Here is a 72089-nt window from a genome sequence, read left to right on the forward strand (position 1 = left end):
ATCACAGTAAATCATTTCAATCTAATTTCTTATTTTTTGTTTGGCTCTTACCATGTATGGCCACTTAAAATATAACATTTAGACAGCTGCTTTTCAGAGAGCAGACATGAAAATTTATTCTCCTATTTATGTCCAAAACCTACAAAATTAATGTAATGTAAATGTCTTCTGAACTTTAAATTTCAAATAAAAAACAACATATTTTACACTTGCTATTAAAATGGCCCAAATTTAAGTTCATTAAGCTCTGAATTTGCTATAATTTTAATTTCTATTATGTGATGTAACTATTAAGACATTTTATAATTAAATTTATTCTTTAAATGAAGTTCACATAGGTCAATAGATTTTAGAAATCTATTTTATGTTATTAGCTTAAAGACTCTAAAATATGCCATAGAAATATATTTTCCAGGGAAATTTAGGCTTCATAACTCATTGTTATCAGATGCAACTTTCTACATTACTAACCATGCTTTCTTTCCATATATAAGACAAAATTTAGAATTCATATTGCTGAATTAAACAAACAATTGTCTGCTGTGATAGCTTTATTTACGGTTCAGAGACATAGGCATGTATTACGTCAGTCCTGTGTTCTCATCAATGACTGATGTAAAAGTCCCTTACTTAAAGCCTTTAACAATATGTGAAGAGCTCATTTTTATGTTCCGTAATTGTAAATATGTTTCTCCAAAAAGGCTGAAAGTCAGCAAAAGAGGAAGAAAACAAGCTAATCCAAACGTTTGAACAAAACAAGCTAATCCAAACTTTTGAACAAAACAACCTAATCCAAACTTTTGAACAAAACAACCTAATCCAAACTTTTGTCCCCAAATAATTATTTTCTTCACAAACTTAGGGCTAATTAATAATAAATACGAAGGTATATATAAAGCAGATCTTTAATATCCTAAGAATGTATTTGCTAATTTATAACAGTGGAATTATTTTGAATACTACTTATAGTTAACACACAAAGAAATCATGTGCTAAGGGGTCTTTATCTAGGTGAAAGGAAATGTGTCCTTTAGAACAAAATGTCAATCATTGATGTTTTGCTGAAATGAGGTATTAAAAATTTGTGCTTTTCCTTTAGGCAAAGGCTTACAAATAAAAAAAAAAAATAGGTTCTTTCCACATGTAGAACTAAGGCAAGTACACAGTTCATGAACTACGACACCATGAAAATTTCATTCACATTATATACCATGTTTCAGTTAGAAGTGATTCAATTTCTGGTAATATAGCTTTGACCTATGCTGTACTTGTTCCTTATAGCTCTGCAATTTGAAGCATATTACATATAAAATGGTAGAAAAACACACAGCAATATTCTGCCATCTATAAATCATAAGTTAATACGTCCTTCAACTGTATAACATTTGTATTGTCCAACAGAATATTTATTCTTCCCTGATTATCTCTATATAGGTCATCATTTTGCTTTTAAATAACAGTTTGTCATCCATCTTATAAGACTTCTCTAAGGAATTGAGGACAAAATACAAATAAATGCAAGCATGAATGTTACAAATATCACTAATTGTTTCAGGCAATATTTTAACATCAATGTTGTTTATGATAAGTCCAAGTGCCTCAATATTAATTTTTTAACTTCTGAACTCAAGAGAATGTATTTTTTTCTAATGCATATTTTATGGGGTCGTTGCAAGATTTCAAAAAGTCTAACACTTTAAAATATATTCATCAGATATGCACATCTTGCTTTATTTCAATGCCATAGCAGAGAAATATAACAAAATTCTCTTTGATTATTGAGGTTGTTAGAATTCCCTGACAGTGTATTTTAGTCATGTATTTGCTTTTCAAGGAGATAAAGCATCTCTTTAAAATTACAATGAGTAAATGAGAATTTTGTTGTAAAGTAGATGTGGTTATTCTTTATCTCATTTCACCTTGTTAGAGTTCACTAAATTATGTTGAAAGGCTGATTTTTTTTTTGAATGCATACACAGACACATTATTTAAAGAGGGAAACTATGTTTCTGATTTATAACCTTCACAACACATATCACAGTTTATTTCCTACAATACATCCTCCATAGATGCATGGTAAACAAGTTAATGTATAAGCAAACAAAGATATATATCATTGGTCTTACTTTTGATACAGATAATCTTGATTACTGTAACTACAGGAAAAACTAATTCTTCAAGAGCCATTTTTTTTTCCCACAGTACATCCAAATGAAGAATGCTTTTAGTTGGCAACTATTATTTCTCTTATAAAATGTAAAATACGTTGTTAATCTAGCTATTTCTTATGTGTTTCAAAATCCTTTCTTATTTACAGTTGCCAATTTAAATCCATAAATTCAGATAGGCAAGAAATGTTTCTTTGATTTAATTTTGTAAAACTAAACTCAAAGTTATTTCCTAGACTCATCAATTGAGTGGTAATTAATGTTAGCCAACACAAAGGATTTTGTCTCCTCCCTAAAGTAAACCAGAAAGAAAGATACTAGCCTCTATGCTCTCGGGTTTAAAAAAAAAAAAAAAAAAAAACTTTTGGAAAATTTTAGTTCCTACAACTAACTGGTACATGACAGAGAAGTTATAAGACACAGTATTCTATCTGCCTATCTTTTCTTCAAGAACTCTGTGATGGTTAATACTGACTGTGAACCTGATTGAATTGACAGATGCAAAGTATTGATCTTGGGTGTGTCTGTGAGGGTGTTGCCAGAGGAGATTAACATTTGAGTCAGTGGGCTGGGAAAGGCAGACCCACCCTTAATCTGGGTGGCCACAATTTAATTAGCTGCCAACATAACTAGAATATAAAGTAGGCAGAAAAATGTGAAAAGACTAGACTGGCCTAGTCTCCCAGCCTACATCTTTTCTGTATGCTGGATGCTTCCTGCCCTCAAATATAGGATCCACATTCTTCAGTTTTGGAACTCAGACTGTCCTTCCTTGCTCCTCAGCTCACAGATGCCCTATTATAGGACCCTGTGATCATGTGAGTTAATACTTGGTAAACTCCCTGTGGTGTCTCTCTAGCAAACCCTGACTAATACAGATTTTGATATCAGGGGTGGTACTAAAGGAAAATAATATTAAGAGTAAATGTCTTTCATTGTTTTTGTGGTTTCTGGAGTTGGCTGCTTAATATAATTAGACCTCAAAATTCTAAGAACTCTATTGCTAATCATGTGGAGAACAATGATAGACTTTGGCGTGAACTATTCAGAGAGATGTGCAAAATAAATGCATTTGACACTGCTGGTTTACTGCTTGTGAGAGACGAGGGGTTTGGTGACTCTATACAAAATACCTTTGACCATATGTGGAGAACCAAGTAACATAACAAAGCTGGTTGGTTGTTCCTAAGTTCAGTGGTTAAAATGATAAACTTGGGGATTCTAACTCCTGGCTTCAGAAGCAGATATGGAGCTTCAAATCTGCTAAGATTGCCGAGTCAGAGTCTTATCTCCTGTAGAGAAAGAGCTGAAATTTTGGATAAACCGACACAAGCTCTTATATGCAAGTGGCTGACCTGCAACCAAAGGTGCATGCACAGCCTCGCCAGGTGTCTATTGTTAAAGTGAGGGCATTGATTGGAAAAGAATGGAACCCTGAAACTTGGAATGGGGATATGTGGGGGGACATGAAGCTGGGGAAACTGAGTTTGTAAACTCAGATGAAGCTTTTTCACCAGAAGGGGCAGCTTCACCATCCCCACTAGTGGCAATATTCCCTCCCCAAACCATGCTGCCATCAGCCTTTCCATGGTTGTCTGAGGAAATAAACTCTGCTGAGGCAACAGTGACAGTCTGCCCTCAGACAGTTGTCAGGCAAGATAATGTTGATACTCCTCAGGAGCCACCCCCAACACACCTGTTTGCTTCTAGCTGTTTGCTTCTAGATCTATTACTAGACTAAAGTCGGAACGGGCCCCTAGAGGTGAGGTTGGGAATATGACCCATGAGGAGGAATGCTATACTCAAAAACAACTGCTCGAGTTTTCTAACTTCTACAAGTAGAAATCTGAAGAACAGGTAAGGGAATGGCTATTAGGGTGTGGGATATTGGTGGAAGAAACATGGAGTTGGATCAGGCTGAATTTATTGATTTGGGCCCACTAAGTAGGGACTCTGCATTTAATGTTGCAGCTTGGGATTTAAAAAAGGTTCTAATAGTTTATTTGCTTGGTTATCTGAAATATGGATTAAAAGATGGCCCTCTGTGAGTGAGCTGGAAATGCCTGATCTCCCTTGGTTTAATGTAGAGGATGGGATCCAAAGGCTTACAGAGATTGGAGTGGTGGAGTAGATTAGTCACTTTAGACCTTTTCATTCCAGCTAGGAGTGTCCAGAAGATATACCCTTGACCAATGCCTTGCAAAATGGATTAGTGTGGGCAGCACCTGCATCTTAGAAGAGCTCTGTAATTGCTTTTCTTTGTATGTCAGATCTAACAGTGGATATCACAGTCAATCAACTACAACACTTAAATACAATGAGAATAATTGGATTCAGAGCTGGCAGGGGCCAAGTGGGGCCACTCAATTGTCAAAGGCAAAGGCAAGGTGAGCACGGCTATCATAATGGACAGCCAAAGCAAAGCAGCAATCAGAACAGTCTGATTCGTGTAGAGCTCTCACATTGGCTAATTAATCATAGTATTCCTAGAAGTGAAATTGATAGGAAGTCTACTACATTCCTACTTAATTTACATAGGCAGAAAACTTCTAGGTCAAATGGACAAAAACTAATTTGAATTATAAAAACAGAATCCCCACCCCTCAGTCAATTTCCAGACTTGAACATGTTTATAGACCCAGAACCCCTTGAATGAAGAGGAGGCTGGGTCCCCTTGATAAAGGACCCCACTGTACTACTGATAATTTATGCTGTTAAGTTTTCTCCCATTCTTCCCCAAGGAGATCTCTGGCCTTTTACCAGCATAACTGTGCACTGGGGAAAGGGAAAGGATCAGACATTTTAGAGACTACTGGACACTGGCTCTGAGCTGACATTGATTCCAGGGAAACTGAAATGTCATTATGCTCCTCCAGTTAAAGTAGGGGCTTATGAAGTTCAGGTAATTAATGGAGTTTTAGCTCAAGTTTGACTTAGTGTGGGTCCAGTGGGTCCCTGGACTGATCCTGTGGTCATTTCCCCAGTGCCAGAATGCATAATTGGTATAGACATACTTAGCAGTTGGCAGAACCCCCACATTGGCTCCCTGACTGGCAGTATGAGGGCTATTATGGTGGGAAAGGCCAAATGGAAGCCATTAGAGCTGGCTCTACCTAGAACAACAGTAAATAAAACACAATATTGCATCCCTGGAAGGACTGTGAAGATTAGTGCCACCATCAAGGACTTGAAAGACACAAGGCTGGTGATTCCCACCACATCCCCATTCAACTCACATCTGGCCTGTGTGGAAGAAAGATGAGTCTTGGAGAATGACAGGGGATTATTGTAAGCTTAACCAAGTGGTGAGATCAATTGCAGCTGTTGTACCAGATGTGGTTTCATTGATTGAGCAAATTAACATATCTCCTGGTACCTGGTATGCAGCCATTCACTTGGCAAATGCCTCTTCCTCCATTCCTCTCCATAACGCCCACCAGAAGCAATTTGCCTTCAACTGACAAGGCCAACAATATACCATTACTGTCTTATCTCAGAGGTATATCAACTCTTCAGCTTTGTGTCAGAATCTTATTCAGAAACCTTAATCCCTTTTCGCTTTCGCAAGGTATTACACTAGTCCATTACATTGATGGCATTATACTAATTGGATCCAGTGAATAAGAAGTAGCAAACACACTGAACTTACTGGTGAGACATCTATATGACAGAAAATAGAAAATAAATCCTAGCAAAATTCAGGGACTTTCTACCTCAGGAAAATTTCTAGGAGTCCAGTGGTGTGGGACCTGTCAAAAACTTCCTTTTAAGGTGAAAGATAAGTTGCTGTATTTGTGCCCCCCTGCCCCAAACAAGAAAGAGGATTTGGATTTTGGAGGCAACATGCTCCACATTTTGATGTGTTACTCCGGCCTATTTATCAAGTGACCCGAAAGGCTGCCAGTTTACAGTGGAGTCCAGAACAGGAGAAGAATCTGCAACAGGTCATAATTATAACATTGTCTTTCTTTGAAGAGTATGTATGATCTTAGAACATATATAAGGGCTCAAGTTTACAAGAGGTGGACTTGTGATGGTTAATTGCATCAGCTTGATTGAATTGAAGGATGCAAAGTATTCATTCTTGGTGTGTCTATAAGGGCGTTCCCAAAGGATATTTACGTTTGAGTCAGTGGACTGGGAAAGGCAGACCTACCCTTAATCTGTGACATCATCTAATTAGCTGCCAGGGCAGCTGAAATAAAAGCAGGCAGAAAAAGTGTGAAAAGAGAGACTGGCCTAGCCTCTTAGCCTACATCTTTCTCCCATGCTGCATACATTCTACCCTTAAACATCAGATTCCAAGTTCTTTAGTTTTCGGACTCGGACTGTCTCTCCTTGCTCCTCAGCTTGCCAACCGCCTATTGTGAGACCTTGTAATCCCGTGAGTTCATACTTAATAAACTACCCTTTATATCTATCTATCTATCCTATTAATTCTGCCCCTCTAAAGAACTCTGATTAATACAGACCCACTAACAGTAGTCTTTGCTTCTCTTCTGATATGCTCACTTCCTTAGTGCAGGAAACATTGTCAGACCTCAGGAGACATAAGCATTGCTCTTGTATCATCTCCATTGATCCAAATATTTATATTTCTATGTGAACATAGGAGATATTTCAGTTTCTTAGTTTAAAGGTTATAAACTTTGTAACTCAAAAATCAAGTGGAATCGGGGCAACTACTTAGCTGTTGTGTTTTGTTTTGCTATCTCTTACTCAAGAAAATTAGCAGAAATTTCACTATGGGTCTCTCAATAGGAATTATGAGTCATGTGTTTAAAAAGCTCAAAATATTTATTAGTAATTGAAATACACTATCTCTTCCTATTAAAGAAACAACCAGTTAGTCTGGCATTCTTTATCCAATAACAAAAAGGTATTTATACTGCTGTTTTTTAAAACTGTATATTTTTGAGTATCTGTGTTTAATTAGATTTCTTAATGAATTGAAGTTAATCAGTCTTACAGTAAGTAATAATATACTGAGAATGCTTTGCTCCAGTTATTTGCCAGATGGATATATAAGCAGTGTCTCCACACTCACACTCACACGTACACACTAGTGAGGTGGGTGTGAGAGTCAGTAGCACAGCAGCATGAATCAGGACTCCCATGAGAATGACTAAGGGTGGTAGTTGCTGATCCTGAGGTGAAGGCATCATCAACTCTACAACCCTTTGTGGACTCAAGTTCTTGTATTCTTCTGAATTGTATAATTCTCTTCTTAAGGCTGTGTAGTATTTCATCAGAGAAAATACATACTTTTACATGTGTCTGATGGATATTTTTTACCAATCACATAGTTGTTTTGTATGAAATTACAGAGGTTGATTTTAGGTACAACATTAATGCAAACACCATAGACGTGAGTTGTAGTACAACGTAGGGGAGTCTTGATAATACTGTATTTCCAAGATGTCTTCAGGCCACATTTCTTTAGAACACAATTATTTAGTCTGAGTATCTGAGAAAAATTATTTCAATGGTGAAGATTTATGGGGTTGCTTTATTTACTTGAAGACAATAATATATTCCTAAAAAAATCAGCAAATAAGAAAAAAAAAACTACAATCATATTAGATTAGAAGCCACTTTAAACATTATTTCCCAATCACAAAATGGTTGGTATTATTATTAATGAACAAATTATTTGCAGGCATAACATCTTGTTTTGTGTATTACCTTTCTCATTCTTTTGCATTTGCCACAAATCTCTTTAAAAACATTTCACTGAGGCTGGGCATGGTGGCTCACACTTGTGATTCCAGTACTTTGGGAGGTGGAGGAGGGCAGATCACGAGGTCAGGAGTTCGAGACCAGCCTAACCAACAAGTTGAAAACCCCTCCCTACTAAAAATACAAAAAGTAGCCCAGCATAGTGGCACATAACTGTAATCTCAGTTATTCAGGAAGCTGAGGCAGGAGAATCACTTGAACCCAGAAGGTGGAAGTTTCAGTGAGCCAAGATCAAGCCAATGCACTCCAGCCTGAGTGACAGAGCAATATTCCAACTCAACAACAAAACAAACAAACAAACAAATTACTCACACACACAAACACACACACACACACACACACACACACACACACACACACACATATATAATTTCACTGAGATAGGATTTATTGTAAAAGTAGGCCAATATAAAACCAAACATAAATATTTTATGTAAAAATACTTGGAACAATCTGGCAATGGAGGAGAATGATTCAAATTAACTTTAACTCTGCTAAGTTTCTCTTAGCATTAGCAATAACCAAGACTGCTTGCCATCTGTGTTATCATTTATTATACATTTCAAACAACTAATCATTTTATTCTGATTTTGACATTCAGCCAGGTGAATTTGGATTGCAAATAAAGAACTTTCACTTATATAATTTTTAATGTATTTAGTTTTGAGAATGTAAATATATTAACTTGCTGCAAAAATAATTATGATTTTTGTCACTACTTTCAATGGCAAAAACTGCAATTATGTTTTTTATACCAAGCTAATTATCTCTTGATAAATATTGCCTTCCCACTCACCACACTGTTTGAAAGATATGTACATGAATTCTAAAATAATATGAAGTGAGCACTAGGCCAGACACTGTGGACCAAGCAGCACTTTAGGAGGCCTAGGTGGGCAGATCACTTGAGGTTAGGAGTTTGAGACCAGCCTGGCCAGTAGGGTGAACCCCCCCTCTACTAAATATAAAAATATTCATTGGGCATGGTGGTGGGTACCTGTAATTCCAGCTACTCAGAAAGTTGAGGTGGGAGAGTCACTTAAACCTGGGAAACTAAGGTTGCTTTGAGCCAATATTGTGCCACTGCACTCCAGCCTGGGTGACAAAGTGAGACTCAGTTTCAAATAAATAAATAAATATAAAAAAAGAAAATTGAGCTAGTTGGTCTAAGGAAAAACTGACGTAAAAGTCACTATATATTTCTATCATCTAGAACTACAGTGGTATAAAAAATTGAGAAATGATATGAAGCAATTCAGCACCCAATAAACAAAGCTGAAACAATTTGATGATGGTAGTGGAGGAAGTATGGAAAATTGTCACTGATTTATGCAATTCAGGATACAGTCTATGAATTGAGTCAGCGTATGGGATACAACCGGCAACATCTATCCAAGTTAAGGATATGACATTCTTTATGACCTGCTGTTAGAAATGAGTGTACATTTATGAAACGAGCATGGAAATTGTAGCATTGTTTTTACTTTCAAAACATTGGTAATGATCTAAAGGCAAAATATCAAGTGAGTTTAGTAAATAATAAAGCATTATTAAACATAATATCAGTAACCATTAAAATGTGCCAACTATATATTTTGTTAGGAAATAATCTCCAAGTTAAAATCAAGACTGTAAATTAAAAAAAATGAGATTCAGAGTAGTGCGTATACTATATTACCATTTCTATACAAACTGTGTTATAATTTGAATAAAAATATATTATCACTATGTATATCATAGGATATAAATGAGTCATCTATGGAAATTGGTAAAAAAAAAAAAAAATTATACCAAAATCTAATATCAGTGGAAAGGATATTTTGAGTGGCTGATGTGTGGTGGAAAGGTAATTTACATTTCACTGCATGCACATATATTTCCTCTTTAAAATTAAGTTTAAAAATATTTTAAAACACGTTCTCAAGTGTTTCAATATAATCTTGTCCAAGATTATTATCGCAACGTGTAAATAATGAAGCCAATGTTTGCATTAAATCAATAATTATGAAATTCAGAAGTTGAGATGAAAGAATACTGTTGGTAAGCTTTCAGCATGTGGCTAAATAATATTAAAATTGACTTATTCAGTAACTACACATAAAAAGTTATATCACTCTCCGCATGTGTTAATTCAGCTGAACAATTCATGCTTGTTCAGAATGGGCAACTAGAGACTCTGTTTGTATAGCAAGGCCTTTATCTGAACTACTGTGTCCTCAGAAGATTAAAAAAAAAAAAATTGAACGTAAAAATCCATGATCCTATGATTCACTGAATTTGTCCAATCTGGCTGAATAACAAAGGAAGAGAACTACCCTTCTAAGTATAAATGATTGAATTGATTGAATAAATAAATGTTCGTGTATGTGTATGTGTGCACACATGTGTAAACCTCAGATATTTTAATACAATTATATAATTTTACAAGGCTTAATGCATCTATCTTGTTGATTGCCAGTAAATGCATAGCAAAATTCTAAATAAAATAGATAGTATGTAAGGAGTTCAAATTCCACTATTTATTTAATAAGGAAAAAATTCAAGTCTATTTCCAGGGTGGTGCACATACAATCAAAGGGTATCTGGATTGATTACTTGAGAAGCTCCATTAATCTTTCTGGCTTGTTTTTACATTTACAACCAGAAAACATCCCTTCATGATTAAGAACCTGGAACTGTGCCTGTCAGTTACCAATCCTACAGTGTCAGGAACTTTATACTTCTGGTCTCAGGTAGATATGATTTATTCCTTTGGAAAAAGCAATAACTAGTTAGCAAAAATTTTGCCCTCATAAATTCTTCATAACATCATTCATTGCCATAAAATTCATAAAGGCAGTTGGGGGCATTCTGATTTATCATCTGAATCAGCACAAAACATTGAGCACCGGAATTTAAATACACAGTGCATGGTGGCATGCTTAATTTCAAAGAAACACGTATAATAATTTGACTCCTGTTTAAATGAATTTTTTAAAAATCTGAAATACCTAAAATCACATAATTTGATTCAGTAGGCAAACTGTCATTAGAAATGAAATAATAAGCCCTGTGCTGTTTCACTGCAGATACTTATTCTAGTTTTATTTCTAAAACTTAAAATATATTTATCATTAATTTTGTGACTGCTTTCTATGACACTATTTAGATGCTACACACACATAAATCTTATTGCTCTTTTATCATAGTGACTGTACACTAAATGAAGACTTGTGTCTCTATGATAGCCTAGTCCAGGCCCCATTAACTATGTTTGTAGAAAAGTGCTCAAGACAACTTTGAATTTTCTAACTGTATATATCATTATGTAACATGTTTTCTTGGATTGAGAGTATTAAATTATAAAAGTAAAAAGATGTGAACTTTCAGAAATTCTGAGAACAATGAATGTTGGAGATAAAATACTTAAAAGAAAAGGGAAAGGAATGATATTGAGTATCATATCTTCATTACTTTATACAGTTAAAAAATCATTTAACTATTTGGAGACCAAGACATATAATGTAAAACATGACTTTTTCTTAAGCTTAATGATTTACATATTAGTGACATGGTTTCTAAGATGTATGTAGTGGGGCCTAGGTGATGACCAAGTTAATCATTGGGATGGTAAGAGAAATAACTGTAATTTTTGTTCCTATTTTAACTTGACCTTTTAAATCAATATTTTCATGTTTTACAGTATCCATAATGTTAGAATAGTAGAGTATGTACAATCCCTTTAGTCTTGATTTTATTGAATGAACGGTTACTTAAAAAGTATATGGAAACTGCTGAATTGAGTAATTCAATGACATAACTTTAAAGAAGAAAAGCAAATAAACATAAAATTTAGATTGAGATTTGCAATTTTTGATTAGAAATAAAATGCAAAGTATGTGAAATAATAGTAACAGAAATATTCTCAAAATATTAGTATTCCCACCTCATTTATTTTTGTAGGTTTTGTATCTTTATATGAGAATAGTGAATAGGATATCTTCTGCCTGTATCACCTTCTGTATTATTATTTTTTTGTTTATGTGGTTATTTGTCAGCCAGGACTACCATAATAAAATATTGGAGACTTTCATACACTGGGTGGCTTAAACATTAAAAATTAAGTTCTAGAGGGCAAAAGTTCCAGTACAGCTTGCTAGTTCATTCAGTTGCTGATGAAGATCTACTGCCTGGCTTGCAAGCAGCCACTCTCTCTCTGTGACCTTACATGACATCTTTGTAGGTGAAGGCACACAGTGGCAGAGAGATGACAGAGAAAGAGACAGAGAGACTCTCTGGTGTCTCTTCTTAAAGGAATGTTAATCTTATCTAATTAGCTGACTTTACCCTACAACTTCATTTAACATTATTTACTTCCTAAAGACCCTATCCGTGAATACAGTGACATTCAGAGTTAATTAACATATGGATTTGAGGGAATTCAATTCAGTCCATAGTATGTTCCAAGAGAGAGGATTAAAAATTGATAGCTTTTGTAAAGTATCTGTTCATATCCTTTGCCCATTTTTGAATGGGCTTGTTTGTTTTTTTCTTGTAGATCTGCTTTAGTTCTTTGTAAATTCTGGATATCAGCCCCTTGTCAGATGGGTAGACTGCAAAAATTTTTTCCCATTCTGTTGGTTGCCGATTCACTCTACTGACTGTTTCTTTTGCCGTGCAGAAGCTGTGGAGTTTGATTAGGTCCCATTTGTCTATTTTGGCTTTTGTTGCCATTGCTTTTGGCGTTTTGGTCATGAAGTCCTTGCCTACACCTATGTCCTGAATGGTTTTGCCTAGATTTTCTTCTAAGGTTTTTATGGTATTAGGTCTGATGTTTAAGTCTTTAATCCATCTGGAGTTAATTTTGGTGTAAGGTGTCAGGAAGGGGTCCTGTTTCTGCTTTCTGCACATGGCTAGCCAGTTTTCCCAACACCATTTATTAAACAGGGAGTCCTTTCCCCATTGCTTGTTTTTGTCAGGTTTGTCGAAGATCAGATGGTTGTGGGTATGTTGTATTTCCTGTGAGGCCTCTGTTCTGTTCCATTGGTCTATATCTCTGTTTTGGTACCAGTACCATGCTGTTTTGATTACTGTAGCCTTGTAGTATAGTTTGAAGTCCGGTAGTGTGATGCCTCCTGCTTTGTTCTTTTTGCTTAGAATTGACTTGGCTATGCGGGCTCTCTTTTGGTTCCATATGAAGTTTAAGGAAGACATACAGGAGGCCAACAAACATATGAAAAAATGCTCATCATCACTGGTCATCAGAGAAATGCAAATCAAAACCACATTGAGATACCATCTCACACCAGTAAGAATGGCGATCATTAAAAAATCGGGAAACAACAGATGCTGGAGAGGATGTGGAGAAATAGGAACACTTTTACACTGTTGGTGGGAGTGTAAATTAATTCAACCATTGTGGAAGACAGTGTGGCGATTCCTCAAGGACTTAAAAATAGAAATCCCATTTGACCCAGCAATCCCATTACTGGGTATATATCCAAAGGATTATAAATCATTCTACTACAAGGACACGTGCACACGAATGTTCATTGCAGCACTGTTTACAATAGCAAAGACCTGGAACCAACCCAAATGCCCAACGATGATAGACTGGATAGGGAAAATGTGGTACATATACACCATGGAATATTATGCAGCCATCAAAAACGATGAGTTCACGTCCTTTATAGGGACATGGATGAACCTGGAAACCATCATTCTCAGCAAACTGACACAAGAGCAGAAAATCAAACACCGTATATTCTCGCTCATAGGCGGGTGTTGAACAATGAGAACACATGGACACAGGGAGGGGAGCACTACACACTGGGGTCTGTTGGGGGGAAATGGGGGAGGGGCGGGGGGTGGGGAGGTGGGAAGAGATAGCATGGGGAGAAATGACAGATACAGGTGAGGGGACGGAAGGCAGCAAAGCACACTGCCATGTGTGTACCTATGCAACAATCTTGCATGTTCATCACATGTACCCCAAAACCTAAAATCCAATAAAAAAAAAAAAAAAAAAAAAAAACTGATAGCTGAAATTTTTTTACCTGATTAAATTTAAGCAACCTTAAAATGTAGCAGTAAAACTTTACTGTATGTATTTGTTATTTATGAAAAACAGGTAAAAATGTGTAAGTTTATAATTGTACATAATATCTACACACATATATATATATAGATATATATGTATAGTGCTTAGTATTTATATAGAATAATTATTTTTTCTCTTATTATTCTCATTCATATTAGTTTGGTTTTCCCCTGACCTCTTCTGAGATCCAGACCATTATACCCAAGCATATCACCTTAATACACAAACCCATATTAAACTAGAGTGATATTTCCTGTCTGCTTATGCAATCCTAGGATCCATCCCTAACTGTGAGTATTCATCCTCATCTTCTCTTAACTAATGTGTCAATAACCCATTTATCAAAATAATGATGCATAACATTCCAGCCATTGAGCCAATGTCTATTTTGAATTCCAGTAGCACATCTTCTTACATTTACAAGGAGGGAAGGACAGTCAACTAAACACCCTTTCACCATTATTGGCTTAGTGTCATCTATCTTGTACTTCTTTCTCATTCTCATTTTAACTCTATTCAACAGCCTAATTGAGAACAAACTATACAAATGAAGAGGTCCTTGTAGTGTATATTATTACTTTGGTCTTTAAAATCAAGAACAGAGAGTATCTCTTCCTAAAGCAACTTGAGGAAGAGGCATTATGCTTCACCCTCAGTGCACAAAACTAAAATTCTACTTAAAACTATACCCTGATTTTCCTTTAGCTTTTCCTTTAAAATTTAGTTATATTTTTTAATAATGTAAATCAGCACAATATTTTAATATGAAAAATGTACTTCTGTCTCTACAGAAGCCAAGACTCAATCTCTAACTTATAGTTTTATACCTCCAATAGTGATCACTCAATTTCTTCTAATTTGAGAACCTCTTGGAAGTGGAGGGAGCAGTGGCTTACATTATGTCTTGAGCTCAAAGAAGACTTGGATTTCCTCTCCCGTTAACACAGCAACCCTCAAACTCATCATCTGCCAAAAGAAAGAAGGAAAGGACAAACAGCAGCCCAAGGGGAAACAGGCACAGAATTTTTTTCCAGTGCGCTATACTTGTGATTTTTAACATTGCTGTACATTTTGATATTGACACTGATGATAATGCCTCCAAATTCTACTGCCCCGACACAAGAAAGGTAAGTAATATCTTGTTCTGTAAGCACGCGCGTGCGCACACACACAGACATTGTCAGCAACAGTCTGCTTTTTGAATCTAAGAAAAGGACTTAACACAAAATTATTTTTTGAAGGTGATAAAATAGGTAAAGAAATCAGCAAGAGATTTTTTTAAATGTTCATTTTGCAGCAGTCCCGGTGAAATTCTTCCTGCAGAATATAACTGACCTGTGACTAAGTTCCAGAATATTTATAAAAATGTCAACTGCTACATCTTTCTATTAAACCCTATTGAAGTGACTCACAGATGTAGAAAAAAGAAAATGGTTACTATTATTGTAACTGGAGCTGATCTTGTATAATTTTGAATCTCTCTGTACTTCAGGAATTAAAAATATCTCAGATACATTGGATTCTATTATAACTTTAGCCCATCTATTTTATTCTTACATAACAATACCTTGACATGTTTAGAGATTTGTTTATGAAAGGAAGCATTAAAACATACCATCTAAAGCAAAATAAAACCCTATTGATCCAAACGAACATCTTTATAATTACATAATTATACTTATTGTAAAGCAATTCTCTCTAGAATTTTTAAAGTTGTATTTCCACCACGGGGCCAATTGTTATAATATATTTCATAGAAATAGTGGCAACCAACAGAATGGGAAAAATTTTTGCAGCCTACCCATATGACAAGGGGCTGATATCCAGAATTTACAAAGAACTAAAACAGATCTACAAGAAAAAAAGCAAACAAACCCATTCAAAAGTGAGCGAAGGATATGAACAGACATTTTTCAAAAGAAGACATACAGGAGGCCAACAAACATATGAAAAAATGCTCATCATCACTGGTCATTAGAGAAATACAAATCAAAACTACATTGAGATACCATCTTACACCAGTTAGACTGGCGATCATTAAAAAGTCTGGAGACAACAGATGCTGGAGAGGATGTGGAGAAATAGGAACACTTTTACACTGTTGGTAGGAGTGTAAATTAGTTCAACCATTGTGGAAGACAGTGTGGCGATTCCTCAATGACCGAAAAATAGAAATCCCATTTGACCCAGCAATCCCATTACTGGGTATATATGCAAAAGATTATAAACCATTCTGTTATAAGGACACATGCACATGAATGTTCATTGCAGCACTGTTTACAATAGCAAAGACCTGGAACCAACCCAAATGCCCATCAATGATAGATTGGACAGGGAAAATGTGGTACATATACACCATGGAATATTACGCAGCCATCAAAAACTATCAGTTCGTGTCCTTTGTAGGGACATGGATGAACCTGGAAACCATCATTCTCAGCAAACTGACACAAGAACAGAAAATCAAACACCGCATGTTCTCACTCATAGGCGGGTGTTGGACAATGAGAACACATGGACATGGGGAGGGGAGCACTATGCACTGGGGTCCATTGGGGGGAAATGGGGGAGAGATGGGGAGTGGGAAGGTGGGGAGAGATAGCATGGGGAGAAATGACAGATATAGCAGAGGGGAAGGAAGGCAGCAAATCACACTGCCATGTGTGTACCTATGCAACAATCTTGCATGTTCTTCACATGTACCCCAACATGTAAAATGCAAAAATAAATAAATAAATAAATAAATAAATAAAAATATTGTAAAAAAAGAAATAAAATGGTCAATTTATTATCAGAATATAGTATTTCATGTATTTTTCCCCTTACAGTATCAAATATGCAAAATGCCAATGCAAACATATGCCATATGATTAAAAATATATTCCTTTTGTAAAATTCAGAAATTATTACAGGAATATGGTATTTCCCAATTTAAATATTACCTTTCATTTGTAAATAAGAAATATTTGCACAATTAATTGTAGTTAAGGGACATTTATAGTATGTTTTTATTTTATTTTGGGTAAATAAATGGTAATAAATAGTAATGGTGTCTTATCAAATATTTTTATCCTTTGGTAATTTGAGGAGGTTAAATGTAAAAAGTCCCTAAAGCAGAGCAGAAAATCTTGCCCTATTTCTTAAATATGCTCTAAAGGCCAAGATAAATATGAGTAGGGTGTGATTTCTGTTTGTTTTGATAATTGACAACAGATAGACTATCTGAGTCCTGCATTTGATCAGGTACTATGGTTGGAAATATACATAAATTTCTGGTTTAATTGTGACAGCTACATAGAAAATAAAGGTTATGATCAACCTGAGATTTAGACAGTAAGGTCTTTCCTAGTGGTAAGGTAGTTAAGTAGCTGTTTCCACTATGTTTCTTTGGTTACAAGTTAGAGAAGTAACACTAAGCTAGCCTAATCACACAGGAAAAATTATTTATTAAGGCTCAGAGCCTTTTTAACAAATCCAGAGCCCATCCAGACCCAACCAGGTATTAAAACGTGTTTATGACTTGCTGTTAGATGGTTTTGTGTGTACCAAATTCATTAATGCTCTTCATGTGAAAAAAATAAATAAATAAATCTACCTTAGCTTTTATATTTTCATGATGTAATTTGGTAAAATTTTATATATTAGATTCAGCAACCTGGAGTTAATTATTCTTTCTGCCTCAACCTAGATAAAATATGCATTCTTAAACTAATCACCTTATAAGAGAAGAAAATTATACTACATGAATCTACTCTCTGTTGTACCCAGGGAGAATGATTACCCAGGGAGAATGTTGTACCCAAGGCCTTCCAAAAACTGGCTACTATATGAGCAGAACTGGGACAATATACTAAGAGTCAGGATTAATTGTCTCAAAACATATGGTTTGAAGAGTAACTGTATTTTATAGCTGTCAATAGCAAGTTAGAGTGCACAAATAACTAAGTTTTAGAAATATGTCTGTGGTAGGGGAAACCTGATACTACAAAGTTTGAAATCTAGATTCTAAATTACTTCAATTAATGGAAATTCAATTATTCTTTGTGTTCTCGGGAACTGATAGGTCAATAATTTCTGGGAATATTTTTATCCTTTGCAACTTTGCAAAATCAAGAAACATGAAATTTTAAAATTTAAAATAAGACACACAAAGATTTAGAATGCAACTACAAACAAAAACCAAAGACTTCACCCAATATGCCTATTGCTGTGCTTTACCTAAGCATAATAAGACATGGAGGAGTACAACTCCCTTTATTTTGAGTCTATGTGTGTCCTTGCGCATGAGATGAGTTTCCTGAATACAGTGCACTGATGGGTTTTAACTTTCTATCCAGTCTATGACTTTTAATTGAGGCATTTAGCCCATTTACATTTAAGGTGAATATTGTTATGTGTGAATTTTATCCTGCCATTTTGATACTAGCTGGTTGTTTGGCCAGTTAGTTGATGTAGTTTCTTCATTGTTTCAAAGGTCTTTACCATTTGGTACATTCTTGGAGTGGCTGGTACTGTTTGTTCATTTCCATGTTTAGTGCTTCTTTCAGGAGCTCTTGTAAGGCAGGCCTGGTGGTGATGAAATCTCTCAGCAATTGCTTGTTCATAAAGCATTTTATTTATCCTTTGCTGATGAAGCTTAGTTTGGCTGGATACGAAATTCTAGATTGAAAGTTCTTTTCTTTAAGGATGTTAAATATTGGCCCCCACTCCCTTCTGGCTTGTACAGTTTCTGCTGAGAAATCCACTGTGAGTCTCATGGGCTTCCCTTTGTGGGTAACCTGACCTTTCTCCTTGGCTGCCCTTAGCATTTATTCCTTCATTTCAACCCTGGTGAATCTGACCATTATGTTCCTTGGTGTTGCTCTTCTTAAGGAATATCTTTGTGGTGTTCTCTGTATTTCCTGGACTTGAATGGTGGCCTACCCTGCTAAGTCAGCAACATTCTCCTTGATAATATTCTGAAGAGAGTTTTCCAGCTTGGATTCATTCTCTCTTTCATATTCAGGTACACTATCAAACATAGGTTAGGTCTTTTCACATAATCCCATATTTCTTGGAGGCTTTGTTCATTTCTTTTCACTCTTTTTTCTCTTATCTTGCCTTCTCATTTTATTTCATTGACTTTATCTTTGATCTCTGATATCCTTTCTTCTGCTTGGTCAATTCAGCTTTTGAAACTTGTGTATGCTTTGCAAAGTTCTTGTGCTGTGTTTTTCAACTTCATCAAGTCATTTATATTCTTTTCGAAGCTGTTTATTCTAGTTATCATTTCTTCTAACCTTTTTTCAAAGTTTTTAGTTTCTTTGCATTGACATAAATTCTAAAGACGCTCAGTCCTTCAAGGATGGACTAAATGGTAGCAATAATCACTTATAAAAATGACATAAATTTAATAGAGCTTAGATTAAGAAATAAATCTTACATTTCTATTTTTATTTATTAATTATAATTTCCATGAAGTTTTTGAAGTCTCCTCATAATTGAAATAAAAAATAGTACAATCATAAAAACAGAGAGTAAGTAGAAGTGTAGTAATTGGGGGTTGAGGGCCAGAGAGATGGGTAGTTAGGAGATGTTGGTGAAAGGGTAAACATTTGTAGTTATAATGTGACTAAGATCTATATATTTAATTTAAAGCATAGTGACTAAAGTCAAAATGATATATTGCATGCTTGAAATTTTATAAGAGAGTGGTTTTTATGTAATATAAGCATATACACAAAAAAGGTACCTGTACAGATATTAGCAAGATAGTAAACTAAAATATTCCTAGGATCATCACACTCACCCCCACAACAAAAGTACCACTAACAACTAATCAAAGACAAGAATGTTATTCTACATTTGCCAGAACTTCAGGGAGAATAAATCACCCCACTGGGTATAAAGAAATAAGAAAATCTGTAACCACAAAAAGATAAATATTTTAGACTTCATCTGTGAGACGTTAAGTTTTGTTCAACATATGCAAATCAACATATGCTAGCCACTTTTCCAAGGAAGTGCAATGCCCCTCAAGGAGAATTTTTCTGAAATCGGTTTTTCTAAAGTAGGAGGAGGAATTTGAAGGTGTACTTTAATCTCTTCAGTAGTCTGGGATTTTTTTGGGAAGTCCAATTTTGTCCTATTCCACAGGAAGTATTGGGAGTTCCAGGGGGTCTGAAACATATGGGGTATATTGGAAACAAAGAGTCGGAACAGCCAATGCAGTAACTGACACAAATTGAGGTGGTTTATCTGGGTTCTGATCAGCAGAGGCACCATGATGGAGACACTGAACAGATTCCAACACCACACCAAGAGAAGGTGATGGTGTGGAGCCTTTCCCTGACCCAGAAATAACTAAAAGGTTGGTGATTACGTTCTGATTAAATTCCAGTGGTGTCTTCAATTCTGATTCTCTCAATAAGTCTTCACCAAGCTGGGAAACAATGGTGGGGCAAAAGTTTAATTTCAAAGTAGTATGTAAGTTACAATGCTAATAATAATGCCTCCCCACAATTGGAAATAACCACAGGTCAGTGATTGAGTTCTAATATTAAATAATAAATATCTAACACTACGAAAGAACATTTGCAAAAGCTGGAAGTGGTGGCTATCTCCTCAAATACGTGGACATCAGTATAAAGATATAAGAATTATACAAAAAAGAAAAAGAAAAATGGCACCACCAAAAGAAACCTGCAAATTTCTAATAATGAACCCATACTAAGTTTTTGTTGTTGTTGTTGTTGTTGTTGTTGTTGTTGTTGTTGTTTTATAGCACCTCAAAAGAACAGGCAAGACAAGAAAAAATAGACAAATATGACTACATCAAACTAAAATCCTTCTGCACAGAAAATAAAACAATTAATTGAGAAAAGACACAACCTCCAGAATGAGTAACAGTATTTGCAAACTATACATCCAACATGGGATTAACATGCAAAGTATATAAGTAACCAGAGCAACTCAATAGGAAAACAAACAAAAAACTCAAATTATCCAATTAAAAATGAACAAAGACATGAATAGCGCTCAAAAGAAGTGGTCTCAAAAGAAGACATATAAAGGGCCAGCACGTATTTGACAAAAGCATAACACTAGTTATGAGAAAAATATAAATAAAAAGAACCAAGAGATATTCCCTAACTGTAGTTAAAATGGCTATTACGCAGAGACAAAAACAACAACAATGACAAAAAAAAAAATGCTGGTAAGAATTAAAAGAAGAGGATACTTTTAATACACTGGTTGTGTAAATGTAAATTAGTACAGCTGTTATGGAAGGCAGTATGGAGTTTCCTTAACAAATTAAAAATAAAACTATCCTATAAACCAGCAATTCCACGATTGGGTACATATTCACAGCAAATGAAATCAATATGTTGAAGAGAGAGCTGAGGTTCTATCTTTATTGCAACACTATTCACAATGGCTGAGAGATGAAATCAACCAAAATGTTCTTCAAAGAACAAACAGAGCTAATGGAAGACAAGAAATAACCATGACAAGAGCTGAATAGAAGGAGATAAAAAAATAAAAAAAAAAAAACTTCAAATAAAATCAATTACTCAAGGAGCTGTTTTTTGAAAAAAAAATAATAAAATAGACTACTAGGTGTACTAATAAAAAAGAAAAGATAAAAGAATCAAATAAGACTACTAGGTGTACTAATAAAGAAAAGAGAAAATAATCAAATAATCACAATCAGAAATAATAAGGGGGCTATAACCATGGACCCCTCAGAAATACAAACAACCATATCAGAGAATACTATAAAAACCTCTATGCACACAAACTGGAAAGTCTATAAGAAATGGTAAATTTCTGGACACGTCCACCCTCCCAAGATTGAAACAGGAAGAAATTGAATCTCTGAGTAGATCAGTAATTAGTTCTGAAACTGAGGCAGTGATAAATAGCCTACCAACTAAAAAAAAGTCAAGGAACAGATGTATTTATAGCTGAATTCCACAAGAGATACAACAAAGATCTGGTATCATTTTTACTGAAACAATTTCAAAAAATTGAAAAAGAGGGACTCCTCCCTAACTCATTCTATTAGGCCATCATCATCCTGATATGAAATCCTGACAGGAATACAATTTTTTTTAAAAAAAAAAGAAAAGAAAAGAAAAGAAAAGAAAAGAAAAGAAAAAGAAAGAAAAAGAAAACTTCAGGCCAATATCATTGATGAACATTGATGTAAAAAATCCTCAATAAAATACCAGCAAACTGAATCCAGTAGTACATCAAGAGGCTTATCCACCACAATTAAATTGGCTTCATCCCCGCGATGTCAGTTTGATTCAACATATGAAAATCAATAAATGTGATTAATCTCATAAAATTAAACACAATAACCACATGATTATCTAAATAGATGCTGAAAAGGCCTTGGATAAAATGTTTTATCCCTTAATGTTTAAAACTCTCAAAAAACTAGGTATTGAAGGAACATATCTAAAAATAATAAGAGCCGTATATGACAAACCCATAGTCAATATCATACTGAATGGGCAAAAGCTGGAAACATTCCCCTTAAAAACTGGCACAAGACAAATATACCCTCTCTCACCACTCCTATTCAAAATAATATTGGAAGTCCTGGCATGGCAATCAGGCAAGAGGAAGAAATAAAAGCTTTTTACACGGGAAGAGAGGAAGTCAAACTATCCCTCTTTGCAGAGGACATGTTCCTACATTTAGGAAACCCCACAGTCTCAGCCCCAAAACTTGTTAAGCTGATAAGCAACTTCAGCAAAGTCAAATATATAAAATTAAGTGGAAAAATTATTAGTGTTTCTATATACCACCAACAGACAAGGAGAGAGGCAAATCACAAATGAACTCCCATTCAAAACTGCTTAAAAAAAAATAAAGTACCCAAAAATATAGCTAACAAGGAAAGGGAAGGACCTCTTCAAGGAGAACTATGAACCACTGCTGAAGGGAATCAGAGACGAAACACAAATAAACACTCCTTGCTGATGTATAGGAATAATTAATATTGTGAAAATGAACATACTGCCCAAAGTAATTTATAGATTCAATGCTATTCCCATTAGACTACCATTCACATTCTTCATATAGTTAGAATAAACTATTTTAAAATTAATGGGGAACTAAAAATAACCCAAATACCCAAGACAATTCTAAGCAAAAAGAAACAAACCTGGAGAAATCACATTATCTGACTTCAATCTATACTGTAAGGATACAGTAACCAAAACAGCATGGTACTGGCACAAAAACAGACACATAGACCAACAGAACAGAATAGACAACTCAGAAACAAGGCTGCACATCTACAACCATCTGATCTTCAACAAACTTGCCAAAAACAAGCAATGGAGTAATGCTTCCTTATTTAATAAATGGTGCTGAGAGTGCCGGCTAATCATATGCAGAAAATTGAAATTGGACCCCTTTCTTACATCATATACAAAAATTATCTCAAGGTGGGTTAAATACTTAAATCTAAAACACAGAATTGTAGAAGCTCTCAAATGAAATCTAGGCAGTGCCATTAAGGACATAGGCATGGGCAAATATTTCATGACAAAAACACCAAAAGCAAGTGCAACAAAAGCCAAATTTGACAAATGGATCCGATTATACTGAATAGATTCTGTACAGCAAAAGAAACAATCATCATAGTGAACAGATAGCCTACAGAATAAGAGAAAATTTTTCAATCTATCCATCTGACAAAGGACTCCTATCCAGAATTTATAAGGAACAACAAACATACAAAAAAGAAAAGATCAGTATCAATGATTATTAGAGATATGCAAATCAAAACCACAATGAGAACACCATCACATTCCAGTCAGAATTATGAGTATTAAAAAATCAAGAAATAACAGATGCTGGTGAGGTTACAAAGAAAAATGAATGCTTTTGCACTATTAGTGGGAGGTAGATTAGTTCAACCATTGTGGAAGACAGTGTGGCGATTCCCCAAACACCTAGCAATACAAATACTATTTGACACAACAATCCCATTACTGGGTATATACCCGAAGGAATATAAATCATTATCTTATAAAGATACATGCACACATATGCTTATTGCAGCACTCACTATTCACAATAGCAAAGATATGGAAACAACCCAAATTCCCATCAGTGATAGAATGGATTCACCATGGAATACTGCCCAACCATAAAAAGGAATGAGATCATGCCCTTTGCAGGAACACAGATGGAGTTGGAAGCCATTATTTTCGGGAAACCAGTGAAGGAACAGAAAAACAAACACAGCATGATATCACCTATAAGTGGGAGCTGAATTAGGAGAACAGGGAGGGGAACAACAGACACTGGGGCCTGTAGGAGGGGATTGGGAAATAAAGATAACCAGGAGGAATAGCTAATGGATGCTGGGCTTAATACCTAGGTGATGGGATGATCTGTGTAGCAAACCACTGTGGCACATGTTTATCTATGTAACACACCTGCACATCCTGCACATATACTCCTAAACTTAAAATAAAAGTTGAAAAAAAAAAAGAAAATCTGGTAGGATCAGAGATGGTGCATTAGGGCCAAGTAGAACCCTCCAGTGATGAACTCTCTGTAGAAACACCATATTGAACAACTAGAACAACTAGCCATGCAAGAAGCATCTTCCTAAAAAACAAATAATCGAATGATCCTAGTACTTTAATAAATAACAATAAAAGAGACATTGAAAAAGACAGAAAAAGAACAGAAGAACTTTTGGATTGTTTATACCACCTCCCCTGAGCCTCAGGCAGAGCAGTGAAGGGAGAATCTCTGTGATTGTGAAAGAGAAAGTGAAATGAATGTGGGATTCAGTGCCATTCTAATCCAATGAAAATCTACACTGGGCAGAATTTTTCAGTACTCAAGGAAGAAGCATTTCAAGTAGCCCTGGAGCAGAGGGAAATCCCCTGTCCCAGGGGAAGGCACTCAAGTCCAGGCTGATAGGCTGATTAAAGTGAAACCTTGAATTAATTTGAGTTGTAATCAGGTCATCATGATGGCAGTCTTCGGGCAAGATCTAGTGATGTGCTAGTTTCCCAGGCAGTGGAATTGGGATGCAGCCCAGTACTACACCAGCCATGTAGTGTCAGGAGAGACTCTTCAACCTTGGGGGAAACAGAGGGAAGGTGCACAGTGAACTTTTTCTTGCAACTTGGATAGTAGCTCACACACAATAAAAGACAGCATCAGGAAAAATACTGAAGCCCTGATTTCAGACTTTTTTTGTTAGATAGCATTTCTAGATCCACTCCTAGCCAGAAGGAAATCCTCCATCATGGTGGAACAGACTAAGCACAGCAGGATTCACCACTTGCTGACTAAAGTGGCCTTGGACCTTGAATAAACATCAGCAACAGCCAGATAGTAGAGGCCACAATCCTTGGGCCAGCTCCAGAAATGAACTGGTCTGAGAGGCCATCAGCTTCAGGTGCAACCCAATATGATGCCAGATGTGGTGGCCACAGGAATGCCCATGGCACTCCTTCACCAACTCGATGTACCACAATGCTGAAGGAGACTCCTTCAATTTGAGGGAAAGAGAGTGGGAGACTTTGCCTTAATACCCAGAAAATTCTCCCTTATCTTCCCCAAGTAACCCAATACTATCTAGGAGTTTCAAGAATTGCAGTTTTCCTGGACTTAGGGTGCCCACTATTGCTGAAAGCAGCTGTAGTGACTGTCGGCTTAGCCAACAAAACTCAATTCACTTTGGATTTTTGAAAAGCCCTCTCAAGAAGGATGTACACAAAGAAGCCCATACTGGGAAGATTGGAGTAATTGCTTCTCTCTTCAATGCACAGATGTCAGTGAACATAGGTAAGATCAAAAACATCCAGGAAGTCAGCACTTTTCCAAATAGATTAAATAATAATCCAGTGACCAGTCCTAGAGTGATGGAAATATGTGATCTCTCAGGCAGAAAATTTAGAATAGCTGTCTTGGGGAAGCTCAAGGAAATTCAAGGGAATACAAAAACAAAAGTCAAAATTCCATCTGAGACTTTTAACCTAAAGTTTGAAATAATTTTAAAAATTAAGTAAAAATTTTCTAGCTGAAAATTCAATTGACAAACTGAGAAAATGACCAGAGTCTCCTAGCAGCAGAATTAGTCAAGTAAAAGAAAGTATTAGTCACTTAAATATAGTCTGCATGAAAATACATAGTTAGAAAAATTATAATAATTATTATAATAAGGAAATAACTATAAGATTTTGAAAATAGAGTCAAGAGGCAAATGCTAGTTATTGAAGAATGATTAGCCTTAAAGAGGATGCAGAGAAATATATTAGGGTAGAACTTTATTTCAAAAAAGAAATAACAGAATTTTGCAAACATAAATAAAGACAAAAGTGCCTGGTTGAAGGAGGCAAAAAGAACACCAAGTAGACTGAACCCAAATAAAACTACCTCAAGGCATATAAATAATCAAACCCTCAAAAATTCAAGAATTATATAAGGATCCCCAAAGCAGCAACAGGGTAGAATAAAGCAAACAACATGTAATAGAGCTCTGATACATCTGAGAAGCAGCTTCTCAGCAGATACCTCATAAGCCAGGAGGGGTTGGAATGACATATTCAAAGTACAGAGGTGGGGGCAACATTCTAACCCAGAATATTACATTCAGCAAAGTTATGCTTCAGAGGTTAAGGAGAAATAAATAATAATTATTTCTCATACAAACAAAAGTTGAGGGATTTTATTCACACAAGATTTGTCTTACAAGAAATGCTAACAACAATTCTTCACTCTGAAAGAAAAGAATGTCAGCAAGCAATAGGAAATCATCTCCAGGTATAAAACTCACTGATTAATGTAAGCACACAAAGAAATACAAAATATTCTAAGACTGTGATTGTGATGTGTAAACCCCTCAACTCTTTCATATGAAGACTAAAAAACAAACCTATCAAAAATAAAGAAGTACAACAATTTTCTGAGATGGACAATTTAAAAAATATAAATAGAGAGCATGTGAAAAAGACCTCAACATCAGAGAAATGCAAATTAAAACAACAATGAAATATCATCTTACCCAAGTTAAAGTATTTTATTAAAAAGAAAAGAAGGAAAGAGAAGCAATAATGGATGCTGGCAGGGATATGGAGAAAAGACATCCCTACTAAACTGTTGGAGGAGGAAATGTGAATTAGTACAGCCACCATGGAGAACAGTATGAAGAATCCTCAAAAACTAGTGATATAACTATCATGTGACCTAGGAATCCAACTTCTGAATATATAGTCCAGAGAAAGGAAATCAGTATATTGAAAAGATGGCTGCACTCGTGTTTATTGCAGTACAATTGCAGTACAAATATATCAAATAATCCTAAGTCCATCAATGAACAAAGAAAGAAAATGTGGTGCATTTATGCAACATATGTTATTTAGCCATAATAAAAAATGAAACCCTGTCATTTGCAACAACATGTATGGAACTGGATAATACGATATTTAGTGAAATAAGTGAGGCACAGAAAGTCAAATATCACGTTTTCACTCATATGTGGGAGTTAAAAAGGTTGATCTCATGAAGATAGAAAGTAGAATGATGGTTAGCAGAGACTGAGAAGCTTAGTGGGGAGGGCAGGGGATAAAGACTGGCTGCTTAATGTGTAAATAAATACAGTTAAATAGAAGAAATAAAATCTAGTGTTTGGTAGCACAGTAGGGTGACTATAGTTGATAATAACTTATTTTATATTTCAAAATAACTTGAGGAGTAGAATTAGACTGTTTTTTAACACAAAGAAATGATAAATGCTTAAGGTAATGGATATCTGAATTACCCTGATTTGATCATTATACATTGTATACTTCAATCAAAATATTACATATGCCACATAAATATGTGCAACTATTATTTAGCCATGAAAATTAAACATTAAGTATTATAAACAAAATATGGTAAATACACACAATGGTCTACCATTCAACTATAAACAAGAATAAAATTCTGTCATTTGCGACAACATGGGTGAACCTGAGGACATAATTGAAATAAGCTGGGCACAGAAAGACAAACACTCCTTAATCTGACTCATATGTGTAATCTGAAAAATTGATTTTGTGTTAGAAGATAGTAAAATATTGGTTACCAGAGGAGGCTGGGGAGTATAGGGAGAAGTGTTGGTTAATGAGTACAAAAATATAGTTAGAAGAAATATTTCATTGTTCTATCACGTTGTAGGGTGACTAAGCTAACAATATTCTATTTTATTTTTAAGATAGCTAGAAAAGAGGACCTTGAAAGTTATCACCATAAAGAAACGATAAAGGTTTGAGGTCATGCCTATGCTAACTATCATAATTAGATCATTATAGAATATATACATGTATTGATACATCACAATGTACTTCATAAATATGTATAATTATTTGTTGATTATAAACAAAAATTGAGTTGAAATGACTATTAAATGTTCTTCTTATTGAAGTTTCAATTTCATCAACTGTATTTTGATATTTTTTTCATAACAATAGTGTAATTTTTAAATGTGGAGAATTACTTCCAATGAAGTAGCAGTGTGCAAGTGTACTGGATTTCTATCAATTGAGGTTAAACAGTTTCTTACAATGCAATATGATTTTGTGTAATTGCCTAATAACTAATTTTATTTCTAACACCTCCTTCATATTTAATTAACACAGCTTCTGGAACGAAAAAAAGTAGCTTTGTAAGATAATGGATATATTACTTAGCTTGAGTGTAGCAACCATTTTACAGTGTATAGATATATTAATCACATTGTACAGTTTGAAGTTTTATTTGTCAATTATGCCTCAATAAAACTAAAAAGAAGGAAGCCAAAATATTTTAAAATTGCATTGTGGTGATTGAATAACACTGTATAGTCGTTAAAATACATTGAGTTGTATGCTTTAAATTGGTGCACGTTCTGTGAATTATAGCTCAATAGAGAAAATAGTAGATGACCAATATATGTGAGTCCTTGAAAACTAAAGGTGAGATGTGTTGGCTTCACCTGTGTGCTTGTTAGAAATGAATAATCTCAGTCCACTAAACTCGATTGAGTTGGAATCTTCATTTTAACAAAATACCTCTGTAAATTGTGTAGCTATTAAAGTTTAAAAAAAAAAAACACCTTAGTTCTTTTATTTCTTTTACATTGAATGTATAGGGCTGATTTTCAGTAAATAATTGTTGATAGGCTATCCCATATCTCTTCATTAAAGCAAAAAAGTGAACTGAATAATATACTGTTGAAATATAGCAATTTCATTTCAGAACTATTTGGTCGTTACATAAATGTGACAGGTCTTGGATTTATGTCTGTTAATGAGATATTAAACAAACAGAGATATGGTAAATGGACACCAAGTGACATTATGACCTCAGAAGGAAAGGAAAGCAGACCCAAAGGATTGCCATATTGATAGAAATCAAAATTTATTTATTTTCTCTTGCCCAGTTCTCAGCCTGATCACTAGTTCTTCGGATACACAGAAAATTTTCTGTCTCCATTCTATAAGAAAAGGAAGTAGCTACTCTTTCTTGAAAGTGGTTTCCTATATGAATAGAAGTTTGGAAGTAGTTAATAAATAAGACTAGAATTGTTAAACACAAACAGATTCACAGTTTGTTCAAACTAGCTCTGTTACCTTGGAAACTCCCTAAAATTGAGTTTCTTCATTGGTTAAAAAAAAAAAAAAAAAAAAAAAAAAGCAGGGGAATGAGGAATAGTGAAAATTTGTGACAGGGAAATTTCCAATAGCAATAAACATTTTATTCTTATTAAATTATTACTATAGTATATAGAAAATATAGAAAATATTTTCATACAAAACCACAAGATCCCTGATTTCCTACATCACTACATTTCTCTTCAAAACCCATCCAATTCTCAACAAATCCAGAAACTGATTCAAATGCCAGACTTTAAAAATTGCAATACTGGGCCGGGCGCGGTGGCTCAAGCCTGTAATCTCAGCACTTTGGGAGGCCGAGGCGGGTGGATCACAAGGTCGGGAGATCGAGACCAACCTGGTCAACATGGTGAAACCCCGTCTCTACTAAAAATACAAAAAATTAGCTGGGCATGGTGGCGCGTGTCTGTAATCCCAGCTACTCAGGAGGCTGAGGCAGGAGAATTGCCTGAACCCAGGAGGCGGAGGTTGCAGTGAGCTGAGATCGCGCCATTGCACTCCAGCCTGGGTAACAAGAGTGAAACTCCGTCTCAAAAAAAAAAAAAAAAAAAAAAAATGGCAATACTGTCAATTTATTTATTTTGGTAGGTGCAGTTACCTAACAAAAGAAGATAATGCTTTCTCTACAACCCTATTTTAAAATTTGTTTCTTTTTTAATTATTGAAGAATGGTTTAGAGAAAATAATAAAGCACAATAAGAAAATAGGTCTATTCCCAGCTCTAACCTGGTAGATCTGAGTTATTTTAGGTGAGTTTCAATTGATTTCAAATATCTTCATCTGTAAATTAGAGCTGAAGTAGATAATTTTCAGTTGGAATAGAGAAATTTTCATGATTTTTTGTTTTACTTCTGTGAGAAGATCATGGAAACTCAGCTACTTGTACTAAGTCATGAAAATATTTTGCTATAAAAGCAGGTAAGTCATGAAGAGGACAGGAAAATTTCAGAGTAGGAGACCATCTCTGCTGATAACATATGATTATCAGGTATATTAGGGACCTTAAGTGCTTATATGTACAGTTTCATCATGAAAATCTGAACATTTAGGCTAAACTTGTCTCCTGAAAACTGAACACATGATGTCAAAAATTTATTCCGTGAGATCAGTACTCTTAGCTAAAATACAAATCTTCAGCTCATGAGTAGTGTGGACCCAGGCATGTAAAACCTGGCAATTGAACATGCTCTATAACAGTCATATTAAACACACAAAAGAATTCTAGAAATCTAACACTGTTATTCATATTTTATAGGTATCCAAATTACACAATCTTAAAAATAATTGTTTCACCATATATAAACATGTTTTTATCACACACAATTTCACTTTGCCAACACATTTTCTCCCTTGATCCAATGTATATTTCTATGAACATAATAGTCCTAAAAGTATATTATCTCTAAAATATTTTAGTATAATATTTAAAAAGAAATGTAAGTTTTATAATAACTAAGAACATGAAGATTTTTGAATGGCAAATTTATTCTCCAAATCAATGTAAATTATCAATCATGCATTTATCATAGGTATGTTTAACATAAATAAAATCTCAAATTGCTAGGTTCTGCTTTGCATAAGCACCAAAAGTACTAAATATTTTGATAGACATTGACCATACTATGAACAGATTCTGTTTCTACTGAATGTAAAAATTCATTTCCTGCTTTTTTTCACTTTCCAAATTTAGGGTAAAACAAGTAAAATCAAAATTTAATTTTTTTTGATTGTAGAATTTAAAAGTACTGCACACAGTAAGTGCCCAAGATGCCATGATCAATATCATAATGCTAGAAGAGTTTCTCAAATAGTGTCATACAAAGGTATCAGAGGTGAGGTGTACAGAACATGCATATGTGAACCAAAGTTCTAGAACCTAAAGAAGGTCTGCTTTATTATTTGCTCTTAATGGTATGTATACACACCATTTTTGAGCATTTCTTTTTAGGTTATAATTTTTAAATTTTTTGAGAATATATAAATTCTTAGCTATTCTTATCAGAAATAAATTCAAATTTAAGCTGCTATTTCATTTTGAAGCCTTTATAAATACAATTAATGACTTCTGGATGAATTACACCTATGGTCTATTGAATGTATGATGCATAGATTATTGGAAACAGACATTTATATCATGACAGAAGCTACCTATGAATTTGTGTTCTATCTGTACCACTTACTTCTTATAGCAACACTGAATAAAACACATCACTTCTTAGATTCAATTATTTTTGCTATATATAAAATATCAATAACTCTAACTCAAGAGATTTTTAAGATTAATGCAGATAATACAGGGTAAAATCATTCACTATAGTTTTTAAATGCTATATTAGCATTATATATAAGTATATGTACTACCTGCAATCCTTAATATCCTATAATATTTCTAAGTCCTGGATTTCAAAATCCCCAAATTATCCTTTTTTCAGTAGTTAGAATGATTCAGGAACAATATGATGAATGCACCCTTGGAATAAAAAGAAAATGGATAGTAGAGTCAGGGGCAAATAAATGCTAAAATTTAATGATGATACAGTCACTTCTCATTATTCATGGATTCCAAATTTGTAAATGTGATTACTTGCTAAAATATATTTGCTATCTCTAATTTAATACTCATAATACTTGAAGAGTGATTTACATTTCAGAAAGTTTAGGAAGTATAAAAGATGAACTGGTGTTGGTGATACTGGAGAAAATTAAAATAAGATAGAAAACTGGGCCCAGCATGGTGGCTTACACTTGTAATCCCAGCACTTTGGGAGGCCAAGGTGGGCAGATCACCTGAGGTCAGGAGTTTGAGACCTGGCTGGTCAAAATAGTGAAACCCATCTCTACTAAAACACACACACACACACACACACACACACACACACACACACACACACACACAAGCTGGGTGTGGTGGTGTGCACCTATAATCCCAGCTACTCAAGAGGCTGAGGCAGGAAAATCACTTGAACCAGGAGGTGGGGGTGGCAGAGTTGCATTAAGCCAAGATCACAGCATTGCACCCCTGCCTGAGCAACAAGAGCAAAACATCATCTCGAAAAAACAATAATAGAAGAAGAAGATAGAAAAGTGTTGAAGTAGTCTATGTCAAAATAAAACAAGATAACTGCATTTGATATGTTACTAGATATTTAGAAGGTAGTATTAAAAACAAAAAACAACAAAATTGTAGATTTGGAAGGTGAGCAGTAAGAATAGTGAAGGAGAAGTTCAAAGCACATGTAGTCATTACAGTCTTATCGTTTGAAATGTAAAGAGATGGTATTAATAATGTGCTTGGATAATAATGGGGACTCACCACCAGACTGTGTGATAAACCAAAAAAAAAAAAAAAAATGGCATTTAAAGTTGTTTGTATAGTCTAATTACACTTCATATCAAAGTTAAGTATGTCTTTGTTACATCAATAAGTGAAGATGATCAAATAAGAATAATAATTGTAAACTGGCTTTCCAATTTAAAGAAACCTGTTGAATTTCGAAATAATTTTATTTATTAGCACTTTTATTTAATAGCACTGACTCAAGGTCTAACTCATGTATGTATTTCTATTTTAATGAAAACATCAAAACTTTTTTTTTCTTTTTTTTAGATTGCATTTTAGGTTTTAGGGTACATGTGAAAACATGCAAGATTGTTGCATAGGTGCACACATGGCAGCGTGGTTTGCTGCCTTCCGTCCCCTCACCTGTATCTGTCCTCTCTCCCCATGCTATCTCTTCTCACCTCCCCACCCCCCGTCCCTCCCCCATTTCCCCCCAACGGACCCCAGTGTGTAGTGCTCCCCTCCCTGTGTCCATGTGTTCTCATTGTTCAACACCCGCCTATGAGTGAGAACATTTCGGTGTTTGATTTTCTGCTCTTGTGTCAGTTTGCTGAGAATGATGGTTTCCAGGTTCATCCATGTCCCTACAAAGGACGTGAACTAATCGTTTTTGATGGCTGCGTAAGACTGGGTATATATCCAAAGGATTATAAATAATTCTACTATAAGGACACATGTACACGAATGTTCATTGCAGCACTGTTCACGATAGCAAAGACCTGGAACCAATTCAAATGCCCAACGATGATAGACTGGATAGGGAAAATGTGGTACATATACACCATGGAATATTACGAAAACATCAAAACTTTTAAACATAGTACTGTATAATCTAGTTTGCATGCACTGCTATAGCCACAGGGTGATAGGAACATAGTTTATATTTTAAAAACTTTGTTTGTTTCTTTAAACTATCTAATAAAAGAAAAATTATTATTTTTTCTTCTATCAGAAACCAGTTTGAAGGTAGTAGAGCAAGATGTGTGTCTTCTCTATAAGCAGATTTCTTAGAAGGTTTTTATAAATCAGGGTCATCAGCTTATTATTCCTATTATCTTAAAATTTTGAGGAATTTTTCTGAAAACTTTCTTCAAACTACTATTTTCAAAGTTTAACATTTTGACTCAATTAAAATTTCAGCAAAAATAATAATAAAAGAACAATGGAGTCATTATTAAGTCTATGCAGATAGAGACTTGTGAAAACCTGCTATCTTTTCCAGTTTGAATATTGGATAGCATCCAACCCAAGGCAGCCAACAATGTTTGTCTGGACCATTTGACAGAAAACAGATAAAACCTTATTAACACATCATAATTAATTCTTAAATAAATCTTTACAATGAAATTATACTTGTAGATTATTTATTTGAAATATAAAACAAGAGTTTCATGAAATTACTGATGGTTGTTTGTTGTTTAGGAGGGTTGTCAGTATCCATGCCTGAATTGTAAATTTTAAATATCACCAACTTAGGGAAAACAATAACTAGATAACAATTTGCTTAGATTTTATTATGTTCATGCAACCATATTCCCAAGTTCTAGAGTGACCACAGAAGATATTGTGTCCAATTTGTGAAACACTTGGGAGCGAAGAAGTTGGGACAAATGCTAAGACAGATAGAACATTGGAAATACTGACATAAACCTATTCCAAATACACCAAAATACGTGTTTACCATATATCCATCCTACTTCTATAATTTTTCATATTTCTAGTTCTTTCTCCCAGTCCCTTAGGGCCTTCATTTCTTTTTATTTGTATCAGCTAACCTGATGAGGTGGAATGAAGTAATTAAAAGAAAATTCAAATTTTAGAATAAAAACATGTATTTTTAGGTCTCATATGGATCCCAAGGAATAAGCTTTTTTCCAATTTCTATAGAATTTAAAATTATTATAAGATACATTTAAAATTAACATTATAGGATTTTTAATTATCTTGAATTTTTTTTAAAGCATTGGTATTCAATTAGTTTTACTGTACAATAAGGTATCCTAAACCCAGTAGCTTAAAATAGTAGTCCTTTATTTAGCGAGTACTCAAGGTCTTTACTGTTTATGGATATAAACATAATTAAATGTTCCCATTATCAAGGATTGTACAAATTAAAGAATTTCAGTTACTAAAATCTGCTGTCTTGCCTCATGTTCTTTTCTATTTCCTACACATTTAAGTCATTCAAATCTTGCACATCTCATATTTTACTTGTTTTCATAGTTCAACTGGTATCTTTTGGATTCTTTTCCTTTGTGAGTGGACAAGTCATGGTTTCCATTTCAATATTTCTCATCCAAATACCCTATTTTTACTTTTCCTACTCTATTGTTTATCTATTGTTTATCTTTCTTTACATACATCTTCTCACTGATTTTATATTATTCTATAAGGATAATTAAAACAAATATTGGATCCTTGTTTTTTGTTTGCAGTCTGCGTCTGCGTATTTTGGTATGGTTAGTAGGCTTAGCAAGAATTTCTCTGTTTCTTTGGCTTCCATGATACTATTTTTTCCTAGATATAATTTCATATCTTGAAATTCTTCCTTCTACTTGCTTTATTATCTCTTTAGCTTTTTTTTATGTCATGCCTCAAATCTATTCTTTAGCCTCTTTTCTTCTTTCCTTTCAGGCTTCCTTCAACATAAGATATATCCAATTTGTGTAAATTGGCTAACTACTCTGTCAAATGTTTACATGTATAGTTATTTAATATTGGAATTTATGGAACTTTGCCAATTCCAATAGCCTCTTGAAAACTTTGCACAGTTGTATCACAGAGAACAGTTTTAAATCATAGGTCAGAGGCTTAAAAGCCCTTTAATATGGGTTTAGGTGAATTTTCCTGTTTTACTTCCCATATGCTTAAGCTACTCTATAAAAAACTTTCCCGTGTATGTATTTCTTAGCTTTTACTGGTACAGGTTGGCTCTTTTTCCTCAAAATAGAGGAACATGTCCAAATTCTCCACCATTTTCTAGGCTACATGCAAAATTATCTACACAACACCTCCACCAATATTTTAATGTCAAGGAAATCTCTATCATTTGAATTCATTTTACTCTGTACATCTCTTGCCAAGGTTATTTAACCATAATAACACAAGGACACATTTGTTATAAACCACTATTATTTTATAAACATGTATTCTAATATTTTTATATTCAGTCTATAGTATCCCACATTGATTTCATTACATCGTTGCAATTTTAAGCACTTTTGAGTACAAGTAAGTTAGTGGAATATCAAGAGAATACATTCTTTGCTTATGCCAGATGAATGCCACATAAATAAGGGGACAGTGGATTCTCTGTTAAGGAATCATAGACATACCTTCCAAGTCCTAACTTTTCATTATCTCTACACATGGCTCAGAAAAGTAACTGAATTCATTTAACAAAGTTGTTGGAATAATCATTATTTAAGCAAAAATAAAAAGGAGAATATTATTTCTTAGAATCTGAATTACTTCTTACCAAAAAATATGCTCCTACCTGCAGACATTATTTTCTATACATAAACAGTAAATGGCTGTGCAGATATAAAAATATTATTTTATATAATTATAAGCATGTATCTGCATTTTATTCTTGTTTACTTCTCTTTAACTCAGGAGACTGGCAAATAAATTGAGTTTGCCTAGCAGTATCATGGTGTCCTACATGAGAATAATTAGCTTGAAAATACAAACTCAGGAAAAAATGTCCATTTGTTTTTCTTACTTAGAGGCACAATCAAACTACTGTTTCAAGCTCTAAGAGGAGGGTCTTTTGCCTCAGAATATTTAATAATAACCCCTAGCTTGTTAACTTGTTTTCACAAGAAAATTTTATGCTTAAAAATAAGCAAGCTCTCAAATGAACCTTAATAACATCTCTCATGGTTTGGGTAGCACAATCTACATTATTTATTTAGTGAAAGGGCATATACATGAAGATCTTTGTGGCCTAAAATCTTCAAGCAGGACTTGGTTTGAAGAGTTTTAAAAAATTAGATATTTTTCAAATAGAATACTCACAGTAGTAGCAGTAAGTGGCTCACTGATCATGGGGTGTTCATTTGAGTCAAGCAAATGACTTCTTAATTTTTAAAGTTATAGTTCAAGTGGAAAATATCACTCTCCATGTACATCTAAGTGACAATGTAATAGGGTTGATATAAGTAATGTCATTAGACATGAACAATGATTGCTAAATCAGAGTAGCCAAGATATGTAACTCTCTTCTGTCTTCCTCCTGACAATTCCTTTAGCCACACTTCTGCCTAAAAGGTAAATTAATTGGCTGACTGTATTCATACTGATTAATACTGAATTATTATGTTGCATGATGACTTTCTGAAATCCTTCAAAATTGGACTCAGTGATAAGAAACATACATCTTGACAACTTTTATAACAATTTATTTTCAGACATGGAAGACAAACTATTTCAAAATGCATGTTAAAATCTCTCACTTTTAATAAACATTAAAAATTTTCCAACTTGACATGTCAGCTCAACATTCATAAAATGCCTAGCAGGAATGCTTTACATTAGAAAGACATTTTATTGAGTTAAAATGAAAGGAAACAAATTTTATAGACTTACTTTCAAGTATTCTTCTATATGGCACACTCGTCTGAAAGAGATTTAGTTACCTGAAATGTAGTGAAAACAGTTTAATTTGTATTTTATTCCTTTACATTTTGTGATATTTACAGCACCGATTTTGTAATATATCATAGATGCATATATATTTTATATACTTATGTAAATATTATATAATATATAAATGATATATAATAGATCTATTTATGTATTTTTATCACATACACTTATATAGCTATGTATTTATATTTTAGATGTAATAAGTTTATATTTCCATATATAGTATCTATTAGGCATAAATATACTTATATATTACATATATAAGTATATATTTACATATAGCATATATGTAAATATATTTATAAATAGACATGATAGAATATATGAGTATAAACTATTGAATATGAATATATGACTACATTCTATTTACATACATAATTATTTTCATCTAAAGAAGACATTTCTCTAGGGTTTAAAATTTTTGTCATATATTGGTGTATTTCTAGCATCCAGCATCTATCACAATGATAAGGAAACAAAGTGTTCAGTTTTTATCTTATTGAATGTTTTTGTGAAATATTTTATTTAATTATAGAATATATATTTGGAAAAAATATATATCACATTCAAACTTCAGAACCATGTGGAATTATTGTAAAGTAACAAGGCTTGACAATAAAAATGAGCTAATAAGAATAATGTCAGAAAACTCTATTCTTCAGTAGTCATGATATGTAGTAGTCACTTTCATTTTAGCAAAATAAAAAACAAACATAAAAACCCCGACGTATCACTTCTGTAGCATAGTCTCAAAAACCTACAGCTTGTATAAAAAATTAAATCTTGTTCAGCAATCATAGTTAAGATCCTGATGCATTTTTCCTAGAGGAGACATTCTACAGGAAATTTTGTTGCTGGAAAAGCTTATACTATCTTGTACTAAGCAAACAGTTCATAGACTGTCTACTAAAAGTGAGCAGTAAACAATCAATCTCTGACACATTCACTAGACTGGAAAAAAAAAGTTCCTAAGATACCAAACAATTTCTTCAAAGCTTACATCCAGCTCATGTGTCAAGCAGAATTTTACATGAAATTCTCAGTTTAGAGAGTATATAATCCCTTACTAGCGCTAGTAAGAATCATTTCAGCAATATTTAACCTGGGGGATAATGTTGTGGTCTATAGCTGCGAAGCCAGTTAAAAACAAGTCAGTCAGAGTTCACTTTACTCTTAACAGTGATTTTGCAACTGTCTGCTCTGAAATCTTGAACTTAGTCCAACTTACTCCAACTCTTTCTCATTTTAATGACCCTAACTATTGCTATTCAATAGAAAATAATGAAAAACAGCAAAATTTAAGAACTGCTTATGTATGTTTATAAATAAAATTTTAAAAAAGCCAAGTAATGCTGTTATGCCTGTTTTTGTAGTTGCATGTATAATTTATATATACATCCTATGAAGATTTCTGAACTATTTTGGGTGAAAACATATATTATGTCTGGGGATATTCACTTCCCAATACACACCTTTCCTTTAAAATTAGATATTTTCACATTTGATTAGGTTTAGTTCAAATGTTTATTTTCTTAGTTAAAAATAGAATCTACATTCTAGTGGCAGATATGACACAACTGGGTTAGTAAATATAGAATCAAAAACAGTCTAGTTCATCATTACTTAAAGTTCTTTATCAGTTGTCTTTTTAATATGTTTTATAATATTAATACATGGAGTCATAGGAAACCTATAGAATTTTTCCTTTTTACATATTTTATTGTTGCATAATAAGCAAATAGTAGTTTCTTAAGTTAAGTGTCCAGCACAACGATATTTCACAAAGTGAATGTACTCATGTAATCAGCACCTATGTCAAAACAAGTTGAATATATACCAGTCATTCTCTTGTAGCTGTTACACCATATGACAAGGGTAATTGCTATTCTGACTTCTAGAAGTATATATATACACATATTATATATAAGTGCACATATATATATATGTATACATGTTTTATGTAAGTGCATATATCACATATATGTGTATATATCATATATGACATACATAATGTGCATATATCATATGTAGCAGGCATCCCTAAACTACGGCTCGTGGGCTGCATGCGGTCCCCTGAGGCCATTTATCCGGCCCCCTGCCGCACTTCAGGAAGGGACGCCACTTTCATTGGCGGTCAGTGAGAGGAGCACAGTATGTGGCGTCCCTCCAATGGTCTGAGGGACAGTGAACTGGCCCCCTGTGTAAAAAGATTGGGGACATCTGATATGTAACATACATATAAACTTATATATGATTATATATTATGATCATGTATATGATGTATAATATATAATATATAATATACATCATATACATGATCATAATTATAATATATGTATATATATCTATATTATATATTATAATAGATATAATATATAATATATATGTACCATATATGTGATATTTCTATATTATATATTATGTGGTATATATTATATGATATATAGTATATATGATATATATGATAATCATATATATCATATATATTATTGTATATATGATATGTAATATATATATATATTAATATATTAAGTTACACCATATGGCAAGGGTAATTGCTGTTCTGACTTCTAGAAGTATATATATACGTATTATATGCAAGTGTGTATATATATATATATACATTATATGTAAGTGCATATATCATATATATGTGCATATATGTGATATATATAAGTGCATATATCATATATAGCATATATATGAACTTTATAATATATATTTATAATGATCACATATATCATATATATGGTTATGTATTATGATATATATTATGTATTAAGTGCATATATATCATATGTATGATACATGCACTTATATATCATACATATGATATATGCACATATATATGATATATGCACACATATGTGATATATGCACTTATGTATACATATTATATATATGATATATGCACTTATCTGGCCCATTTTAAAACAGTGTAAAAATAAATTATACAGAATGAAGAGTTTTGTGTTCTTTGGCTTAATATTAGGTGTGGAAGATTCATCCATGTTTTTGAATATAGTTTTGTTCAGTTATTCTTTTATATATATATATTTATATTTATTTATTTGCTGATAGTAGCCTATTGTATGATTATACCACAATTTATTTATCCATAATTCTGTTGATATGTATTTGCGGTTTTACTGTTCCAAGGCTTGTAAGATTAAAAAAAAAAAAAACTGCTATAAACATTATTTTATTTGTCCATTAATGAATACATATGCATGTCTATAAGTGAATAAATATGGTATATGTGTATCAAGGAGGTTACTAGGTGTCAAATCATTTTCTAAAGTGTTAAGTTTATAAGATTTGTTTTACTTCATTTTCTCACTAACACTTGAAATTATCTGTTCTTTTTTACTATTTTGTTTTACTCATAAAGCTCTTTGATATATTGTATAGCTTTGAGACATAAGTTGTTTTTCTTAGGTAACATCAAGCATGGTTTAAAATTATTTATTGTCTATTTAATTAGCTTACTTTTAGAGTAACTATCTATATTTGTTATTATTTTTCTTTCTGGTTGTCACGTTTTTGATTCATAAATTTTTTTTTTATCTTCTGGGTTTAACATTTTTTGTGTCCTGTGTAATATATATTTGGTTACACCAATATCATAAACTATTTTTCTGTTTTTTTTTTCCTAAATGCTCTCTTGCTTAACCTTTCAGATTTAACACTATAATGCATAAAGGACGCTATTTGTCTATATTCTCAATCATATATTGGAAATCATTTTTCCTATATTTATCCAATCAACATAGAACCATTTACTAAAACATTTTTTAACACCTTTGTGTGGTGCTTTAAGCTTAAGTCAGATGATGTATATGAATGACTTTGGTGCTGGACTCCTCCTCCACCTCTCCTTTTTTTCTTTTTCCTTCCATTGGTCAGTTTGTCTATTTTTGATAGAAAAATAAACAAATAAAACTCATACACACACATACACACACACACACATACACAAAGGTCGAAAGTGAAAGAAGAGAAACAAATTATCACGCAAACACAGTAAAAAGGTAACTGGTATAGCTGAATTATTATAAGACTATCCATAAACTTTTAATAATAAGTGTATTAAAAATAAAAGAGACATTTCATAATAAGAGGTTCAGTTCAAAAGAAAGAAGTTCTAGTTCTAACTATATGCATATCCAAAGCCATGATTCTAAAGCATATTTTACAAAAATATACAAAATTAAAAAGAAGCATACAAATCCACAGCCATAGTAGAAGACTTTAATACAGATCTTTGTATTAGAGCGAGTTGTTATAAAAATAAAGAAAAATAATAGCTAAAAATTTCATTTAGCCAACTTGACATACTAATATGTAGAACAATGGAATAAATAATGGCTGGGGGGGTTATTGTTTTCAAGTGCACAAGGAAATGTCACAAAAATAACTGTATTTGTCAGGGTTCTCTAGAAGGACAGTGTAAATAGGATAGACGTATATATAGAGGTGAGTTTATTAAGGTGTATTGACTTACAGGATCGCAAGGTGAGTTCCCAAAATAGATAGTTTTCAGGCTAAGGAGCAAGGAAGCCATCCTAATCCCAAAGTGAAGAACTTGGAGTCCAATGTTGAAGGGCAGGAAGCATCCAGCTCGGGAGAAAGACGTAGGCCAGAAGATTAAACCAGTCTAGGTTTTCCATGTTCTTCTGCCTGCTTTTATTCTGACTGTGCTGCAGCTGATTAAACTGTGCCAACCCAAATTAGGGTGGGTTGGCCTTTCCCAGTCCACTGACTTAAAGGTTAATTTCCTTTGGCAACATTGTCACAGACACACTCAGCAACAATACTTTGGATCCTTCAAACCAATCAAGTTGATACTCAATATTAAGAATAACAATAACCACAAGCTAATTCATCAAGAGAGCCTCATCACATTTCAAATAATGGAAATCATTCATAAAAAGTTATAAGGCTGGGTGCTGTGCTCTTGCCTGTAATCCCAGCACTTTGGGAGGCTGAGGCAGGTGGATCACCTGATGTCAGGAGTTCGAGACCAGCCTGGTCAACATGGTGAAATCCCACCTTTACTAAAAGTACAAAACTTAGCTGAACATGGTGGTGCAAACCTGTAGTCTCAGCTATTCAGGAGACTAAGGCAGAAGAATCGCTTGAACCTGGAGGCGTGGACGTTGCAGTGAGCTGAGACCGCCCTACTGCACTCCAGCCTGGGTGACAAAGTGAGAGTCCGTCTCAAAATAATAGTAATTTTTTAAAAGTTTAGCTACATTAATATTACGCTAAACGTAAGATCAGTACATAAAGTTAAAGAAAACAAAATAACAGCTTGTATATGAGGCAATGCACTTCGAAAGGATTAACAAAAACAATTAGGAAATATATTTACATGCATAACACTGAAGATATGGCACAAGAAGTCATGTGAGATGAATATTGATTTGAGAGAAATGTATTATTTTGCTTTTAAAAATAATTTATTTAAATTGTTAAATTTCAAGGAGAGAGAAGTAAATTTTCAGGCATTAGGCAAACAAAATAAGTAATCCCTTAGGGTAAAAATAAAAATAATCAAGCTGGTGTTATCTTTTACTGCTAAAATATGATGCTAGAAAACAATGAAAAAAATTCGACCTCCGGCATCTGGTCACAGACTCCTTAAAGCAAAATGATCATATCTTTCAGAATACTTACATTGTGTATACCATTATAGAACAAATGCAGAAATAGTACCAATGCTAATATCCCTAACATTTGAAGCAGTGTAAAGTAGGGATAGAGTTACATAAGGTGTTTGTGTTTAGGTGCATCAGAGGTTGGCCAGGTGGCCTCAGTCTCTTTTGGACCTCATGTCAGAAAGCTGATCCTGATTGTAAATGTTATTATTCAAAACAAGGCTTTGGTTGATGGGCATTGCAACTAGGATAAGGAGACAGGCTGCTCCTTTAAGTGCACTCAGCTCACTGACTTCATCCTCAAGTTCCTACACAGCACGATCCAGAAGTCTGTCCGACAAGCCTGGCAGAAGGCCAATGCCAATACAAAATGGGCAGCCACAGGTGGGAAAGGAAGATTGAAGTCGTAGAAAGGAAAGCCAAGATGACAGATTTCGATAATTTTAAAGTCATGAATGCAAAGAAAATGAGGAACAGAATAATCAAGAATGGAATTAAGAAGCTTCAAAAGGCAGCTGTCCTGGTAACTTCTCCCAAAAAAGCACCTGCTGATAAAGGTGCTGCTGCAGCTTCTGCAGCTGCTATTGAAGTTCCAGCAAAAAAAGATGACCTGCCTACAGGTCAAAAGAAGGCTCCAGTCTACAAGGTTCCTTCCCAGGGAGCAACAGGCCAGAAGGCAGTGCTTCTTCCAAAAGCTCAGAAGGGTCAGAAAACTTCAGTTCAGAGAGCACCTGCTCCAAAGGCATTTGATAATAAAGCATTAAGAGTCTGTTATAAAGTAAATAAAGGTTCTTTTTGACATGTTGAAGAAAATTTTTAAATCTAGTTTTCCTGGGAAAACCACCATATACATTTTCATAGTCTTGTATTAATTTAATTACTCTATTTCCCCCTTGATCCACTGCTATTTGTATCTTTTGATAAGCTCATGCATAACTGTAACACAAAAAACAGCTGAAGGCTAGCTAGGTCTAGTTCTTCCTCAGACCAGAGATTTTCAGTAAAATGAAGAATAATATATAATGAGGAGACATTAACCCAATCTCTCGATACATTTGATGATAAAGAGCAATATTGTCATAAGAACATAATAATTGTTCTAACAAGGTCGGTACAGAATTCACTTGGCCATGACTGTTCAGCCAAAAATATTTCTTTTCTTCTGGTAGGGGGAGTACATCTTTCACATGGGAATTTTTATCTCTTCTTTCCAGGATGAAAAGAGATTAGAATGCCATTTTTACATTTGCTGTTTTAGAAGTGTCTTTCGCTCAAAATTATCCTTATATTCACATGGCATATTTTAGGGTACATATTCTGCCATCCATCAGTATCTGTCATTTTATCACTTGTTTCCCAGTTGATGTATCAGTTTTAAATTTGTTTTACTCCATCCTGCCTTCCTTTAGATAAATAAAATACTCTCAGTCCATTTTCCTTCATTTATGCATGTTTTACTGTGCTTTAAGTAGTGACTCAAGATTTACAACATGGATTATTCACTTAGTTGATAAAAATTAATGTTTTCAAACATTCCCCAAAGTGCTAAAATCTACACACAAATTCTGTTTAATTTTTATACCTTACCTCATTGTATTCATACATTTTAGTTAGTATTTAGAATTCCCTAGATATTTTTTATTTGTCTGGTACTGTCAATGTTTCATAATTTTTTTTTTTTTTTTTTTTTTTTTTTTTTTTTTTTTTTTTTTTTTGAGACGGAGGCTCACTCTGTCATCAGGCTGGAGTGCAGTGGCGTGATCTTGGCTCACTACAATCTCTGCCTCCCAGGTTCAAGTGGTTCTCCTGTCTCAGCCTCCCAAGTAGCTGTGATTACAGGCACACCCCACCACATCTAGCTAACTTTTTGTGCTTTTAGTAGAGACGGGGTTTTACCATGTTGGCCAAATTGGTGTCAGTCTCTTGACCTTGTGATCCACCCTGCTGGGACTCCCAAAGTGCTGGGATTACAGGCATGAGCCACTGCACCTGGCCATAAATTTTATTTTTAAAACACATCCTTAAGTCTTTGTTTCCCTTCATCAATTCTTACAAGTTTGTATTTCCTTCTTAATGATAACTTGCCTGAATATTTTTTTTTATTTCTTTAGAGCAGGTTTTCTGGAGATACATCAAAATTCTAGCATAAAAACTATATTATTATTTTTTATTGAACAACTCATTTAATTGAATTTTGTTGAATAACTCATTTAATTGAATTTTATTGAAGAACTCATTGAATTTTATTGAACAACTAATTTTTATTTGGGTTTTTTTATTTACATACATGTAAAATGTCTATTTAGAGACTTCCTTATATTCTGGATACTCACTTTTAAATTTGCAGCATGAATATAAATGATTAAACAAGAATATAAATATGAAACCTAACAATAAAAATAATAAGAATATTTCAGGGTTCTTTCAGCCTAGACCTAATTTTTATTACTATATCTTCCTTCCTTAAAAAGATAAATTAATATCTATAATTTTGTGTTCATTACTTACTTGCATTTAAAATATATTTTTTTCAAACATCTAGTTTCCTAAAAAATACACTGTTTTGTGTTTCTTTGTCTAGAGCTTTTAAAACTGGCATTATGTAACATTCTGCAATTATTTATTTCACTTAGCCCTATGTCTCTACAACCCATCCATGTTGCTATTGTAGTAGGTTGTTCATTGATTTCCACTGCTTTAAATATTCCATTACGTGTAAATATTAAAGTCACTAACTCACCTCAAGTGAGTGAAGTTTTAGCTTATTTCCAGGTTGGTGTATTTTTTAGCTATTGTGAAATGAGCAATCAGATATTTTGTACATGTCTCTTCATGAACAGATAATTTTTTTCTAAGCCATATACTTAATAGTATAATATCTGTTTTAAAAGTTTGTAAATGCTCACCTTTTCAAGGTAACTCCAAATTTTTTCCAAAGAGTTTGTACCAATCTACATCATCATTTTCAATGAATAAGAATTGCCCATTTTAAAATCTTTATCCTACACTTAATGTCTTAGACATTTTTATTGCTGCCAATAGTGGGCATAGAAATGTCTATCTTTGTGGTCCTAGTTTTCACGTCCTTCTTTTGTAATGAAGCATAATGTATTTATTTTGCTGGCCACAAGAATTTCTGAGTTAAAGTAGAATATACTTGTTGAGGAAGAATCATATCATTGAAAAATGTCTATATTTTAGGAAGTGCATGGTTTACTCTCTCCCTGTACCCTTTCTTAGTCAGCTTTTTTGTCTGGCTTGTACAATCAGAAAGAAATTAGTGTTATTTTTCTCATTCAGTCACACTTTTACTTTTCTGCATGATCCTGGTCAATCATCTATAGTGAGATGTTTTAAACCATTGAATACTGTGTATCTCCCTACCTTTAAATACATTATAGTCTAGAGTAAGCTCTGAGTGTGTCTGTGTGTGTGTGTGTGAGTGTCTCTGTGTGTATGAGATCACTGTGTGCCTCTTATACTTCTTACAGTCAGGAACTGTGTCAAAGTAGCATTAAATTACTGATGCATACCAGAGCATCTCCTACATTGCACATATTCATCAAATTAGACTATACATTTAAAAAAATGGCTCCCTTTAATGGAAATTCATTTGCACAGCATTCATTTACTCAAGGAGTCACCCTCAACTATATTGCATAGTGAGGAAATAATATTTAAATAGTGAATTCTACTAGAAGTGAATAAAATATATGAAAAAAAATGCAAGCCACAAGTCATGGATTGTAATGGAAAAAGTAATGAATGGGTAAGAGAAATAATAAAACGGAGATGACTTTCAAGTTTTTAAAAATTATTTGTATAGTTATAAAGTGGAAATAAAACCAAGGTTTTCTCATCCGGATGACACTAAGAAATAGTATGGCGTATCAAAAATTTTAAGTCCAACTTTACCTGGAGAATATATTCAAATAGTGATGAGTAATTAAACTAGACAGTAGAGTGGAATGGTTCGTGGCATTACAAAGAATTGAAATTCTGTTCCAGGTTTTTAACTGAAGAATATAAATGTAATTATTTAGAGAAATCTAGTATTGAGGAAAGATAATTCTGTTATATCCTAGAAAAATGTCAAAGAATGATTGGACTAGAGGTCCTCTCTCAGTTCTATAATACATTTATGTTAATATTTATCTTTTTCTCTTTGATTTTATGGTAAATGGAGTCTTTAACTCCATCAAAATTAATCGCGCACTATTCATCTGCCTTATATCCTCCAGAGTTATTTCTTTATGCAAAAATGGAATGACAAGAAAATTATTGTGCTGTAGGTAATTTCCTATTTAGTTTGATTTTCCTGGCATATTTACTGATGCAAGAAGCAAAATTTTTCCTGTTGAAACACTACTATCCCAAGAGGGAGAGCACTCTATGATCTCTTCTTAGAAAAAAGAAAACATTTATAGACTTGAAATCTCAAACAAGAATTAAACAAACGTATATGTAAAATTAGAACTATCTGCCTATATGAAAGAACAAATTAAATCACCAGGTGAATTAAAGTTTTGCTTTCTATATCCAATTACTCTTTCTATATTCCATTTTATAAATAAATTACCTTCTGGATATGCTAAGCATGCCAACACAGCCTTTAGAGATACAGTTAATTAACTAAAGAACCCATATAAAAAATAACGTGACTGTGTTTTTAGGTCTGTGACTGTTCACTGGTGGCCAGCATTTACTGTGATTTTAAAATAAAAGAGGAATATGCTGTAGTACACTTTACAGTGGAAGCATGTGAAAAAAATTGTCTACCTTTTTCAGTGTAGAAATTATCATGACCCAAATGAACTCCATTTCACAAGCAGAATATCCCATGCTACCAATTAATTAGTTAGTTTAAAAACTTATGTGCTATGAGAATTAGTAAGTTTGTATTCATATTATAAAATATGTCTTATTTATTCTGTTTAGGATTTCAATCATGGCAAGATGATTTTCAAGAACTTAAAGTTTTCTACTAAATAAAGCAAAGAAGAGTTTAAACTGTAAAACTTGATGCATAATGACTAAGCAAGGCAATCACATTGTTGGTTTGTCATTTACACAGAAGTAAAATGTCTACTAAGAGGCCCTAACGACAGATCAAAGAGTCAGGGTGGACTTTTGTTTCTGTCATTCTGAGACAAAGTTGGTTGCCTAATAGATGATACCTCTGAAACCAACCAAAGTGACTGAAAAATAGTTTAAATTATAATTTTAAGTGAAACAATAAGCTGACAACTTAGTGAGGACTACTTAGAGATTGAAAAACTAAATGGAGGTCAGAAGCGGATATAAGTAGAAAATGTGTAAGGGTTTTTGCTTTGAGCATAATTGCTACACATACTGTTGATTTCTGTGGAGAAAACACTAGGAGATAGACCAGCTATCTGGCCAGGGGGAACACCTCCCATGAAGAGACCAGGACATTGGGAAGACTGTCACATACCAAGCAGATGTTCGGAGGGAGGGCATTGAGAGTGGATGGAGGGAGGACACAGATGTGAGGCTGAAGGAGGAAGCAGGGAACCCTGCATATGGTTACCGAACCCTGGGGCTTGTTCCTGGCCCCCAGTGGCTTCTGGGGAAGAGGTGAGTTGAACACAAAAGAAGTAGTCTGCTCTAACCACAGACCTCTGGAATCTTAACATCAGGAGATGCCATGACCACCACGGATACTTGAGCCAGCAGGAAGAGCTGCTTGAAGAGGTGGTAGGGGCAGGACTCCAGCCTGTGTGGAACCCAGAGAGTGTGAGGTGGGAACGTCTGCAGTGGAGCAGGGCCAAGGACGCCCAACCCCCAAGGCTGGATATGCTCCTCTTGGAGACTTTAGCGTTCGGGTGATTGTCAGATCTATGCAGAGCACGGCTCTCCTGGCCATGAGACATAGCTGGTTTGATCTGAGCACCATCTTGCCTGCTGGTCTCTCCCAGGGCCCCAGCCTGGCTGGACCTCCTTACAGCACAGTATTGAATACCCACCAGGGAACCTCACCATAACTTCTTGGCTGGCAGAGGCAGACCACACCTGACCCTTGGAGAGCTCCAGCAGAGCAGCCCCTGCTGACACGCACCAGCCCACCTACACCGTCCTCCCACCATAGCCTGGCCCCTCTGATTTGTAGGCACAAACGTGCACACGGCCACCAACTCACTGCTTTTCTGGTGTGTGCACACAGGCCGACTTCACCTCACCTGCCCCACCAGCTCTTGTGCACTCACACATCCCATTGTGCCACTGAAATAAAAAAGAATAAATAAAAAAGCAGAAAAAGCTTGAAAATGTTGAAAATTGGCGGCAATGTGCTTTATATCAGCTCCAAATTAAATGTTTTGGAACAATGTTATTCTATTTATTTTGGTCATTCACGCCGTAGTTCAGTTATATAGCTTTGATAGTTAATCTGTGACAGGTGAACTATAGTCACTGACCTAGATTTAACCTGGGGATGCACAATGATGACCTGGATCTCTCATGCAGGTTACAACTAGTAGAAGGGGATAAAAAAGAATTTAGAATGTACTATTTAGCAAACAAGACACTTTCAAATAAAAAAGAGTGGCATGTTGTAAATAATCAGGATAATTTGATAGAGGACCAGAGAAGAGAGGTTTGCATAGAAGAAAGGATTATAGCAGCTCATCTTGAAGAGTCAGAGCATGTGCTAAAAAATAGTAAGGAATAGTCAAGTAAAGAGTTACTAAATAAGGTCTTTCAAGTGGAGGAAATACAGGTTAATGATTCTGTATCTGCTATACATGTATACTGGAAAAGAGCCAATACATGAATGGTATATTGTTTCAGAAATGTTTCAGTTGGAGTTAGGGTTTACATGTAAGCAGGGAGAAGGATCTAGAATGATCTATGTGGTAATGAAGTAGACCTGGAGATAGCAATGTGGACTCATGTTTCACATAATGTAGATGCAGATAGTAACTATAGGTCTATTATCTATCTATTGGTCTATCATCTGCCTGTCTATCTATCTATCTATTTATCTATCTATCTATCTTATCTGTCTATCTGTCTATACTAAGTTTTCTTGCTCTGGTAATTAAGAAAACCCAGAAGCAAGGGCATCCAAGTAGCCACAAATGTATCCAGCACTCAGAACTTCTGTAATAAAAAAGCTCCTCGGACAAATGGCTGATTCTAAGACTGAGGCAAAAAAAAAAACTATGCAAGATGGGACTTGAGCATCTTGTTGTGCAAGAAAGTAAGGAAGCCCCCCCTTAGCAAAACCAAGCTACCTTCATGAGCAGGTAGTAAAGGAAAGTAGGAGCCAACAGAAAGATCTCCCAATGGCCAGAACAGAAAACATTTGAGTAACAAAATAATATTATTGGCTTTTAATTTAAATTATGAAATAAATATCCATAAATTCATACTGATATAAATAAATTCCTGAATAAATAAATAATGGGAGAAGAGACAAGTCTCCATGCAGAAGAATTCCACATGATGTATTTATATGCTCTGTCCTAAAGTAGGGGAGCATAAACCTTCGTCCCTTCAGGATGGACCATGCCTAGTGATTTCTTTCTAAGAATGACTGTATGGGAAGGGAGAAGAGAAATTCTTTACATTGCAAAACCTTGAGAAACACCATCTCTTACAGGTGACTAAGGTCAATATCAACCATGAAAAATCATTTTGATACTCTGATATCATGCTTATAAGTAGGTATGATATACTGAAATGACGCTTCTGTGATAATCTGCCCCCAAACCCATAACCACAGTAAACTATGATGCAAAACCCTGGAAAAATTCCAAAGTATAGGCCCTCTGCAAAATACACACCCAGTTTTCTGGACACAGTCCAAGTCATCACAAGCAAAGAAGTCAGAAATACTGCCGCAACCAAGACAAACCTAACAAGACCAGATGACTCAATAAAATGTAGTATCTTGGCTGTAACTGAGAAACAGAAAAAGGACTTAAGGTTAAACTCAGAAAATACGAATAAAGTATGAACTTCAGTTAACAATAACGTATCACTATTATTTCATTAATTATAACATACTATTATAAGATTTTTACAATGAGGGAAGTGGGTGTGGAATATAGGGGAAGTCAACTTTTTTCTCAATGTAAATCTCAACCTTAAAAAAAACAACAGTCTATTAAAAACATCAGCAGATAATACAAAATTAAGTTAATGTTATTGCATTTCTAGACATATTTTCCATAGTATTAGTCAAAACTGAAGTTCTCTTTCTGATGCGTCTTTTTCACCTCTGGGCATCCGTCTCTAAATTTCAAATGTACAGTCTGACACATTTATGATTATTTTACTGATCTCTACAGTAGTTTGCTGTACAAGCCACTCCACAACCTAGTGGCTTAATACAATGACCATTTATTATCGCTTTTAATGTGTTCCAGTTGCATGGTTCTTTTGTTTACACCTGGGCCCTCTCTTGCTTGCATTTACTATAAGCTGATGATCAATTAAATGGGTCTGCTTCTGAGAGTCAGCTTGATATTGGCTGCTTTGATTTTCTTCTAAGCGGTAGCTCACTTTTCAGAAAACCGGTCTAGTCTTGTCCACATGATTGCATTGCCAGGTTTTAAAAAGAAAGTGGAAGCATAAAACATCTTCTCTTCTGCCAACTTCTATTGGCTAAAGCTATCACAGGCCAATGCACATTTGAAGGATGAAGAAATAAACTTTACCTGTTAATGAGAGAAGCTGAAAGAAATCACATTGTAAATGGACCTGGATAGAAGGGGAGAGGCAATTCTGTCCATTTGACACTCTCCCACATCAATTTCTGTGGAAGTAATCCCTAAGTGTTTGAACTTCAGGAACTCTTCCTATCTGATCTTGTCCACTAGATTTAATATGACAGGACAGCTGCAATGGATACATTGTTATGTGTTCACTACAGTGTCTTATAGGACATTGTATTTCCTTGTAAATTAGTAGTTCAGTAAATGTTAAATTCAAGTGTCTTCAAATAAAAAATTATAGGATTTAGGTGTGTTTTTCTAATTCCCTCAAGAAACTATATATCAAACACTTTCAACAAATAATAGAAACTTAGAATAAATCTACTGTACTATGATCCCTTTATCATTTCATAGGTAGACAAAATCCTAGTCCCTTTGAGATCTTGGTTTATTATCTTCAACATGGTAATGGTGGTTATTGTAATCAACTCAAATTATATTATCCAAGTGAGGAAAATCTTATCTTATATATAAATTTGATTTCTTGAATTAAAAAAAAAATAAGGGTTAGATAAACTATTTAGACATAGTTTCATACAAGAAATGAATATCTGAATGGTTTTTCAGCTTCCCAATTCCATTGACCAGGATGCAACAAATTTGATGATGTTAGACTAGTAGTCAAATCCCAGAACCATAAATAGGCATATTAGGAATTTCACTTAGAATCAGTTTGATCATTTGACTGTCAGTCATAACAACAAACATGCCAAATTGTCGTATATTACTTTACAAATGAATTATGTGGAAATGTGCAAGTTACAACTATATGAGAAATTAAATTACTCAAAAATAATTAGTATTTTTAAAGAAATATCAGATTTTTTTTTTTTTGAGGATGGTACAAAAATATATTTTTTAAATTGTACTTTAGGTTCTGGGGTACATGTGTAGATCATGCAGGATTGTTGTAAAGGTACATACATGGCAAAGTGGTTTGCTGCCTTCATCCCCCTAGCAACTATTATCTCGTATTTTCCCCCTCATTATCACCCCCACACTCCCCATCCCTGCTGTCCCTCCCCTACCCATCCCCACTGTTCACAGTGTGTGATGCTCCCCTCCCTGTGTCCCTGTGTTCTAATTGTTCAACACCTGCCTATGAGTGAGAACATTCAGTGTTTGGTTTTCTGTTCTTGTGTCAGTTTGCTGAGAATGGTGGTTTCCAGATTCATCCCTATCCTTATGAAGGACACGAACTCATCGTTTTTTATGGCTGCATCTATATTGATATTTTAAATTTTGCTCCAAATAATAAACAGATTGCTAAATATTCCCATTATGTTAACTTTATAGTTGTTCTATATCAAGTAGAGAAATTGTTAAATATCTGAAGTGCTATATAGTCAATAAAAGTGAATGAATAACCTAGTGTCATTTCTTTTCCTATGTTGCTAACTGATTATACAAAATGTCTTTTGCTGACCAAGCTGAGAAACCATCATTCACATTAAATTAAAATGGAATGTTAGAATTCAAGAAAATTGAATTGGCTGATGAATAACATCCTGAATGTCTCTTCAAGTGTTATGAATAATTATAATAGGAACATTCTCTGGCACATGGCAGATTCTTGCAAAATATGAAATGATTAACTTTGCTTTATCACATAGAAAGATAAAATTAACATCACTTAGCTTAAAAAGGTACAGATGACCCTTAATACTATTTAAAAATATATTTCATTTGTCATGATCACAAGAAGAAATTAAAAGAAACTCAGAAATTATTTTAAGTTTAAAGTATAAGGAAATCTGTTTCAATATTTTCAGTTCTATATAGCTTATTTTGAAAATGTCTTCTATGTTAGAAATTCTAATGCACAGAAAATACTATTTGTAGGTTAAATTCTCATTTTATACTCATTTTCACCTTATCTTTTAAGAAAAATAGTATGTTGGAATAAGCTGGATAATGTTGAAATAAACATTTGCCTGGCTTGAGTGTTAGAGACCTACAGACTAGTCTCAATTTTCTCTTTTGAAGAATGGTATTGATTTGGTGACCCTAAAGTAAAATAAAGGCAGTTTTGTTTAATTTTTAAAAGGCAAGTTTTGAGATGAGTACTTAAGGTTAAATCCTGGTACACTGCTTATGATCTTAGCATAGACATTTAATCTCTGATCCTCAGTATAAATCAGTAAAATTTGAATATTTAAAACATTTTTTCATCAAATGTGTTTTGATGAGATGCAAACTGAAGAAGTTTGTTATGGAGAAACAGTGGGATGGTGTATGTTAAAATGCCATGTAAAACCAAAAGCTTTTAACACAGGTTAGTTCATCATTAACTGTATTATTAATGTTTATAATTCTTCTTATCATTTTATTTTATTTTATTTTATTTTATTTTTAAATTTTAAGACAGAGTCTCACTCTGCAGCCAGGCTGGAGTACAGTGGCACACTCTTGGCTCACTGCAACCTCCGACTCCCTGGTTCAACAGATTCTCCTGTCTCAGCCTCTCTAGTAGCTGGGATTACAGGCACGTGTCAACACCCCCAGTCAATTATTTATTTATTTATTTATTTTTTTATTTTTTGTTAGAGATGGAGTTTCACCATGTTAGCCAGGATGGTCTCGATCTCCTGTTTATTATCTTTCTACATCTTGTATTTTCTCTTTCTCCACAGTCAGTAAATCTCTGAGCTGATATTATACAGATTTTATTGAGACAATCACTTTTACTTCAAAAAAATGAAAATCTTTTTTAACCTCACGATAGTTGATTGATTCTGAAGATTCAACTCCTCATATTCCATTGAATCATGTGCTAAATATGTATATTGATATATCTGAGGCTATGCTCAGAGTTTGAAAATTATTTCAATGTTGCTATTAAAATTTGCACCCCTGCTGAATTCTAAAATGTGTATCATCACAAACACTGAAATGTCTAAATATTTTTAAAGTCTATTTTTCTCTTCATTTTCCTTACAATGAAATGGTACATAAATTAAGAAACTTAAGTTGCATTCCTTTGAATCACATAAGGATGAAGTATTCCAGGTTCAGTGGTTGCCTTACAGTAAGACGCTTTTGGCTTCCGGTAGTACTGATTGCAGACTGAACGTCTGAAATTTAAGTAGAATTGGAGAGGAATGATCTTCATAAGATTCAGAAGAGGGAACGTCAGCGTTGTTGTTTGTTCAGGGTCATCTCATTGCCATAATACCTGATTTCTCTTGGAATCCTAATGAACTTGGATAATTAGTTCTGTATCACACGATAATGTCCTGCAAGCAGTGTGCCAAATGAGAGAGCATTTATAGTGATGAAGACCTTGAAGGAAGCATGGATTCAGAGGATAAGGGTGCTCATTATGTCTGTACTTCTTGCAATTGTAGCCTCCTATTTATTTTTTGCTCAACCCTGAGATTGATTTAATAGTGGTTTAAAAACACACTATCCCTGTATAACAGATACCACCAACAATGCTATTAGCCCAAATAATTAGTATTTTCTGAATATTAACTGGAAGACTCTTGATGCGGCAAAGGCACAGACTTAGTTTTAATTTTCTTCAGGAATTTCCTAGTAACAAACTCATAAAATTTCCCTTTTTATAAAGTTACAGAAAGAGAAGCTTAGCTTAAAAAGGTACATATGTACCCCAAAACCTAAAATGCAATAAAAAAGGTATGTATGATCCTCAGTACTATTTTAAAATATATTCTGTTTCTCATAATTACAAGAAGAAAATAAAAGGAACTCAGAAAACTTTTTTTAGGTTTATAGGACAGCAAAAACTGTAAGGATAAGGGAAACCCAAGAAACGACTTCAGTTACAGAAAGGGAAATGTTATGTGTGATTATTTTTCTTCTTATGTTATGTCCTCAAGTTTTTCAGGGTGACTTAAGTAAAGGCTAGGGTGGGAAAGGAATAGAGACAAAGGAGATAGGTGTCGGAGCCATGAAGTATAAATATTGCAAGTTGTCATTTCTGTTAAGGAAATAGGGGAGATACAAGTCAAATAGATTCCTGCTCTGAAATCTTCACACCTGACTTCCCAGGATGTACATTTTCGTACGTAGAGCAATTTCCTCCTGCTCTCTTCAGTTAATTCAAACTTTCATGGTACTTTATCCCCATACATTTTTGCTTGTTGGTGTGTTTCTTGAGCTGTTTTATATTTTTTTTTCCTTTTTTATGAAATCACGTTTGGTTATTTTAAAAAGCAATTGAGGAACAGGAATTTATAGGGATGTCTGATTTTACCTGACAGTTACACCACAGGTGGACTTTCAGATTGAGAAAAATGAATCAATAACTGGTATTTGTTTTTAAATTAATGCTTGATAGAGACTGCTTTTTGTTAGTAGGTAATCCTTGGCTACTCATTCAATGCCATCTCCATTTCGGGTGTGATCTGTTTCAACAGCAAACCTGTTACTCTCCATGACTAACTGCGTAAATGCATAAAATGGAATAAATTGCTTTCTACATAGAAAAAATAAATATAAATAAATAAAGTTTTTAAAATGAGAATTACTTTTTAAATTTTTTCAAGTAAATTTAATTCATTGGTAAATAGTGGCTAAATTTACACATTTCCCTTAAATTAATAAATAAATATAAAATTTTATATTTAAAATAGCTACTATTTAGAAGAAAAATTAAAACTTCTGTTTAAATTAGTCTTACAAAGTCATTTGATGAAATTTCTGTAGCTTGAAAGGAAACAAATTGTGTTTATTTATTTATTTAATAATTATTACATTATTAAGACCTTTATAGTAAAACAAACTGTTACGTGCTTTATATTTTATTGTTTGTCTGCAGTATGGGTTTTTTTTTAATGTGATGCTTTTGCTTATTTAAGGACAAAAATTGTCCTTAGAGGAAATTACTCATGTCTTAAGTACTGATACATAACACTCATGGAAAGTTCATTTTTTTTTCCCTCCTCTATGACACATCAAATAGGGTGTATCAATACGAACAGCATCTCCATTCTGAACTCATAAAGACATTCTGATATACTCATCTGAGAGTTGACTTGTATAAATAAAAACTGGCACAGTTACAAGGCTATTTATGTTTTATTACAAGAAATTTTGGCAAATAAGACATACTTTAATTTTTTTTTGTATTTGGAAAGAAAATTCAAAGATCAGCAGTTTGTTTGCATAGGGATAGTTCTCATTTTCTTTTTTAAAATACAGTTCCGTGAGAATGAAAGACAACACTATTTTTGCCAACATTAAAAGAGCAATAGTGGGCATGACAACTGAAATCTGTAACAAATAGCATAGCTTTTGAATTTTGAAAAGAGATAATCAAGTTTGCTTTTAAACATCCTTATTTTTATAAAATTTTCTAGTAGTCAATTTTGTTTTTCCAATTCCACAGTCCTTGAACACTTGAGCAATGTACTATGAAGTTGTAACTACATTTCTTCATTTTCCAAAACACCAATATACACAAGTTAGACAAGTTCCTTAACATTCCTACTCCAGTGAAATCTAAGCTGAACCATTGTCTACAAAATGCTACTGTTATAAGGAGCACTACACTGTGGAAAGCAGACAAGCATGAAACTAGATTTTTTCCAGCTCTCATTTATTAGTAAGAAAAATGTCCAGAAAGATAAAAAACCTTCCCCATTATATTCAAATCTCTCTCTCAACAATTTAGATTATGTTCTAGGTTGATAATTAAAAGTTTACATTATATATATATATATATACATATATATATATATATATATATGTGTGTGTGTGTGTGTGTGTGTGTGTATATAATTTTTAATTTGCTTTATATATAATTTGAATTATATAAGTTTACATATTAATAATTTGTTTTATAATTAATGCCTTGAACGTTAATCTTTGTATAAGTTGCATGGATTCTGTTGCTTAATTTACAAACCTTTTCTTTTCTTTTCTTTTCTTTTTTTCTTTTTCTTTTCTCTTTTTCTTTTTCTTTTTTTTTTTTTTTTTTTTTTTTTTTTGGAGGCAGGGTCTCTCTCTGTCACTCAGGTTGGAATGCAGTGGCAGGGTCGTAGCTCATTGCAACCTCGACTTCCTAGGATCAAACAGTCCTCTTGCCTCAGCTCCCAAAAGTGCTGGGATTATAATTGAGAGCCACTGCACTGAGCCTGCAATACTTTTCTAAACAATCAGATACTAGGAAAGTAAAGCCATGCATGGCATTACCAAATGGCTCTTCTGCATGAGATACTAAGGCTGTGCAGAAAAAGTTACTTAAAAGATTAACTTGCCCAAAATACATTTGAGCTTTGCTTTCAGCTCCTGGGAGTTGTCCTGTAAGTGTTTGGAGTACCTTTCCTGGTAGGAGCTTGTTTACCCGGGACTCTGGGCCAAGACAGAGGGGTGTCCAAGAGAGAGAAAAATTCCTTAGTTTCTGTTTCTGGTTGGGCCAGTAAAGCTACTTCCTCATCTCTCCTTTCTGCTTATCACTAGAGAAAGAAACTAAAAATAATGGCTTAGTCTGCTGAAAGTCTAAAACAAACTAAAACAGAATAAAAACAACAATAATAACAAAATAAGGTGGGTTGACAAGCTTATAACTTGGGCAATATAATATTAGCTCAACCTTCCCAGTGCTGGAGCCTAAAGTCAGCTATCACATCAATTATCACTTTAGTGAGACAAGTAAACTCAATACTTACAAATTGTGTTGATTATAATTAATGAAATAAATGAGTGAAGCAAAAAGAGGATGAAGCTAGATATAGAAAATTATATTATCGAATTAGTATATTCTTTTGATGACAATATGCTGAAATATTTACAGGAAATGTTATTGAATAAATTTAAAGTAAAATTAATTGCATAAAACAACAATTTTAAATGGAACAATTCAGTGAAATTTAGCTGACCGCATCCGTCTAGTTTCAAAGCACATACATCACTCCAAAGTAAAGTCCCTTGCCCATTAATGAATTTTACCCACTTCCTACTTCCTCTTTCCCGAGTTTATACTAACCTCCAATCTGTGTTCTGTCACTATGTATTTATATTTTGGATATTTTATAGAGATAAAATTATATATATGTAGCCTTTGTGTCTGGCTTTATTTCTCTTAACACAAAGTTCTGGAGATTCATTCACATTGTAGCATTTATAAGCATCTTAGCCCTTTTTATGGTTGAAAAAGTCATTGCAAGAATATTCACCTTTGTTTATTCATCTATGGATAGATATTTGGTATGTTTCATCCTTTGGCCGTTGTGAATAGTGCTGCTATGCACATGTACTTGAGTATCTTTTGTCAAATTTTGGGAGATATGTGGAATTGGGAGAATTGCAGAGTCATATGGTAATTTTGTTTATCTTTTTGAAGAAGCACCAAATTGGTTTTCCCAATGGCTGTGACTGTACCATTTTGCATTCCCTCCAATGATGTGTGTTTTCGTTACAGCCGTCCTAGTGGGTATGATGCGGCACCTTATTGTGGTTTTGAATTGTGTTTTCCTTTTTTTTTTTTTTTTTTTTAAAGATGGGGTTTCACCATGATGGCCAGGCTGGTCTTGAACTTCTGACCTCAGGTGATCCACCCACCTCGGCCTCCCAAAGTGCTGGGATTACAGGCATGAGCCAAGCCACTGCACCCAGCCTTGAATTGTGTTTTCCTAATGACTAATGATATCCAACATCCTTTCATGTACTTCTTGGTCACTTGTCTGTCTTTTTTGAGAAATGTCGAATCAGTCCTTTGGCAATTTTTTAATTGGATCATCAGTCTTTTTGTTACTGGGCTATAAAAGTTCCTTATATTCTGGATAGTGCATACCTATCAGATATATAATTTGCAAACATCTTCTCCCATTCTGAAGATTTCCTTCTTACTTTCCTGATAAAATCATTTGATATCCAATTGTTTTAATTTTGATAAATTCCAATTTTTTTTTTTAGGATGAAGTTTTGCTCTTGTTGCCCTGGCTGTAGTGCAATGGCACTATCTTGGCTTAGGACAACCTCTGCCTCCTTGGTTCAAGTGATTCTCTTGCCTCAGCCTCCGGAGTGGCAGGACTGCAGGCATGTGCCACCATGCCCAACTAATTTTGTGTTTTTAGTAGAGGCAGAGTTTCTCCATATTGGTCAGGCTGGTCTCAACCTCCTGACCTCAGGTGATCCTCCTGCCTTGGCCTCCAAACGTGCTGAGGTTACAGATGTGAGACACCGTGCCTGACCTGTTGTTGCTTTTTCTTTTGGTATCATATTTAAGCCTCTAGTACCTAATCTAAGGTCATGAAGATGTACTCATATGCTAACTTCTAAGAGTTGTATGATTTAAGCTTTATATTTAGGTCACCAAACTATTTTGAGTTAATTTTTGTATGTGCTCTAGGCAGGAGTCAATGTCATTTTTTTGTATGTGATACAAATACACATTTGTCCCAGCATCATTTGTTGAAATGACTACTCTTTCACATTCACTAGTTTGGCACTGTATTTGAAAATCAAATGGCTAGATACACATACAGGTTTATTTCAGGACCCTCAGTTCTATTCCATTGATCTGTATGTCTATCCTCATGCCAGTAACATATTGTTTTAATCAGTGAGCTTTGTAATAAGTTTGGAAATTGAAAAGTGGAAGTCCTCTAACTTTGTTTTTTTTTTCCAAGATTGTTTTGGCTATTCAGGGCTCCTTACAATTACATAAGATTTTGAAGATTAACATGTCAGTTTCTACCAAAGAGTCATAGAAGTTTTTATAGATATTGCATGGAATTTATAAATAATTTTAGATACTATTGATATCTTAAAAAATATTACATCTTCTATTTCACAAACATAGAATATATTTCTTTTCATTTATTTATTTCAGCTGTACTTTATAATTTATATTGTACATGTCTTTCACTGTTTTGGTTATATTTATTCCTAGTCATTTTATTCTTTTGAATAAAAATTCTTTTTTTCAAATTATTGAAAAATTCTTTTTTTCAATATTATTGGCAATGATATTGTTTTCTTAATTTCCTTTTCACAGTTTGTTGCTATGAACAAACACAACTGATTTTTGTTTGTTGATCACATACTCAGTAACTTTGCTGTATTAATTTACTAAATCTAGTAGTTTCGTGAATTGTTTAGGATTTTTCTATATGCAGCATATTATTTTCCTAAGACTGTCATAACGAAGCACCACAAACTGAATGGCTTAAAGCAACAAATTTATTGTATCAGAATTCTTGAGACTAGAAACCTAAAATCAGTGTCCACAAGGCTATGCCTTCTCAAGGCAGTAGGAAAGAATCTCCCTATGCCTCTTGCTAGCCTCTGGTAGTTGCTAGACATTGTCATGTCTTGGTTTTTAGTAGCATAATTCCAATTTCTGCTTCCAACTTTGAATGCCTGTATTCCTTCTGTATTTCTTTCTTCTTATAAGGATAATGGCCATTGGATTAAGGCCATGCTAATTCAGGATGACCTTATATAAATGAATTACATCTACAAAGACTCTATTTCCAAATAAGGTCATGCTCTAATGTTCTGGGTAAACACAAACACAAACTGTTCACCTTCGTAGAGTCTGTCCTTTGGAATCCAAAAATTCACACACAGCCCATATGCAGGATGCATTCACTCCACCCCAGTACCACAGAAATATACAAGCCACTCCAGGGCCAACTCCAAATCTCAAATATCTAAACATCAGATCAGGAAAACCCCCATGTTTCATCATTTAAATCATCTACATTAGATGTGGCTAAGACTCTGGGTGGTATATCCAGGGACAAAATTCCTCTCTACTGACAGACTTGTGAAACTAGGGAAAAAAATGTCATGTGCTTCTAAAGTACAACGGTGAATCAGGCACAGGATAGACATTTCCATTCTGAAGGGGAGAAAGTGGAAGGAATAAAGGTGTTACCGATCTAAAGCAAGTTTACAAACCAGTAGGGCCACATCTATTAGCGTCTAAAATTTGAGAGGAATCCACTGTGGCTCGATGTTCTGCCCTCTCATCCTCCCAGGATAGCAGTCTTCCAGGGTGGTGGCTCTGCTGTTTTAGTTCTCCTGGATAATAGTCCCAGTATCTTTCCTGAATAGGCTTTATCAGCCCTTGCTTCTCAGAGAATTCTTCAGCCCCGACTTCTGGAATCCTTGCTTTGCCCTCCAGCCTTCGTATCCATGTCTCTGTCCTCAGAGTCATTCTGACTTCATTTTGTTCCATTTCAGTTCCTGTCAGCTCAAGTTGGCAGCTTTTCTGCTGGTAAAAAATTCTCAAAACCTTTTCAGTTTTCCAAGGATGTATTCTAAATCCTCATTATTCAGACTATATGGGTGTACAGGCTCTAAATCAAATTACAGATACTAACCACATTTGATTGTATATACTTTGTTTACACTATTTTTTGGAGAATTATTAAAATGCAATAAAAATTGTACACCACTCATGCCTGTAATCCCAGCACTTTGGGAGGCTGAGGCAGGTGGATCATGAGGTCAAGAGATTGAGACCGTCCTGGCCAACACGGTGAAACCCCGTCTCTATTTAAAATAAATACAAAAATTAGCTGGGCATGGTGGTGCACACCTGTAGTCCCAGCTACTGCAGAGGCTGAGGCAGGAGAATTACTTGAACCCAGGAGGTGGAGGTTGCAGTGAGCCGAGATCATGCCACTGCACTACAGCCTGGCACCTGGTGACAAAGCAAGATTCTGTCTCAAAAAAAAAAAAAAATGTACACCATTATTTTAAAATATATCCTTACAGCAAAACCTAGTGTTTGACTAAGTTTGGCTTGACTATAATCTAGCCAAATTGAACAGACTAAAACTAACCATCCCATACAGTATCATATCAACTGCAAAGAGAGATGGTTTTACATCCTCCTTTCCAATTTGGATGTTTTTAAATGTCTCTTTCTTGTCTAATTTATCTGGCTAGAACTTCCAGTAAAACGCTGACTAGTCGGCATCCTTGTCCTTTTCCTGATCTCAAAAGGAAAACTTTCAGTCTTCACTAGTGAGCAAGATATTAGCTGTGGGTTTTTAATAAAACACTTCATATTTAGAAAGCCCCCTTCCAAGTTGTCTGAGCCTTTTTTACATGAGGAGATGTTAAGTTTTGCTAAATTATTTTTCACATCAATTGTTATGATCATGTGTTTTTCCCCTTATGGCCCTCTTAGTGCACTGTATTTCACAGCTTGATTCTCTTGGGTTGAAACACCCTTGCATTCCTGGGATTACTCACTTGGTTATATTGTAAAATATTTTAAATATGTTCTTTGATTTTAGTTGTTAGTATTTTGTTTAGGACATTTGATTTTATTTTTTTAAGATATATAGATTTATAATTTTATTTTCTTTTGCTATTGTTAGCTTACATATCTAGCCTTAAAAAATTATTTAGAAAATGTTCCCTTCTTCTTTTGAAAACTATTTTAAAATTTTAGTTATATTTTCTTTAGATATTTGTTATAAATTACCAGTTAAGTCAGTTGGTCCATCCTGGATTTTCCTTTCTATTTTTTTAATTGATTCAATTTATTTACATGTTATAGATTTGTTCAGATATTATATGTCTTCTTGAGTCACCTTTGATAGTTTGTGTGTTTCTAGAAAATTGTTAATTTCATCTAGGATATCTATTTTATGGCATATATATATTTTTTTTCTTAGTGTTTCTTTATAGTCCTTTTTATTTCTGTAAGGTCAGTAGTAATATATCCAGCTTTATACCAGATTTTAATTCTTTTTCTTTCTTTTCTTTGTCAGTTTAGCTAAAGGTTTATAAATTTTGTTGCTCTTTTCAAGGAAACAACTTTTGTTTTTCTTGATTCTCTTCATTTTCTGCTGTCTTTTGTCACCTTTCTCTAAACTTTATTACCTTCTGCTACCTTTAGATTTAGTTTGTTTCTTTTCCCTGCTAGTTCCTTAAATTGCAGAGTTAGGTTATTCATTGAGATCTTCTTTTTTTAATGCAGGCATTTACCATTCCTTCTGAACACCGTTTTCAAAGCATCTCATAATTTTGTGGCTTTTGTAGTTAGGTGTGCAGGTGAGAATGACACTCAAAGATCTTTTTTTCTCCCCCTTTGTTCAGTGTTTCAGTGCTACAGGATTTCTCAGGTGCTGCTTCGCCAGCTGGAAATCTCTGTGGCCACTGTGACCTCTGGGCCTCACTCGGACTGCTGGGAACACTCCACCCGCTTGGCCAGTAGGTTCCACTCAGTTTGTGCCCGGGCCTCGATCCCGCGTCTGCTGCAGCATCTGTGTTCCGTCTGTGGCTGGACCAGGCAGCTGCGACCAGCCTCCGCCCTGGGCCCCGGCTGGGAGAGGGGAATGTGGTGGCACCCAAAAACTCAGAAATGCCAGCAACGGCGGAGCCCCTAAGGGTTGTACAGCTCTTGCCCGAGAAGTCCTGAGGTCTGAGCCCCAGGAAATGTTCCAGCTGGCTGCGCAGCGTGACTCACGCCTGTGATCGGAGCACTTTGGGAGGCCGAGGGGGCGAGTCACGAGGTCAAGAGATGGAGACCATCTTGGCCAACATGGTGAAACCCCCTCTACTAAAAATACAAACATTAGCTGGGCTTGGTGGCAGGCGCCTGTAATCCCCTTTACTCACGAGGCTGAGACAGGAGAATCGCTTGAACCCGGAAGGCAGAGGTTGCGGTGAGCCAGGATCGCACCACTGCGCTCCAGCCTAGGTGACAGAGTGAGAATTCATCTCAAAAAGAAAAAGGAAAAGGAAAGGAAAATGTTACAGCTCTCACATTCCCGCTGCCCACAGCTCAGCTACCGGGGGCGTGTGTTACAGCTTTTTTGGCGCTTGCCATTTGGTCCGTCACCTTCACCAGGTTTTCTTATTCCTTTGTATGGTTTTGGCTTCTGCCTAACGTCCTTTTATTTCAAGTGTAAGGGCTTCCTTTTGCATTTAGTAGGTCTATTGGTAACAAACCTCTCTTCTGTATATGTGAGAATGTCATTTTTCCTTAGTATCTGCTCATTTTTCTTCATTTTTTTTTTCTTGTTTCTCCGACTGGTTAATTGCAATTGTGCTGTCTCTGTTTACTGATTCTCTCTGTTCTGCCTGCTCTGATCTGCTGTTGAACCCCCGTAATGATTTTGTGTTCCTTTCAGTGGCTGTGTACCTCCTGCTAGCACTGAGTCTAGAGAGCAGGCGGATAAGTAGGTTTAGTGTGTTCTTAGTCCTGTTCTGATATGCCTCTTTCCATAAGCATTCATGTGGTTTTCTATATTGTCCAGTATATGTGGGCACTTTTGAATGCTTTAATTTCATAAACTCTCTCCCCAGCTTAGGCAATTTAATATTCTAACTGTAATCTTCTGCCTCTGAGAGATACAGGTTTTCAGTCAACTTGTGTTTGAACAGCGCTTACCCCTTACTTTTCTACAGTTAGTGTCAAGTCAGGGAAAACAGAAATGAGCACCTTTCCATCATCAGATTTTCAGCCTCCGAACATGTTAGAATGAATAGACATAGTACTTTTTTCTTTTTCTTTTTGTTTTTAGACAAAATCTCACTCCATCTCCCAGGTTGAATGGAGTGCAGTGGTGTGACCTTGGCTCGCTGCAACCTCCGCTTCCCAGGTTCAAGCAATTCTTGTACCTCAGACTCCCAAGTAGCTAGGACTACAGGCACCTGGCACCATGCCTTGCTATTTTTTTTTTTTTTTTTTTTTTTTTTGCATTTTTAGTAGAGAAAGGATTTTGCCATGTTGACCAGTCTGGTCCTGAACTCCTGAGCTCAGGCAATCCACTGGCCTGGTCCTCGAAAACTGCTATGATTACAGGTGTGGGCCACTGCACCTGGCTTAACCACAGCAATTTTTAAATAAGGTATGTTCTGCTCTGTCTGGAAGCAGAGACAAGGGCCCACATTGAGAATTCTGCCTTCAGTCTTCCATATCATCATCAAGCTTGAGAGCAGTGGCGCTGTGATAAGCCGAAATGCTATAAAGCTTTCCTACTATTTTTATGTTACTGCTTGCTTTGTTCAGTATTTGCCTATTTATTGCATATATTTGACTGTTTTCCAGAATGTTAACAAAGTTAATTCTGACAGCTTCTACGTGTTTTCCAATGCTTTAGTGAGAAGAAGAGGTGTTTGGAGCTTCCTACACGCTACCGTTAAATTTTTATCATAACCCTATGAAATAAATAACAATATATATTTTGAAAAATCAGAAAGTTTTGTCAACTTGAGCTAAATAAGTTACCCAAGGTAATAATTTTGATAGTTCTTAAGGATAAGGAAAATAAACAATCTTATATTGCAAGTATGTTATTTCACAACATAAAATCAAACTGTTATTTAAAAAGTCTTAAAATTAAGAAAGTTATTAAAATTTGAACTCATATTTCTGAAGAATAAATTAATTGAGTTAGACTTTTCTTTTTAAATAGGTCCCATTCCTCCTGACAATTCTATAAAAATTTCACTAAGCAAAAATTTATCTTTGAAACTTTTATTGTATTTCTGTGAATCATCCCAAATTTGAGAACAATTTTGCTCTTTTGCTGTTGTATTTGTTTTTTTCTGTCGATTCGGCCTCTCTATTTCACTTTTTTTTTTTTTTGGTTATTTGTCTTTGTTGGTATAAGAGAAAAGATCTTTTTATTGCCTTTAAAAACAGACTGAAAGACACTACAAACGTTTTCATGTTCATGACTATTGCAAACCCCACATTACAAAAGTTGCCACCAATGTAACTATACTGAAGAGGAGCAAATATCTGTTTATAGCTTATTTCTGAAGAAAGATTTGCTATAATAATAAATAGTGGTCATACACGACTTTTAAATATGAATTATTTATGGTAGTCCCTCAGTATATATGGGAGTGCCAAAATTCTTCACATGTACCAAAATCCACTGATATTCAAGTCCCTTATATAAAATAAGGTATTTATATACAACCTATACACATCTTCCTTATACTTTATATTATCTCTAGCTTACTTGTAATACCTAATGTAATGTAAATGATATGTAAATAGATGTTATGCTGTATTTTTTTAGGAAATAATAACAAGAAAAAGGAGTCTGCATATGCTCAGTACAGAAACAATCATACTTTTTGTACCAAAATTTTCAATTCACAGTTGGTTGAATCCACACTTGTAGAATATGAAAGACTGATTATATTTGTTATCTACCTATTGTTTCTAAAAATGAGATTGAAATAATATTTAGCAAATGCAACTGTGTATTTTACTATGAATAATCAACAATGATCAAACCACTATACTCCAGTCTTGCCAAGAGTGCATCTCTAAAAAAATAAATAAAATAAACAACAATAAAAATTTACTGTAAAAGAAGCCTCTCTTAGGACTGTGCAAAAGACACTAAATTAAATAATCATTTGTATAAACATGTAATTTCTATGTGTGTTATTTTATACAATTTCTATTTCAAAATTATTAGTTTATAATTTCTATTTCAAAGGGATAAAAGAAAGAGAAAACACTCCTCAGAGACTGTACTGTGATAGGCTGTTTGAGTGTTTTTCGGTCTAAGTGATTTTGAACTTATGTCAGTGCTTGCAGCTCACAGACAATCTTACTTTTTTAAAGTTTCAAACACAGTGGTTTCTAATGAAATAGGAATAATAATGTAGCTTTACCTTAAATACTATTATAAGCAATAATAAAATTGTTGACAGAATATAATGTTGGCTCAACCTCTTCCATGAAATAGAATACTACAATACACATTTTGAATTTGGTGTCAATCTGAATTATTATCTAGAGAAATCATTTCTGGTAACGTGAATTAGCTTTATTTACCATAATCATCTCAACTAATTGAGTTTTAATAATTAGAAATAAACACTTTTTGATTCTTGCTGATTATTATGAAGTTTTTTTTTTCAAAATGCAAATATTTTAGGTATTATGTATCATTAAATTTTCTAATTGTTAATCTTCCCAAATACTGTTTTTATTGTATAGTTTTACTGATACACAAATAAGGGCTGTGAATTCAATTTATTCTAGCACTGGTTCAATTTTCAATTAGTTTCTTGCACTAATTAGGTATGACACTAGATTTATTTCTGTTGCTTGTTCTTTTACCTGTTTCTTTTCCTTTCATTCTTAACTCTTAACTGCAATTTAGCAGAAAATGTTGACCTATTTTATCTAATCACTTTGTTTACATTTCCTTGAGTAAGAGATAGGATGTAAATTCACTATAACTAACATCTCCTTATAATTTCTAGCAGGTCATTTTGTAATTGACTCTAAAATCTTAAGGTAAAAACTCACTTCTAGATGAAATCTGTTACAAATTTTTGACATCTTCCTTATCAATAAACATCTAGACTCCTTTCTCAAACTTCTCTTTTATCTCCAAAGTTTGTGTCATTTAGTTATTGAAGATATATACAAAATTTTCAATATAGATTGGTCTAAGCAGCTCATCACTGGTACTAGGGACTTAAGTGTTCCCCTCTCCTCCAAACTTCCTTATATATTCTGAAATGGTTTTGCTGTGTCCCCACCCAAATCTCATCTCAAATTATAATCCTTGCATACCTAGGGAGGAGGTGATTAGATCATGTGAGGGGGTTTCCCACATGCTGCTCTTGTGATAGTGAATGATTTCTCATGAGATCTGATGGTTTCATAAGGCAGTTTTCCCTGTTCTTGCTTGTGCTACTCTCTCCTGCATTCAGGTGAAGAAGGGCTTGCTTCTCCTTCACCTTCTGTCATGATTGTAAGTTTTCTGAGGCCTCCTCAGCCATGGCAAGCTGTGAGTCAATTAAACCTCTTTCTTTTATACATTACTCAGTCTCAGATAATTCTGTATAGTATTGTTAGAAGAAATAATGCATATATATTCAGCAAATGGGAAAAAGAAAAGCTTGTTTACTTGTTCTCAATATTATCTACTAGTAAGGTAATATTCCTCTATGCTTCAGAAGTTGATATTAATCTCCCCTATCGGGAAGCTAAGCACAGTTATAAAAAAATACACTGCTGACTGACTCTGCTTATGCAGAGAAAAGAGTGTCCTTGCTTAAATGGTATATTGAGATGGGATTATGATCTTTCAGAAAGTCATGAAACCTTAATTCTATACCAAGCCCTGTGGAACCAGTTAGCTGGAGACTGACTCTTTGCACAAATAATCTAATATATATCTTATTATCAGAATCCCAGAACCATGCACATGGGCCCAGCACAGCAACCCTGCAGATTTAGTCAATTATTCCCAAACAGATCATCCAACGGTCTAAAAAAATACCAACTTTTATAATAACTCTATCTCATTGCTCCTCTGTATAGATGATGTACTGTGTTTGTCTCTTCTTCTTTTCATTATAAGAATACAAGTCTCTACTGCCTCCCTTAAGATTTACACTCACTGCCACCATCTGCCACCGTTTGACCAATGCGCTTTTCTCTTCCATATTCTGATAGTGTCTGCCCCTCATAGCATAATCCTCATAGTTATGATTTGCTTTGCTTCCCGAACTTGGTATTAGCCAGTATTACAAGAGGTGGAATACAAACGTGTCCTTTCTAAAGAAAGAAGTGGAAGTAAAAGAAACGATCATTAGAGTGAACTGGCAACCAACAGAATGGGAAAAAATTTTTGCAACCTACCCATCTGAAAAAGGGCTAATATCAAGAATCTATGAAGAACTAAAACAGATTTACAAGAAAAAGACGAACAAGCCCCAAAAGTGGGTGAAGGATATGAACAGACACTTTTCAAAAGAATACATATATGAGGCCAACAAGCATATGAAAAAAATGCTCATCATCACTGGTCATTAGAGAAATGCAAATCAAAACTACATTGAGATACCATCTCATGCCAGTTAGAATGGTGATCATTAAAAAACCTGGAGACAACAGATGCTGGAGAGGATGTGGAGAAAAAGGAACACTTTTACACTCTTGGTGCGAGTGTAAATTAGTTCAACCATTGTGGAAGACAGTGTGGCGATTCCTTAAGGACCTGGAATTAGAAATTCTATTTGACCCAGCAATCCCATTACTGGGTATATATCCAAAGGATTATAAAGCATTCTATTATAAGGGCACATGCACATGAACATTCATTGCAACACTGTTTAAAATAGCAAAGACTTGGAACCAACCCAAATGCCCATTGATGATAGACTGGACAGGGAAAATGTGGCACATATACACCATGGAATACTATGTAGCCATAAAAAACAACGAGTTCGTGTCCTTTGTAGGGACATGGATGAACCTGGAAACCCTCATTCTCAGCAAACTGACGCAAGAAGAGAAAATCAAACACCACATGTTCTCACTCATAGGCGGGTGTTGAACAATGAGAACACATGGACACAGGGAGGGGAGCATCACACACTGGGGGATCTGTTGGGGGGAACTAGTGGAGGGACAGCAGGGGGTGGGGAGTTGGGGAGGGATAACATGGGGAGAAATGCCAGATATAAGTGATGGGGTGGAAGGCAGCAAACCAGATTGCCATGTATGTACCTATGAAACAATCTTGCATGTTCTTCACAAGTACACCAAAACCTAAAATGCAATTTTATATTTATATAAAAGAAGTGGAAGTAGGGAGATTGGAAGAAAAAAATCTCATCTTGCTAAAGACAGAGGAAGCCTTTAAAAATTATTCTCAGAGATCTTCATGACAACTAGCACTTAATTACAATAAATTTATCATGTCCTATTATTAAAAGAATGGACATACTGAAGAAGTTGAAAGTAGGCCACTATAGCCTGTTTTCTTTCTTCAGTTATTGATATAGTTTGGATTTGTGCCCTACCCAAATCTCAGGTTTTATTTTCATCCCTAGTGTTAGAGATGGGGCCTTATGGGAAGTGACTGAATCTGGGGAGTGGATTTTTCATGAACGGTTTAGTACTATCCCCTTGGTGCTGTTCTCACAATAGTAAGTGAGTTCTAAGGAGACATGGCTGTTTAAAAGTGTGTTGCACCTCCCCGCTCATAATTTTCTCTTGCTCCTCTTTTGACCATGTCGTGTGCCTACTCCCCCTTCACCTTCTGTCATGATTGCAAGTTTCCTGAGGCCTCCCCAGAAGCCCAGCCAGCATCATGCTTCCTGTATGGCCTGCAGAACTGTAAGACAGTTCAAACTCGTCTTTATAAATCACCCAATCTTAGGTATTTATAGCAATACAAGAGACTTGTATTTTTATAATGTTACCGCTTTTGTAAAGCACATTGGTGCTCCGGATTCCACAAAGAAGCAGATCAACTTAAGTTCAGGGTATGTTAGAGGATCCATCTGGAATCCTTCAGCACCTTAACCATGATCTCATGAAAGCCTCAATGTGAGTTTTCTGATATCATTTCATTAATGAGTGTTTTTAAACTTGCAACTCTGTCTCCTGCAGTCCAAGTAAGTCACCATGCTACAATAATATGATGGAAACTATGATCTGAATGTTTCACTCTATTTCAGGGATAAGAAGTGAAAGTAAATTTTTCTACAGGAAGTATCATATTAATAAATATTTGTAGATTAAATAAACGAGTAAATGAATATTGCATTATTTACTCTTCCACTGATACTTTCTTGTATTCATTCAAACAATATATTCCATACTTAGCAAAAAATCAGTAAGTTCTTAGGAATAATTAATACAAGATTTCAGCACCACAGCTATGTATGAATAGTGAGAGCTAGTAAGTGCTCCAATTTCTTTAAAAGATGAAATTTCAATATTATAGTGGTACGACTACTTTCTATCTTTCATTTTGTCCTTGAAAGAACAGATTGCTAATATTCCAATGTTAATCTCTGATCAAAATTAGTATTGATATGTCAAACTGTGCTGGATATTTGACTTAAGTGATAAAAAGCTAATTTTCTTCTGTTCAATATTTATCATTTTTCAAAAATATGTTTATTATGTGAACAACTTCAGATAAGAGATATTCTGAAACAAAGAAAAATTTGAAGTGAGTTTTTTAAAAACAAACAAACAAAAAATACATCTGAAGCAGCTCTGATCATGATCAGAAACTGCTGTGTCTCATCTTCACAAGGTGCTTGGGGAAAGATATCTATTCATAATGCTTAGTGATTTATTTTAGTTTAATGAACAGGACCTGAATCC

At 34.4% G+C, this 72089-nt stretch overlaps 1 pseudogene; it reads left to right on the forward strand.

Annotated features, from left to right (window-relative positions):
• Positions 1-15078: 15078 nt before the first annotated feature.
• On the forward strand, positions 15079-44100 carry LOC101040070 (uncharacterized; annotated as a pseudogene).
• Positions 44101-72089: the final 27989 nt, after the last annotated feature.

This window comes from Saimiri boliviensis, chromosome 1 (genome assembly GCF_048565385.1).
Source record: "Saimiri boliviensis isolate mSaiBol1 chromosome 1, mSaiBol1.pri, whole genome shotgun sequence".
NCBI classification, from domain to species: domain Eukaryota; kingdom Metazoa; phylum Chordata; class Mammalia; order Primates; family Cebidae; genus Saimiri; species Saimiri boliviensis.